This window comes from Amia ocellicauda, chromosome 19 (genome assembly GCF_036373705.1).
Source record: "Amia ocellicauda isolate fAmiCal2 chromosome 19, fAmiCal2.hap1, whole genome shotgun sequence".
Classification (NCBI taxonomy): domain Eukaryota; kingdom Metazoa; phylum Chordata; class Actinopteri; order Amiiformes; family Amiidae; genus Amia; species Amia ocellicauda.
In genome coordinates this window covers 12,902,359-12,953,519 of record NC_089868.1, presented here as the reverse complement: position 1 = coordinate 12,953,519, position 51,161 = coordinate 12,902,359, and the positions used below count along the sequence as shown (strand labels likewise).

At 38.7% G+C, this 51,161-nt stretch overlaps 1 protein-coding gene across 1 annotated transcript; it reads right to left on the bottom strand.

Annotated features, from left to right (window-relative positions):
- Positions 1-18,207: 18,207 nt before the first annotated feature.
- Positions 18,208-31,995, bottom strand: LOC136714324 (LIM domain transcription factor LMO4). Its single transcript, XM_066691755.1, has 5 exons — positions 31,508-31,995; positions 28,612-28,857; positions 22,567-22,663; positions 22,139-22,294; positions 18,208-19,116 (listed from the first exon to the last, which is right to left on the bottom strand). Exons 2-5 carry the CDS (start codon positions 28,845-28,847, stop codon positions 19,108-19,110), a joined length of 498 nt encoding a protein of 165 aa, XP_066547852.1. The 5' UTR covers positions 28,848-28,857; positions 31,508-31,995; the 3' UTR covers positions 18,208-19,107.
- Positions 31,996-51,161: the final 19,166 nt, after the last annotated feature.

Sequence of the window (51,161 nt, the reverse complement as noted above, 5' to 3'; positions counted from 1 at the left end):
ATCTCAAGACTGCATACAAATGCTTCCTTTGTTGGAAGTGTTTGGGGGAAATCATGACACGGTTTCGGTTTTCCACATACAAGAAACTGTTTTTGCATTTGTTTCAAGCTGAGAAGTGAGATCCAGTCAGTTACATTTTGGGAGACACCATTTTCTTTATATTATAAAAAAATGTTGTTTAGAGTTCAGATTTTATTTTGGTTTCCTTAACTTGAAAGACGCATCTAACACAGTTATTAACTTTCTTAGACGTTGTGGGTATCTGGAAAGGGTTAAGAAAAAAAAAAAAAAAAAAAGGAAAGAGCTCCCAATGACATCCAAAAGGAATGAAAAGTGCAATGTGACAGCAGAATTAGTCATTCTCCTCATACTGTACTTCTGGGCACTTACAACCAGATAATTATACACCTTACTCATGCTACAACCAGCACTGCACGTCTCAGACCATGCATGCAGATACAGAGCTGACGGAAATCCAGTCGGGAAAATGAGACGATGGCATATTGCACACTGGCCGAGCAGGCATGAGAAAGGGCACGTCTTCTGAAAAAAAACAGAAGGGCAGATGGGAAGCCCGGTGGCTCATGCCTTTCTCGGCTTCACAGACAAACACAGCATCGTCGTATTCAGCCACAAGATATAAAAACGTAATCAATGAGTCAGGGACCAATGGGTGTTAAACCCATGTCTGCGTAACAAAAATACCAATTGCCAGGAGTAATTTAAAACACATTATCTCCCCTAATGCTAACAGAACCCTTACAAAACCTTTGTGCTGTGCCAATTTAATGAAGTCCTTGAAGACTTCACAACATTACATTACACCACATCACTGCTTCGCAAACCTTTACACATACAGGGGTGAACAGAGAAAGACTATTATGCGTAGAAGGTTCTGAAACAGATGGCAATACTTATAAGGTTTTCAGAAGGTTTCTATTTCAAAACTGTTGCTGTGATACTTCTCCCACCAAGAGAAATCAGATGATTACATATACTGGAAAGAGACAAGTTTGCTTTTAGATGTGGTGCCGCATATGATTAACTCATGTCTACTATTGACACTGTACCATGGTAAAAGCTCCATGTGCGTGTTATTTTTAAGCAGAACCATATTTATACCTCACTAAAAAGGGTGAGAATTTGTCTTCCTAACTTGTTCATCCACCCAGCACTTGCTTCGGTTCTGGTGTACCACTAATAAACGCCATTTCCTGAGGTGTTCCCAAGTACTAATTCCTGTTTCAACCATTTTAAATCCCGACCAAGCTTCTCCTCACACGGGCCAGTGAGGCTCAGAGCAAGCCAGATTAATAGCTTAGGTGACAGTAGGGAAGGGGAGCCCAAAAGCCCACAAAGAGCACAAGACGCATCTGCTCACAGGCCAGGGTACTGCACCCAGGCCATCGTCTCGGGAGGAAATTAGGCGCTGTTCTTATCACTTATCTTCCCTCCCCAATTTGAAATGCCTAATTAAAGTGCCTTCCTTAATAGTTTGCAGTTAAGATGATATCTCCATGCTGCTGTTTATCTGTAGGCAAGATCATATATCTAAATGAGAGCATTTTGCATTTTGTCTAATTCCAGGGGAAATTGTGAAACCTTATAATGACTTCATCTGATATTCGAATAATTCTAATGGGCCCAAATAAACTGCAAAGGCTGGGCTGTCTGTGAATGCTATACCACACTGCACTGGTGCATTATGGGATAAGTGTCATTGCAGTTGTGGTTATGACCGTCAATGTTTACTGATACTAACAAAGCTAAACAGGGTTTATATATACAGATTTACATAGAATCATCCATTAAAAACATTAGAAAGAGTAAAAAAAACAATTAAGACTCGTTTGCTTGCATGTATCTACAGTTTCAATGCACACAAAATGAAAATGCATTGCTGTGTCAACAATACGCCATTAGCAAAGCCTACGAGGTCCATTTTAAACTGCTTCAACTGGCTGGTTAACGATAGACAAAGGTCATGGGAAACATTAATAGAAACATAACATTTTATATTAACAAAAGTGCACTTCAGTCTGGATAATATTTAATTTTACCTTTTTATAATCATATTATTGTTATAGAAACAGACTTTGGCCCATGCTGGACAAATGCGGTCTCCTGATAGAGCTACATTAGTCAGTATTTATAAAATAGTAATTTAGTCTTCTACAACTTCAATTAATTTATACAAATATTGTAATAATTAGGCCATGGGTCTTGCAGGGTAGCTGATTATACCAAACAATTTCAAGATGAGGAAAGGTTTTTAAAGAAACAATGCTGGGAGACTCTTGGGTACGAGAAATGGAATCTGCTTATGTTGCTGCTGTTGGCTATTTGAAATGTTATTTTTAGTAATCATTACCCACAAACGTACTCTGTTGTGGCCATCGTTTATTTCCCCTCTTCGTTTCACACAAAGGTTTTTTTGTTTTCCTCGTTTGGATTTGACTAATTGAGCATCAGATGGATTTATTACCATTAACGACGATGCCACATCCGTGTTGTGTGCTTATCCACAGCACTCCCGCAAAGAGTTAAAGAAAGAAATGCAGTTGAATCTGTTTTCCCTTGTGTCCCCTGACAGTTCTATGGCAATATAATTTAAAACAAAACGAGCTGTATTCTGTATTGCTGTTTGTGTGATTTATATACCAGTATATATGTGTGTGCGTGCGTATGTGTATAAATATATATGTGTGTGTGCGCACATTACAAAGCTTTTCTCGTCACCTTGTGACATAACATTGCCACAGGAGTCTCCAGAAGACACGTCTCGTCAGCACCAGGGTGGTTCTGAAGTGTACTCTGCCTCGCCAGCCGTGAAGTGTGAGGCAATAGCGTGGAACTATTATTTTGCGAGCAATCCCTAATGAAATTTACCATCATTAAAAGCCAGGGAGAACATCTGGGCCCAGTCAAAGGAATCTGAACAGGGTCATGGGGCTGGAATCCGAAGAGAAATTAAATTGCTAGAAGGTTTAGATCTTGAAGGTGGGCACTTTGAGGGCTTTGGGGAGGGAGTGGACAGCCGATCCTAAGCAGATCCCACTCCCTCGTACATAATTGTAGAGATAGTGTGCGCTCCATGGCAGATACTTAAGGAGACAGCCTGCAACTTCATGATTTACTGCCCTTTAATGGTGAGAACTTCAAACGCTGGGGAAATATCATTAATATATATAACAATATGGTCAGATCAGTCATTGCCAACACATTCACAACCATGTTATTTGAGAAGGAGAAGAAAAAAATATATATTTTAAAGCCTTATTAATAGGTAATGAGAGTTTTATTTTTTTTCTTACATTTTTTTCTTCCCTTCTGTGAGAAAAGCCAGACTAAAAGGGTATCTTGTAAAACACACGGAAGCATTAGTATGGCTTTTAATGCATTTTCTACCCAGTCCTTTAAAGCTCTCATATTTCCCCTTGCTTTTTGTCTTAGCTCCTGTACCATTAGTGGTGTTTACTAATGACATTTTTCACTGTGATCACACTGCATAAACAGCGACGAACGCTTGTTCTATTTAAGACCGACTTGCCCTGCAAAGGAGATTTTCAATTAACACAGGAAAGTAATTGGTATTCATTCAAAAGTAATTATCATAATTTGAAAGGAATTCACTCGCCTTCCACCCAGTAATATGCTTAACCTCAGCTGAGGCCAAAAGGAACTAGAGTGAGCATTTGTTCTATGCCTGATGCCTAAGGCTGGAAAAGTTCGCATTTTCTGGGTTTAATAAGACAAATGAATGTCTTCACGATTATCAGTTCATTTTGCTGTCATTCTGCACTAACTGCTGATTCTAGTACACGGTAATGTGTACCCTTAGCAGTCTGAATTTCATTTAGCAGCAACTCAATGCAATAATCAACCAGCATGCCCTAATGAGGTTTGAATAGCAACCATTAAGAGGAAAGGACACATAGACTTTTTTTAAGCACAGCCCGGATTCTTGAGTGCATTGCAAAACTGTACATAACATTGTCATTGCTGTTGTGTCCTGCAATATCGCTCATCCCTGAAGGACCTACGATTGCAGGGCATCTGACTCCATTTAAATACGCCTCCTCTGAAATATCAAAGTGAAAATCTCTCACGATACCAAAACATACATAAAAAAAAAAAAAAGACTTGTAAATAATTGCCGCTGTTTAAAAAGATGATGTCCCTCACTGGAATAAGGTCATTTTGTATCAGTCCATGCTAAACTGGATTGGGAGAGTGCTAATATCCAACAGTTTTCTGCTAAGCCAGAAAATCAGGGTCGTCAATCACTGTGTCTAGTCACAGACAGTATGGAGGGTTTCTGTAAAGGGTTTAGTGCCACCAGGATAAACTTTTGTAGCTTGATCATGTTCTACAACATGCTAAATAATGGGCAAGGTCCACCTCTTTCTTTCTTTTTCATTACAATCCATAAGATATATAGGCCTATATACGATATTGATGGATATATAGATATAGGTATATAGATAGATGTATTTACACACACACACTATATACATATATAAGTTTGTTTTAAACACTGACTTGGAGTATTGTAACTGAGCTGGTTTTGGACCACATGAGTGATACAGAAAAAACAGCAAGGTAGGATTGTTCATGTTTAACTGTTTTATGTTATATATCATATGTAGACTTGTGTGTCTGTTATTGTTCTGTGTGTCACACTTGATACTAAATCTTTCTAAAACAATTTTGAAAATGGCATCCAACAAAGCGCTCTGTAAATATGCACCATCTCCTACCTTATGTGTAAATGAAGCCCATCCTGCGATGCTTTCGTGAATCCCTCTGACTCCAATGACAGAAGCTGCTCCAAGATAAACTGGAATCTTCAAAACGATGTAAAACCCGCCACTGAAAGAGTAGATGTATATTTAAGGTTATTATGTATAAAGCAAACTGAATGTCAAAATAACAACCAAAGGAGCCCACTTACCTTGAGACATGTTGTTCTCCTCCTTTCAAACAGGGCACGATGTGCCATCACTGTGGCCCTGTGGCCCCTGAGCCTTGCCATGAGGATCAGACCGAGTCCCGGGCGGGATTGGGCCTCCGATGGGGAGAGTTTCGGTGGCGGCCGCTCTCTACCACGTCGGCTGATTTTGGGGATCGCCGTTTCTGGGTTTCAAATGGGTTTTCAAAAGCGGGTTCTTAAAATCGAAATGAATTGTAAAAACTGGCGCCTTTTATCACTGGCGAAGTAGATACTGAGAGATGCACTGCTGTCAGGAAACATAAATAATCTGTCCACGAGATGTCATTGCATCTATATCTAGACCAGGGGTGTCAAAGATCCGGCCCGATATGTTTTGGGTAAAAAAAAAAACGTTTGCATACACTTATTATCAACTATGTGTAATAAGCAAAGTAAGAGGTTTCTATGATATGATACATTAATTAACACTAGAAGCACCGACATTTCAAACTGCCTACTAGCGCCAAAGCCGGTCATTGTAACCGATAGCTCTTTAACTCTTTTTAAATAAACTATTTACTATATATTTATCCTGCATACCTGATAGCTCGGGACAGTCCACACAGGACAGTTTCTGCACTTTCCCTGCAGGAGCTCATCCCTCACACTGCATTGTGACAGCCCTCTCCAGGTGAACACTTTTACTCCACGAATATACAGCATCGCAATAAGTGCTCCTCCGCTGATGATGTCCTGAATCATTATTGTGGTGGATGTGCTGCGCTATTGCTCTCTGTACTGTGCAGTAGCATCGCGTGTTGATCAGTGGAGTCAAAGCACTCGGTGCCATTTGGACCTGCGTCTCACTCGCAGTGTGTTCACAGCACTGGCACAAACCCACGACTGATCTGTCATTGCCAGTGTCACTGATGCCCCTGAATCAGTCAAGTTCATATACACGGCATGTCCAAAACGAGCTCTCTTCAGTCTCCGTTTCCAATCCATGTTTATGTGCGGGTAATCACTGTATCAGCTCAATCTGAGCTCAAACCAGCAAGTGAAAATGTCACAGCCTCCCTATAGCGCACTGGACTCAACATCTACTAATCACAGCTGCATTAACCACGGTATCTGAACCAGCTATTCTGGACAAATGTAGTTAATGAATTACTGATATTCAAACACAATATGTAATTATTGTTGTTAATAGTATGAAATTATTTATGTGGCACTTATAATAGGCAATTTCGTTACACTCCTCTCTTCTACTTTTTGTAATTTTACATATTGGTGTTTTCATGTGCCAACATGCAATTTCTGATTGATTGGTACACCTATTCTGGACAGACCTGGCATTTGGCATTTTATAACTATAACCTGCATTCTTTCAAATGTATAATTAATTAATAACACAGATATTCAAACACAATATGTAATTATTAATAGTTAACATTAATAGAAAACATGCTTTCTATGGCACTTATGGTCGGCTATTTGTTGCACTTCTCTCTTCTACTTGAAATGTATTCTTGTCAATGTTGCATAGGAAAATGCTTTCTGTTCAACATGTATTTGTTGCAGTTCTCTCTTTTGCTTTATGTAATAATACATTGTGTGTTATTTTCATGTGCCAACAATGCATTGATTGGTATCTGTAGGCCTTCTTGAATGATTTCAAATAATAAATCCACAAGCAGCCTAAATATCCATGTGTAGAGTCAAATTGATTTTAGCAAAAAATTATCCGGCCCCCATGAGGTCTCATTTGAACAAATCCGGCCCACTACCTAATATGAGTTTGACACCCCTGATCTAGACTAAAATATTAATACGACATGTATTTGAATTATTTTAAAGAACATAATGAATGTGGTGTGCAGGCCACTGATATATATAGTTAAATAAGTATTGTTCCAGTGAGATTAAGTGCCATTGAACATGAGGTCCGATCACATTGCCTCTCTGTTCTGCACACTGTCCTGGAGAATACATGGTTAATCACTTGCACTGATGGCAAAACAGCAACTCCAATAGTTAATAAATAAATACAGTGTTCTCGAATGATATATAATGAGATCTGAATCACTCATTATGAAGGCCGTGTAATTTTGCAGAAAAAAAAACAACAAAAAAAAAACAGGACATCTGCTGTGTGAAAAGTAAGACGAAACCCCCGACGTTCCAGCGGAACCAGAGACAGACTTTTGAAATTGTTTCCCCGCTGCTGCGCTAAGAAAGCCATGGCCTCTTCCAACGTTTTTTTCTTTCCTTGACGGAATCAGAATAATTAAAAAAGAATACTTCATTAATATACACATTAGGAAGGAAGAAGTCATGCTGCTTTGGGATTTGCAAGTAAGTTTCCTGAGGGTGGACAGAGTCAGGGGGTGGCTGGGTAAAAAGGGATCAGGGGACGCTGTGGCCCCTCAGACGCCACAGGAGAAGCAAGGGTCTGCACCTCGGCCTGCTGCAGGGGACACACAGACCTGCTGCAAGATTGCTGTTATCAATTAGGGCGCCATTACATTAGGCTGAGCGCTGGTCAAAGCTGTAGTCACCAAATTATAGGTGCCATTTCTTGGAAATGCTGAAGATTATAGCAACATTTACTGTTTGGGCTATTTGAGTCATACCTAGTATCTCACTCTCAGTGCCCCAAGCTTGTTCTAAACTGGGTCAATCTTGGATAATTATTCATACATATACACTCACCTAAAGGATTATTAGGAACACCATACTAATACTGTGTTTGACCCCCTTTCGCCTTCAGAACTGCCTTAATTCTACGTGGCATTGATTCAACAAGGTGCTGAAAGCATTCTTTAGAAATGTTGGCCCATATTGATAGGATATCATCTTGCAGTTGATGGAGATTTGTGGGATGCACATCCAGGGCACGAAGCTCCCGTTCCACCACATCCCAAAGATGCTCTATTGGGTTGAGATCTGGTGACTGTGGGGGCCAGTTTAGTACAGTGAACTCATTGTCATGTTCAAGAAACCAATTTGAAATGATTCGACCTTTGTGACATGGTGCATTATCCTACTGGAAGTAGCCATCAGAGGATGGGTACATGGTGGTCATAAAGGGATGGACATGGTCAGAAACAATGCTCAGGTAGGCCGTGGCATTTAAACGATGCCCAATTGGCACTAAGGGCCCTAAAGTGTGCCAAGAAAACATCCCCCACACCATTACACCACCACCACCAGCCTGCACAGTGGTAACAAGGCATGATGGATCCATGTTCTCATTCTGTTTACGCCAAATTCTGACTCTACCATCTGAATGTCTCAACAGAAATCGAGACTCATCAGACCAGGCAACATTTTTCCAGTCTTCAACTGTCCAATTTTGGTGAGCTTGTGCAAATTGTAGCCTCTTTTTCCTATTTGTAGTGGAGATGAGTGGTACCCGGTGGGGTCTTCTGCTGTTGTAGCCCATCCGCCTCAAGGTTGTACGTGTTGTGGCTTCACAAATGCTTTGCTGCATACCTCGGTTGTAACGAGTGGTTATTTCAGTCAAAGTTGCTCTTCTATCAGCTTGAATCAGTCTGCCCATTCTCCTCTGACCTCTAGCATCAACAAGGCATTTTCGCCCACAGGACTGCCGCATACTGGATGTTTTTCCCTTTTCACACCATTCTTTGTAAACCCTAGAAATGGTTGTGCGTGAAAATCCCAGTAACTGAGCAGATTGTGAAATACTCAGACCGGCCCGTCTGGCACCAACAACCATGCCACGCTCAAAATTGCTTAAATCACCTTTCTTTCCCATTCAGACATTCAGTTTGGAGTTCAGGAGATTGTCTTGACCAGGACCACACCCCTAAATGCATTGAAGCAACTGCCATGTGATTGGTTGGTTAGATAATTGCATTAATGAGAAGTTGAACAGGTGTTCCTAATAATCCTTTAGGTGAGTGTGTATATATATATATATATATATATATATATATATATATATATATATATACACACACACTCACAGATAGAGAGATTTAAATAAAAATTATATTGAAACATGTAGCCTTACCACGTTAGAATGAGTTTTGTGTTCTTGCTGCTTTGTCACATATATGTAATCTCTGTGTCAAAGTTATTGATTATTATTCAGTATTGCTCGGTATATGTATTCAACTACCATTTCAAATCCACTCTCTTGCCATTACTGGGGAGGAAGCTCTAGTGTACAGGAGTGGCTGGAGATCAACCCCCAGACAGTAGTGTTATTCACACCATGCTCACATAAACTAAACCATATGCATATATATAGATTTGATAGATTTGTGCATTTGTTGTTTTTGGATGTGTTTGTGAGTGGGTAAATGAGTGAATGATTCCTCTGTAGTTAACTATGTGAGTGTGTGTGAGTGTACATGTTTGCAAGTCTTTTCCAAGCTGCTTGACAAACTTGTCCAAAGCAAATGTTAGGTCCTGCCAACCCAGTTTTGAGAACATGCTGGCTGGCTCGTGCTCACAGCTTTGGCTGGCCCAGGCTGGCAGGGCACCAGGCAGAGTGGCCACCTTTACACTTTAAACTGATCACCGGGAAACCATTCATCATGGTAATTGACTTTAACTTTGAACCCCAGCTCATCTTTCACTGTGAATCAAGAATTACAAGACTTTCAGCGAATGTTGGTCAAATGATTGTGCAGTGGTTATCTTTCACCTTTCCGTTTTCAGTTCATTGAAGTTCAATACTATCTTAAGGTATATTTCAGTAGGCATTCTCGTGGTCAGCTGTGCTAAATCCTCAGCGGGGAATCCTCTGTAGCCTGCCATGCTTTAGATATTCCAGCACTAAGACGAACTTAGTTCTTAAGTGGATACACTGAGTGGTGCAGGGCCTTGCACAGCGAGCCTAATGCATTACTATTGTTATTACATTCTCATATAGAATGGTAGAAATTACAAATGCCCAGAAACACTTTGCGGCATCCAGCGAGTGAGAATACGGCACTAAAAATAGTCCAGGTCCTGGCTGAATTTGGGCTCTTTGCAGGATCGATAAGGCCTTTTATGACTTAGAGAAGGGACAACGGTAGGGGCACCCAAGCTGTTATATGATGCACAAAATATTCTTGGATGGGTAAAGTTAAAGCACATACAGAGCTGCATTTTAAACACAAAGAATAGCAAGGGGATGGGTGGCACAGCAGGTTCATTTCATGATCTTGATTTTCTGACCTCCGAAGGCCTTTATTTAAAACCTGTTTCACGAGGGGATCGAAAGCTGTGGTCTCCACAGCTTACAGCGGATCTGTGGATATGCATACACCTCATATTTTAACACTGCATCGCATTGAAATGAAACTGAAAATGAAAATAGAACTGGAGAATGGCACAGATAGTATTTAATGGTCAGTTCACTTTGAGGAATTAATGAAATATGAGTATAAATGTCTATATAATATAGTAACAAATGTTTTTTAGAGCCACTTCCTTTTCTTAGCTTATTTCTCCATATAGCTAATTAGTGTCTACTCTGATGTGGAAAAAAGTGAGGTCTTAAAAGACTCTTTGAAGTCCAAGTCGGGGTGAATTCATGACTTTTCAAAGCCCCTGTCCTTATTCGTACCCAGAAGGTAGCAGCTATGTTCGCCTATTCACAGTAAAAGTAAGAAGGAGAAAAGAAGGGAAGGGGGAACAACCTACCAGCTGATCTTTAGAGAAGAAAGAAACATTTGGAATGCTTTAAAGTTCATAATTTCTCCTTCATCAGAGTTTCCTATAATAACATATTTTGCTGGGTCTCTCTGTAAGCAGCTAGTTGAAAGGCTGGATCGTTACTACATTCAGAGCCAAAAAAGTAAAAGTTGGCAACTTTTACCCCCAAAAAAGGCTCCCACATGCATTTCTTTCCGTTTGTATGTTTCATTGCTGTTTTGCTTTCCCCGGGACCCGACCGCAAAAGACAAATCATTTAATTAGTCAGCTACCCACTGTAATTCAATCATGGTGTTTTGGGTAAAAAACAAACAAACAGGACAAGGATAGAGAAGTAAAGATGGTTGAACAGAGGGGTGGTTTACATCATGCTTTGAACAGTCACCTCAGTAGTATAAAGTTGCTTAAACTCATTAGGTTTTGGAGTTCCTTTTTTCTTTCCCTGTGATTTTCTTGCCAGTTTAAAATCAGCAAACACATACTTTTCCAAGCTCGGTTCCTAAAGCGGACTGTAAGTACAGTAGCCAAAGTGAATTCCCATCAGAGCCATTTTAGTCTGGCTTCTTTAACATGGTTTTCCGTGGAATCGTACAGGTCCTCGTAAAGCTTCTTGTTTTGCCTACCGGATGACAACAGGGAAACAGGAGTCCGGTCCACACCCCTCTCTCAACCTCCACTGCCCGAAGGATGGAGAGGCGTGGATCTTCACACACAAAGAATCTATTTGTAGGACAGAAGACACCGCTGAAAGAGGAAAGGAAATCAAACCTATTGTCATGTGGCAGCCCTTTAACGCAAAAAATAAGTATCTTTCCTGGGCTCCTTGCATTAGCGTTCACAGTAGACATAATGGACCAGATCATATTACATTACACTCCAGGGTAAACAACCCTGTCCCTAATTGCCTGTCCAATATTTGCATGTCCCAGGCTATGTCACTGAACACCATACAGTGTAACAGGGCACCACTGCAAAGGTGCTATTTTAAGTTGTCAGTGCCTGCTTTAGGATTTACTTTTGACGTGAGGTGATGACGAACAAGATTTCACAAAACGATAGAGGGCACTGGCCCTTGTGTAATTTCTAAAGTTGGGGCATCACAGGAACCTTGATTAGCTTTCTGTTGCTCTGCTACTGCAAAACATGTGGTGCAATGTTGGGGGGTGGGTGGAGGGAGAAAGAAAATACTATTTAAAATATATTCAATTATTGAGCATAAAGTTAATAATTCATATATTTCTAGTGGGAAGCAGGTTATATTTTGAGAGAATGTGTTTTTAAAAAGCAATGTTTTCTATGATGAATCCTGGCGTGGTATCCAGACAGTTGTTGTGGAGCTTTTTCTTCTGTTGCATTCCTCAGTAGAGTTCTAATACAAACACTTGTGTGCCCTTTTTTTTATCAACTCCACATAACATCCTAAATTAAGGAGGCTGCAGAGTGAGTCGAAAGCATTAGCGCGAGGGAAAGTGGGCTGAGAATGAATGTTTTATAAATGTGTCCCGGTCGTCTCGAGGATTGACATCTTCTCGGTTAATGATCAGGCCGTGATTAGCCCACTCCAATCCCGTCGGTTGCGGTCATGGCTTTTCGGCCTCTGCTTGTGTTTATCCGGGACAGTGCTCTTGGTGACCCCATTCGACAATTCATATTTTTCTAAATGTGTGCAGTTCCTATGCTGCTTCTAAATTGAAATGATCTTAGGTTTGAGGGAGGGAAAACACCTGTTTGTGACAGCCCTTTCAATCTGTCAAAAATTACTCCACTCAGCAGTCAAATCAAACCTTTAAAAGAGGACCCAAGCCCATGTACCTTGGCGTCTAGCGGTGCACACTTCCTGTAACCCCTGCCCTCTCCACTTCCCTTTTTTATTTTCCCCTGAATCTTTTCTCATAATCACTTGCTTCCAAAAAAAGGCAGGAATCCCTCCTTGGCCAGCTGGCCAGGATGCAGACCCTCAAGCCAAGTGAGTAAGCGAGGCCAAATAAACATCGAATCCCAGGCTGCTGCATTCCCACACCTCACTTTCACAGGGCTGTCCCCATCTCTACAATTGAACGACAGCGATAAAATCCATGCGATTCTGGCTCTCTAGATTTACACCTTGTATCTAGGGAAATGGCACTTGCTATAGCTGCTAGCGGTTTTGATATACAGTTATATTAAGAAGAACAAGAAAGAGAAGAACAAGAGGAAGAGCAAGAAGAACAAGAACAAGAATTCAGTGCTTGAAGGTAGAAAGGAGTTGGGATTTTCAGTTCAGGCATGGCTCTGTATGCCTTTCGGAGGCATGTCCTTTGTCATCAAATGAAAGTGGGCTGATCCATAATCTTGGAAGAGAAGCTAGACCCTAGTTGTCTGACCAATGGGACCCTTATGGAACAGGCCAAGCACAACAGTTGTTTTTCCCTTCACTATATGTTGACAAAGGGGCTGGCGATAGAGTCTAACTCTGTATGTCCAACTAGAGAATTAAACCTGCATTTTCACGTGATACATTGGATTTGCTTAGTGGTCATCTGGGACACGTCAGCAAAAAAATATTTTTATGAGAAATGGATGGCATTTACAATATACTGTGCTGTATGTGGTGCTTAAGATTGATTTCTGAGCAATGTTCAGGCCTGTAAAGAGTCACAGGAGTACAGATCTTAATGGGTAAAGACAGTTGCTTCAATGCTAACTTCATCAGAGAGGTCTGATCAGAGAATGCTACGTACACTGCAGTGTTATGACATTTTACGCACTTGCAGAATGCATTAAAAAGGGCACAGAAACCAAAATGGAATAAAATGTGTATCGAGACTGAGAGGGGGGAAAGAAAAGAACGAGGCAGAGTCATTGACTTCAGTGTCAATTTGATAAAAATTTGAGTGTCACAATGTAATCCGCCAAAACACAAGTAGCGTAATGGACATTGAGAATTGTATACTATTGTAAAGAAAGTGGTTTATAGCAAGCATTTACTGGTTACATCTTCATTAGAAATATAAGTAATGCATTCCAGATATATGAACAGTGTTTATTTTCAAATTATACTGGAGTGGGGGGGGTCTTCCAGAAATACAACTGTCAAAAGGGGGGTGGGTGGCCTTGAGGTGTCACAAGCCTTCGTACTGTTAACAAGGATTTCACTGTTACTTCATGGAGCTCATAAATTCCTACCCATCTGGTAACATTACACTGTGTGTGGCAGTTGACACTATCTCTATACTGTTGATAGATGGGGAAATGTGTGGAATTCCAGTATAACTGTATATAAATGCAGTCGGTGCACAATAAATGTTCATTACACTCTGTGCTAGTTCGAACAAAGCGATTACTGGCTTAGATTATTTATTTTTATGTTTCATTTGGTCCTTATAGGTTGCTTTTTCAGGAAAGGAGTTACAAAGAAAGTACAATGCAACTCCATCATTGTCCATTAATGTAACTGCATACCCAATTCATCTAGAATCTCCCACAACCTCTCGGTGACGGATCGATGTGCAGAACATCTGGCCAGCAGCTCCTGTTTGAGCCTGTGACTTCTAAAACATTGAAACACATTAAGGCTATATAAAACATGTTAGAACACATGAGGAAAACAGGGTCTTGTTTCCGGAAGATGCAGAAATAAAACAGAGGTGGTTGGATATTTTTCTATAGTCCTACATATACTCCTAAATTGTCTGGAATATTTAATTGTATTTTTGATACCTACTGGAGTTTACAATTACTATTATTTCTCGGCATAAACCAAGTTTTGTTTCTATTTATTAATGCTTATTGTGTGGAGAAACGAAAGGGGTACAGATGGAGACAATTCAGCTTAAATTATGCTACTACCACAATCACTACCATGATATATTAAAACCTCTGGATTTGTGTTTTTCCAAGTGTGTAAATGCAAATTAGTTTTATTTTTTAATTGCACATTACAAAGAAAATAAGTGACAGATGAATACCAATCTATATTGTAAAACCTTGAGCTGCACAGCATGTTTTTGATTAATACAAGAGTTTATTATAAGAGTCCTTTTCATACTTATGATTTGATTTATCTTCTCAAGATCGCAGCCGAAAAATTTGACAAAACAGGAAGATGGAAATTAATACGAATAAGAGCTTGTATGCACTTATTGGTAAAATAAACCTTTTCTTCTGCAGGTAAGCTTTTCAAAGCTGAAAAGCAGACGAAGAACCATTATGGCTTCCCTAATTTCCAATCTACAAACTCCTCGACCAATACTCCATTAGGGCTGGTTAATTTTGAAAACATTAGCGACAGAGGTACTTCAGCGGAAAGGGGACTCTGACAAGTGTCGCCTCCATTTAAATCAAGCTTTCAGATCTCATTTAAGTGAACATGGGCCTACGTAGGAGGAGTGATTCTTTTTCTGATGTGTTCACTAGCTGATCTTCAAAGACTGGAACATGCCAAGACTTGAACCAGTATCACAAACTGCAGGTAAAAACTGCTAAAGCATTCTCACTGCCACTATCAGCACTTTTTAATCTGACAGCTTTCATCCAAGGCAGCGCGTTCACTCTGTTTGCAGTAATCTCTCGCCCTAATTATATTGTCTTAATCGTTACAGTGCAAATTGCCAAAATTGCACTTAAAATGTTGACGCCTAATTAACGGTCTTCTCTCACAAATATCCGCAGCATTGCAAATGCTGCCATCGCCTCCAGATGTTAAAGTTGGGAGAGAGAAATAAATGTTAACATTGATCATATTATTGGCTTTTTTTTTTTTGGCACAACAATACCCCATCATCCAAACTGTACGTTTATTCATTTTAAAAAGAAAAGAAAATGCAAAATCTCAGTGGCGAATAGATGTCAGACTTTCATGCTCTCACCAAGTGTGAAAAAGCAACTTTGCAATTCAGAACTGTGTTGCCAACTCAAATAAAACCTTTGTCCCTTCAAATGGTATAAGTGACTGTATGTAGCCTTACTGCCCCCCCCACCCCACACAAGTCTTACAAAGTCTTAAAGGTACAAAAACCTTTCAGCTCCTGCCTTCGTATCTAAATTACATTTAATGCGTATTTGCTATTGCATTAGAAAAAAAAAATGTAGTAGTGTTCCCATTAACTATCTGTCCATATCAAAGTGTCCCCATTACCCAGTCTCCATTGTCTGTTGTGAAATGCCTCTGGTTTTTAGAAAGTGTTTTCCCCTTAAGCAGACATACCATTTAAGTGTGTTCCATTGTTGTCTCTTAGCTCCATTAGCCCTTCTCCAATTTAGCACATCAAAGCAAGGACCCCGTTGCTTGCATGTGGATTACGCCAACATGAATGACATTTGTAATCTTATATGTTTGAAACTAAAGACATGCTTTCAGAGCTTACTGCTAAATAAGTGCAGATTAATAGAATGCATTACAATAGTTCATTAGGATCATATTCACAGGAAAAAGTAGCACATTTCAGTTCAAAAACAGCCCCTCGTCCATCTGCCTTGCGATTTCACAGGAAAGAAACACCCACAGGGAAAAAAAGGAAACATTTGCAAATTATTAAAAATAAACACAACACAAAAATATCAAATAGATACTTACGGGAAGCTTTAGACTTTTAGAACGATGTCATAACTTGAACCCTAACTAGAATTAAATATTTTAGCCTCTCCAGTGCTAAACAGAGGGGAAGGAATGTATAGATAACAGCAATTAGCAAACCTGCACGGAGATGGTCAGCCATTTAAAAAGCTTAACACACCCCAAGGAGCAGTCACTGGACTTTTATCACCAGAGGCGTTTAGAGGTCATGGCAGAGGCCGAGGATTGCACGGAAATGAAACCGCAGGAAGGCCCCTCCACTACAGAAAATATTGGGAACCATCACAAACAAAACTTTAGGGGGAAAAACAGACCTGCAAAAACCTAATTTGATCTTGAGATATTACTAGTATAAGAAACAATACTTTTGTATGGAAATACAGGGATGAAATTGCTGTGAATGAACTGTCTGGGATCAGTAAATATTTAACATCACTACTATACTCTCATTAAATTCCAATTATTGTTCTGGTGGTATCTGGTAACATCAGTATTGTCCATTCCTCTAACTGGTCCCTTGGTTTGTTCTTCCTAGTCTTTTTTTGTACAACAATTTACTAAAACACAGCTGTAACTATTATATAAATGGCGGGCCAATGCACTGAAAGTACTGAATTATAACATTGAAAGTGTAAGTCAGGTGGACTGTGGAATTACAGGATGCGACTTTGCTGGTTCGGGTGTAGTTTTTATTTCTGGTGAATCACTTTCGTAACTTTTTCCTAGTACCTAATTTCTCGGTTTGGGTTCTTTTTTAATGGCTTGAACACCTGGCAAACCCTCATAAAAACAATGAAAAGTGATCCGTAACAGGCGTAATATAATGAATCTTTAAAAGGACAAGAAATTGAAATCACTGCCGAGTTGTCCCGAAGCTTTAGAAATGTCACCTTCCCTGCTCTACAACCACTACGTGGTTTCCATCAATATTTACATATTTTGGTAATGTAAGTTTTCTCCCAAAAATAGTACAATTATCAGAGAAGCTGACAATTAGAACTCGTGTGAACATGCATCAGTGGCACAATTTTATAATATCCATGGCAACCCGAGCTACTGAGTGAGCAGCCGTTCCCTGAGTCTATATTTGTCCTAATTGTTATATTATCAAGAGGCTCTGATATATAAATATATTAAATGTTGATATTATGAAAACATTTCAGTTCAATCTCTGTTACAGATGAACGCAGAAGCAGTTTTAACCTCAGCAGCAGCATACGGTTTGTCACTGCAGTGCACAGCGATTCAGAGACGCACAAGTTCCCAAGTTGGTCGAAACTTGACACTTCGCCACCATCTTCTTTGATCATTACATCCTGCGCTGGATTATTATGCTAATTTGTTTATGCAAGTACCCCATCTATTTATGTATAATGATGACAGCAGTTTCTCTAATTCTCTGGTAATTAAAGCTTCAAAGGGTATTTTTGCCTCCATTTGCACATAGTCACTAGGCAGATGAATAGGGAGTGTTAATTGAAAAAAAATGCTATCTTTATGTTTACTGATTTTCAATTACGTGCCCATTATTACTATTGATGATCACAGTGCATCCTGGCTCAATATCACTCAAATATCTGTATAACCCTGACAGCTCTGTCAATGCACCGTTTCAAAAATGGAAAAAATAATCCGGTTTCTCAAGGCTAATAAAAGGTAGCAAAGGCAACACAGCATTTCTGTGGAAAAAAATAATAATTAGAAAAACTTTGATGACAATGCTATTGACACAGCAGCAACCTGCACCATGATCTCTAATCTATAAACACATTTGCGTTTTATGTTATTTCATAATGTTGTATAGAACTATGATGAAGGATAAGTTTGAAGATTAATTAATTATATTACAATAGTAGAATCAAGAAACTCTCCCCATATATGGTTTGTGTGTGTGTGAAAGTGTACACATACATACACAGTGCATTCAAATACCAAGCAAAACTTTAGTTATAAACCCCTAGAATCTAGTAAACACCAGAAGCATGGATATATAGTTTTGTATGCGTGTTCTACACCAGGTTTAGATTAAAGAAAGCAGGGCATGTGATTTCGCTTTGAACTTTTATTACTTAAATACACCATACTGGAGCAAATGTCTCTGAAAATATCACAAATAGATTTATTTTTCATTCAGCATTTATAGGTAGGTGAAAATCTCTACATTTTCTGCTATGAGCTTCAGAATTTCTTTTTGCCGTGGAGGGTCGGGGAGGGTCGCCGGGGTGGGAGTTGGGACGGGTGGTGTTGGGGTGGGGGGGGGCGTTAGGTGTAGTGTAGCCACGTTGGGACGAAAAACACTTACATGCATACATACATGGTATTTTACAGATACACTTAAAAGTGTTTATGATCAGATTTCCACAAAAGCCACGGATTTCTTTTATCCCATAGTCTTTTTTTTTTTTTTTTCTCTCCAAAATGAAACATTCCCTTTACAACACGTAAATATAGAAAGAGCAAACAGGGGGTTGTAAAGAAAGGGGCTTAAAAAAAAAAAAATTAAAAACTGCAGTCAGCGCCCCCACTAATTGTTAATGGAGGTACGAGGCAGATTTGAAAAGCTGCGCTTAATTAGCTTCATTTGTCATTTTTTCCCAGAATGTCCTCAGGTTGGGCTCTCTCTCAATTTCTCAATTTCTCTCTCTCTCTCTCTCTCTCTCTCTCACACACACACACACACACACACTCTTTCTCTCTTTTTCTAAACAGTCTCCCATTAGTCCAGGTTCATGGAGTCCTTAATGTTCCTTCTCAGTCATGTGAGCACAGGACTACACCCGAGAAGGAGCAGTCAAGAGTGACAAGGAGAAATACAATGGCGGGGGGGGCTGGAGCTGGTACAGACACCGGTTAGAGAGGTTTGCAGGAGTGCAGACCGACTGGTGACGATGAGCGAGGGCTGAAATGAAGGCACGCGTCCTGCTTTCGAGCACGGCTCCCCTTCCTTTTAGCAGACCTGAGAGAGAGGAGGAGAAAATAAAAATAAGTATCAAAACACACACGCAAACACAAAAAAGCAGAGTCCAACCTGGTTCAATTGAGACATGAGGAATTATTAAAAGGCAGTACTCTTTTTGCTTACCTTCTCACAAACTTGAGAAGTGTCACTCCCTCCTCTATAATAACTCAGAGATAAGTCTTGTTTGGGTGGAAATAAAATGCAACTCCAGGAATGGGATCACTAATAATGCGGGGGTGAGCAAAGGAAACCAAAATATATGGTTTACTTTTCCAGCACACACTTTACCGTAGCGGAGATTGCATCATGCAGTTCAACTTAAGCTGAACTTCAGTTACTGATCAGTAGGTTGCTGAAAACCATCTGGTCTAACTTACAATACTTATTCAGACAAACCAGGCAAAGAAGTTTGTGTTCCTGTCTTTTAACAATACTGCACTACAACAATCCGTACCAGTCTCTCATATCCATGAAGAGAGGACAGGCACTATAACAAAACCAAAAAAAGGCAACAATTCACTTAGATTCTCTTTAAAAAAACAATCGAAAAGTTGGTTAGAATGTAAAGATTCTTCGGAGCATCTCTCCCCAAAACCCTTTCCTCAAATTACGAAGAGGGCTGAAATCTATTAGTAATTGCAAACCCCCACTTCCCAGCTAATTAAAGTGACTGAGGCTGTGAGGTTTAATTCCCCAGAGTTGGAGCTCAGTGTGAGAAAGGTAATTTGTCTGTCCTGAACAAAGAGATTAGGGAGCAGCCAGAGAGCCTACTTAATAAATGAGCATCAAATGTCCTCCACTGTGGACACAGACAACACCAATTATGTCACCGTGAAATTGTACATAATATAAACAACGGCAAAAAAAGACAGATACTTCATATCCGCATTAGTGCGATTGCTCCGCTGCCAGCGCCGCCAATTTTACGCACTTTATTGGGTTAGTGCAGCGAGTGAAATAGTGAGTGTTTAAAGCAAACTAGTTTATTATTTCTGGCCTGTGAAGCTGAAGCTTATTACTAGTACGGTGTCTAAAAATGTATATAATCATGAAAAACTATTTTTAATACAGTACAATTTGACCTACTAGGTAGACTTCAGTTTGCATTAGCACTTTTACACACACAGAGGAAGAGCAAACTAGAACGGATATTTAAGGTTGGTCTCCTCACAATAATTAAAGCATTTCACCCAATATTCTGATTGCATTTTAACATTAATAATTCAACTGTTTTCAGTACAATAGATGTTATCGCATTAATAAAAAATGAGACTTCATATTTACCACACCAACTGTAATACGAAAGCAACGACAGCTTAAACAGACATTTAAAATTAAACAGGATAATGCACAGGCTTTCAATTTGAATGTTAAGATACACTTTGCATGGGCTTGTAAAATGACCAAGACTTAAAATGCTTTGAATGGGTGGATTACATAATGAAATTCCTCTCCTTCAGGCCTTATAGTCTTCATGCACAGTAAAGTACATGCTATACAATACGTTGGGGTTTTAATAAGCCGGAAAGGTGTTTTGGGGCCTTTTACGATTTTCAGCATTCCTTCCTGACAGTGCCAAAAGTGCATAAATGTATAGAAGAAATACCATTAGCCAAGTTTTTAACATGATTATCTGTTTGGGTGAAAGGCTGAGACAAAATAAATCCACTGCAAGATGTCCAATCTTGTCACAAGTAACAAAGGAATTAACTGAGAAAAATAAGACTTATTTTGTATTTGTAGATTTAGCTATACATTCCCAGACCATAATAAAAGCATTCAAAATGCAATTCAGAGCTCAATGCTATTATGCGTTATCCCTCAAACAGATATTAATAAAGTTCCTATTGTAAATCCATAAAGAATTACCAAGTGATGTGTGCACGTTTTGTTTCAGTGCAATAACTCAGCAGTGTGTGATTGCCTCCGTTAATGATGAAAAAGTCAAATATGCAATCAGGAATGATGGAAAAATCTATCACCAATCCGAAATTAAAATTCATCTTTGGTCAATAAGATTTAATATCCATGCAAGTCATGCTGTAAAGAGTAAATGAATCAATGTCATCAATACATAATCAGTATGAAATATGATGGGAATACAATTACGTGGAAGACGCCATACATTTTTTTTTTTTTTTTTTTAAACTGGTCCAGACTTGCATCTGCAGTCTTTTCATTTTAACGTTGACAGTAATTGTTACAAATTAGTTTCTGCGAATACCAAATGGTGCTTGTCTTCATGCCTCTAAATTAAGTATTGTGTAACTTTGCTATGCTCCCGATAAGTTTTGAGGATGGACACACCTTCATCCAAAAGGAATTCACATTTGAGCTAAAATTAAACTCCCAACATTTTGCATCCGCCTTTTAAATGCAAACGGAAAGTCCCTTAAGCAAAGGTGAAAAGAGGGTGTTCTGCAGCTTCTACCCATGGAAATAGATTACGATGTCTCCACATAAATGAATAACGGACATATATAGATCTATAAAGAGAGAAATTGAGACATAATAAAGTAAGAGGTAGTCTAAGTCTTATTTCAGAGACTTATTGAGAAAAATATGCTTTTTACAAAAGTCACCTCTAAATTGAAGGCGTCCTGCAATAGTTATTTTTTCACAGGAAAGCTCAATCTTGTATTATATTTTTAAAATACAGAAAAGTAAAAAGATGGAATATGAAAAAGCAGAGGAAGGAATGAATATCAAAATGAATACAAATTGTTGGTATACATTACAGGAACCAGAGGAAAATGTCTGCCTGGCAATGACAATTATTTTGTTGACAAAAACACAAGCACAATGTAAGTTATGTAGAACTTGGAAAGCCTACTGTACAACACAGCGCTGCCTTAAAAGACCCAGAAGACGCACAAATTATAGGAGATCACACTCCTGACAGCGTTTTGTTAGTCAGCATAATCAGCCTTCCACATTGTTTAATGCCTTCACATTCCCCATTCCTGGCTTTGTCCTTAATTATTATTATGTATTGTTTTACAAAGAAAAAGATTCTTACCTTCTGGTCTGGCAGTAGCGGGTTAGTCTGGAGTGAATTCAAATGGCCGTTAATGAGAGCTGTGGGTCTGTCATGTTCACAGAATAAACTGCCGTTGATGTAGTGAAACCTGTCTCCGGGGACCAGGCGATTCCGGCAGGTGGAACATGTGAAACACTGCAAGAGCAAAACAAATACAAATACAAATCATACCGGCCTCCGCAATATCACCGCCTGTCCCCCTGCATTCCTCAAGCCTTTATCAGGACTTCACTTCGACTTCCATACAGTTATAATAGGCAGGAGGAAATGCAGTGTAGTATTTATTATTTGAATCATAGATATTACAAAAAACACACAAACACAAAGTTGTCCGAGACTTTGTTGCCATACATCATTCTATGCTCGATCAAAGCACACACATACTCTTAAATGGAAAGCCAATTTACCTTAAGATGATAGACGTTGCCTTGCGCCCTCATGACCAACTCACTGGCTGGGATGGACTGTCCACACGCACTGCATGCCCCGCTGTTTCCAAATAATCTAAGGAGAACCAGAAAAAAAAAAAAAAAGTGAGTAAAACATAGTATACAACTGTGCAAATCGGGGAGAGAAAAACATTTAACACTTTTAACTGTTATATTTGCCAGTGGGGAGAGAGAGGAGGAAAAAAAAAAAAGTGTTTAATCTTATTTATCTTCAAGAGTTTCTGGTATGATTATTTATGTTAATGTCTTTCAGCTTGTTCATAATTGATCAGCACAGTGATTAATTGGATCTTTGCAGTCTTTGCCAGACCCATCTTGTCAAATATTTTCTCTCAACTAGTCTACTTGTCCTGGTTAAATAACAGTCAATAAATTATGTCTTTTGGGGACTATAAAACAAATGTCCATATAGGGCATTGATTCGTGTTAAAATGCATGCGTCACACACATGAATAATTAGAGCGAAATACAGATGTTCACACACACCGACAAACGCCGAGACAAAGAAAAGCTATTATGTATTGCATGTAACATCAGATGGGAAAAGAGGGATGACAGTTTATTGAAATACACTTAAACTTGCCGTTGTCTAAACCAGTCCAATCTTAAGCCTTTGCAAAGCGCAATGACATTCGTCGCAGGCTGGGATTTATATTTGGGTTGTTTTAGACAATACACTTGATTGCATGCCGTGTACGATTAAAGCGCCAAGCCAATGCGACTCGGAAATTTAACATATTGGAAAAAGGAATAATACAAAAAAAAAAAAAAGGTGTCCCCAGCTCTGACATTGAAATTAAGTATTACCTTTAACATACATTTTGCATCCTAATCATAACCTGGAACATAAGTAATCAGGGAGTTAAGAAGATTTGATTGTACATCTAAGGAGACATCATGCTTTTTGCCATTATAACTCCAGCAAACCTCCATCAGAGCCCGGTTTCCATTAGAAATACTCTGCTATCCAGGTTGATATATAATGTGCATGGGTTAACCTTTTCAATCATGGTGTCAACACTTTAGATTTGCCTCTGCTCATCTCTTTCATCCTAACCTTCTCTCTCCCTCTTGATAATGAAATGCTTGCTCCAACTTCCCTCTATCTGCTTCTGAGTCCACAATTTAGATTACTTCATCTCTGCTAGCAACAAACTGAATGAAATTTCGATTTGAGCAGAAAGTAATTTACTGGGATCTGGACCCATTTGTCATCATATCTCACTGGGTGTTTGCTCTATCACTGCAGTTTTCCTATGCAATCAAATAAGACCACAGCATCTGACATGGTTGAACGGGGGGTGGGGTGGAGGGGGGGTATAACGTTAAGACTGCATGCATTTAAAACGAAGCATTTTTTGTTTTAAGAGATTTAATCCATTAGATTGGTGTACACGTTTAATGCATTGGAAATAACGACTTAAAAAGTAATTAACAGCTGTAGTGCTTTCACTTCCAAGATTGTCATGTGATCCCTTTCAACTTGGGGGAGGAAAAAAAAGGCGTTTTATTTTTGAATGCAGGCATGTTTCAAAATGTAGTTTTTTTTTTTTTTTTTTTTCAATATATACAGTGCAGTGGAGACTTGTCATTTTCAAACTACTGATTTGCTGTCGCCACTTTATTGAAAGTAGCCTGTAAGTTGTTATTAAATGTATCGACAGGGAAAGTAGTAAAACTGCCCCCTAAAATGGCTTTTAATAGGAAGGCCAAGAAACAAATTTGGCTGCGGCATCGATTTGAAGAGTTCAATCAAAACCCCATTTCAAAACTAATTAGTTTGAAACCCACGACACGTCGACAGAAAGAGCTGGGGGGGGAAATGCGTTTCTCTGAATATTAAATTATGTTTTGCGTTTGTTAAGCTACAAATTAACTTAATACTATAAATAAAGCGTTGTATTTATATTTACTTAATTATGTTTATAACCACCATTTCTGTATACAAAGCACTGCGCATTTAGAGGACCGGGGCAGACAGCTGTGCAAACTTAAAACCTGCTCCAAAGGACATTTGTCCCCCCCTTGAAATACACAATATTTACCCTAGCATCCTACATCACATTTAACAGACAGAAGTGGCCCAGTCCAGCCTCCGTCGGACTCTGCTGGGTCTTATGCTATTAATTAAAATCTATAGATTCTATAGCTTATCTTAAACCCCGGTGGACGTTTCAATCTGTATATCGTTTTTACACGTCAATTGTATTTGCTTAGCAGATTAACCGATTGTGCGCAAATCCATTTCATAATATCATTTTGGGGGGCAGGCTTTAATTTTCCATTTTGATTGCTCCCCCCCACTTTGGGTCCTCTATGCGTCGAGTTAATGATCTGACCAGGGGATTGTCCAGGATGGTATTTGATTTAAAAGGCTGGAGGCTTTAGGTGCACAATTAAGTTGCTATCAGTCCCGACCTGGACTCTAATGGGCTCCTTTCTCCTGAACTCCTGCATTGGGGAGAGACACCCCAGGTCGGGCTAATTAAAGCCAGGGGACTCTTTAATTGTGATGACAGGATTGGTTTCCGTTTCCTCTCTTTGGATCCGTTGTTTGCAAGAGGTCGTTTATATTTCAACCATCTGACTACACGATCAATCACCAGCACTACGAGATGGGTTTTAAAACGCACACATACACACATACAATATGAAACATGAAAGTTTTTTTTTATTTTTTGTTGTTGTTGATGGGCAGAAATCAATTTAATCCTCAAAAAAATGTCTTTTTGCATAACATGCAAGAGATGGTGTGAATTTCGATGCCGTTTACGTTACTGCTCCAGATTATTTGCACAGACATCTTACTTATGCAATTAAATGATTAAAATAAAAACAACTAAAGGGGGGGATTGGATATTCCAAAGAAATGGCATTCAAATATACGTTGTGGTGTTAAATATAGTAAGAAAGTAATACACTAATGATGTCTACAACATAGTGCATTAAAGATACTTCAGGACAACAGCAGCCAAAGCACCTTAAAAGCACTAGGAGATATTGATACTTAAGAGGGGCTTTGCATAATGGCAAACTGCTGCATTAGAGAGAGAGAGAGAGAGAGAGAGAGAGAGAGAGAGAGAGAGGGAGGGAGCAGAGAAAAAGAGAGAGAGAAGGGGGCAGAGAGAGAAAAAAATCTGCCAAATTACGCTTGGTTAATTCAGAGTAACAGATCTGGCCCCAAGTGAATTGGAGGCCTTGAATTAATTCTGTTATGACAAATCAAGATAAACGTTTCCCCTAAATTGCATGCGATTTAATTAATTTTTGAGATCCTGGTTTTTCCTAGCTAATAGTTCACATGCTCCTGTGCTGTCATAGTGCTTGAGTGGGCAGACTTCAAAGTGATATTAAATAACCAACTATTAGATTTACCTAGCACGTTCTATTGGAAAAGTGCCATTTAATTACCTAGCCTATTCAATTAAAGGGACAGCATTCCCTGAATCTTGCAGCCGGATGATTACCAGCAAAATTAATTCCCTTGCTCAGTGCCTCTTGGAGTCTACTAGGAATTATATATTTAACTTAAAATAACATGATGCAAAACAACCAAAACCAATCTAAACCTTTAGTTTTTCATACATAAACTATGATGTGTGGCTTGTTTGTTTACCGTGCATTTAATAGAAATGTGGAAACACTAGAACAGCCCTATGATTTGCACTGTACGACAATACAGAATGATTGCACTAACATGGCATTAGCAGCATCTGCAATCGAGATCTTGGTGTCTCAAAGGTAATATGATCTTAGGTCATAAGCATTTCTCATTAAAAGTGTGATGTGATGCATTCTGTTTATGCATCAGATCAATCCACACGTTTTGCGTTCGTAGATTAATATAAATTGGAGACATTACTCTATTATTTACACTACAGTGGCAATTTAATAATCCATTACAAAAATGATGCTGTGTCTTTAAAGCATGGAGGCAACTGGCCCTTGTAATAATCCCCTCTCCCTCAAAAGCCAATTTTGTTAATTAAATGTTTTGTTTGCGATGCGGCTCTCATTCATTTCGGACACGTCATTCTGAGCAGATCCAAGCCAGGGACCAGATCTCATTAGATAAAACCCATCAGGACTAAAAGAAAATGGAGGAGCCACTAATTAAAGCTTCTAATTGTGTAGACTCACTGTCAGCCTGCTTTATCTGTGCTCCGATCACAGGCTCTGAACGTTGTTTTAGTTCCCTTCTCCCACTGACTGTACTCTCATTACAAGTAGAAAGGTGTATCCACTTTTCCTCCAAATTTTAATTAGGTTGTAGACCCATTACTGGTGAAGCGCCCCATTGACTTGAGCGCTTTGGAAAGGGGAGTGCTGGCCCTCTTAAATTTGCAACTCTTGCAAGGTGTTTGAATTTCAGGATACTATGTTAAATTGACCTGCTGAACATACACAGTACATAAAAGAACTATATAGTTAAACATTAACCTAAAATAAACACAAATATTCTGTAGAAAAAATAAATTTGTGAAGCATTGACATCAAAGTTGAAAAGGGTTCATTTTTTTCATTTTCATGCCAATATAGCAATTGAACTGAACAAGATCCTGCAGAATTATTTTCTAACCTCCAAACCGTTTATTTAGACACTTTTTTTCTCACTTAGTGAAATGGGGTTGTCATTTCTTTAAAAGTTTTTTCTTGCCCCCCCCATGTGCTTTGGATTCCATTTAGCTGATTGGGGCGGCACTCAAGTGAAAGAAGTTACATTATCGAAATAACTAAATGCCCTCTTACTTCATTTTATACTAAGGAGGTTGAAAAATTGCGTGGTACCGAAAATAGATTTCTACCATTCCATTCTCATTATCCCTCTAATGCTTTGTGTGGGGAAATTAAGTGATTAGTACACCCATACACCCATGGTAAGACAAGTTAGTTTAATTTTTTTTTTTTTCTTTTAAAAGCCATTTTTCCTTTCATTATCGTTTCTTGTAAGATTCTTTGAGTGCAAAAGGTGAAATTCAAAAAGATCTGTCCTTCTCCTCAAGGGAAGAGGTTTGTGAAATGATCAGCCTGCTTTTAAAGTGAATACATGAGTTTTTAGATTACTAAACATAAAAGTAAAAGCATGTAAATGTTAGCAAGGCAAGGCTAAGTGACCCACACTAATAAATGAATGGGAAGCAAGCTGATTTTTCACGTCTCATTTGTTAATAAAATATGCAACAGTTCCTTCTTCTGATCTTACTTTTCTCCAAACCAAGAAACAGTAGTTTAACATTCAAGTACTTTGCATCATGGATTACTGAGAAAGCGGTCTTTTTAAGCCAACAAAACAAAAAAGGATACTCTCAGATCATTTACAGTATCTTCATAAACAAACAAAAAGATATGATCGAACATTTTTGCAGTTTCTCCTTTCACTACTCTGCTCTGAGTGATCCTTGATTAACCCTTCAAATAGTTGAGCACTCTCTACAGACATTACAGCTGCTTCCAATCCCTTATTGCCAGCAAACGGGCTTCTTATCTACAAAAGATTTCAGACTTCGCCTAAAAAGGATAACTTGTTAATTTATCAGGAAATGCACATTCATTTCCCTCTTCTATCTCAGATCTTGGCTCTTAATTTCACCCGCAATCTGTGCCTGATCTGAATTCCTAACTGGGGGAAAAAAATAAGTCACATCTTTTAGTAAAGTTCACAAAACTCGTCTATTTTATTTCTTACATTTCTGTTGCAATTCAAAAGCTGCTCAGACACCGATCTCTAAAGGTGACAGCTCTGAAAACTTGATTGCAGATTTCTCACAGATCTATACAGACGTATCTAGAAAACAACACAAACTAAATCCAATACCACCAACCACATCCTAATTCAATGAGCTTTTTAATTTTTCTTCCTGGTAGCAGTAATTCGTGCTTTTCGTTTGAGGGGATCTTACTCAGAAATGACCGTGTCCTGCTGAAATGTCTGACAAACGCCCCACAAACCCACCCATGCCCCGTGTGCCCCAAGAAGGCTGTTACTGATCTAGGTGCCCTTACCTGATGTAGTCGTTTCTGCAGAGTATCATGCCGCTTTTGGTGTAGCAGGACGTGCCGATCTCTCCCAGTTGCGCCTGGCAGCAGGAGCACTTGAGACACCTGCTGTGCCAGTAGCTGTCCATGGCGTAGAGGAGGAAGCGGTCTGCAATCTTGCCACCACATCCTGCGCACCTTTTCCAGGACAGAGATCCAGCTCCTACGGGGGGTGGTTGGGCACTGCTGCCAGGGTTCACCATGGTCTCCGTACTGAAGTGAGAGCAAAAATGAGTGGTTAGATCAAGTTCAGGTGAAAAGAAATGCGGAGTTGTTAGTGGATTAGCCTCTCAGAGTTTTCCCATCACAAAGCGTTTGATGCCGCTTCGGATGCAAGTCAGAAACCAACATGTGTTGTAGCCGAGTTGAACAAACTGGATTATCACTGGTGGTTGCTGTGTGCTTATTTTGACCCATTAGCTTTCATTTCAACTACAAGTCAACTTGTGTAAGTTGGAGTGTAACGCTTTACTTGTCATTCTGGCTATGGCACTGTAGTTTATTGTTGCAGGGAGATAAAGCAGCAGGAAATCTGTCATTTTCCCACCGTGACAGCTTACGAGACATTAACATGGAAATGTTGTTTTCTGCCTTCTATGGATACGTGGACCCTTTTTGTTAAGGCTGATTTCCTTAACAGGACAAAAAGTCAATTTCCAAGGCACCCAAAAACAATGGTAGTACTCAAGAGTCATTAAAATAACTAACATGTGATCCTAAACATCTCCAGACTGTTTAACATTGTAGACATTATTTAATAAACATTTGATTGATCTTTTGGGGCATTTTTTCTGGAAGCCTTGGGGAAAGTGTTTGGTTACCCAAATAAAGTCATTAATATAAAGAGGAACTCATGTCATAAGATCACCTGAGTGAAAAGTACACCTCATTACCTATTTGCAGAATTGCAAAGCTTTTTATACTAGAGCCTTTGTAGGTTTCAGGCAGCTGTCAAACCTGTTATGCTAATTGTGAACAACTTTAAAGATGACATAGGTAGGAAACACATTTTCTTCTGTTAATCTAAAGCCGTTCACCGCTCCGAGTCGTTCATCCTTCATTTTTCGGTGTTATTCCCTTGGATTTTATCAGTAAGCCTCTGATTGCTTTAGGATTCGAGAAGCAGGTATAAATGGATCCCACAGCTTTAAGAGGGGTTGTTTAACCTGTTATACAAACACATTTAGACCACTTTTTCTCTCTAATCTGTCCTTGATCGCTCATCTAAATGCTGCAGTTGCCTCTCGGTTCTTCCAAGATGAATGCTGTTTACTGATAACACTCTGGGTGATAGAACAATTAAAGAAGCATTGGCTTTTGTTGGGCAGCCTAAATTGCCTTTAAATTGAACATTTTTCCCAAGCTATTCTTCAACTCGGTCAGTGTACATCCTTCAAGATGAAGGGGGGGGGGGGGGGAAGTCTGCTTATTATAAAAAGCAGAGGGTGAAGAAGAAGAAGAAGAAAAAAGGGGTATTGCTGCTAATTGAAAAGCCATAAAAGTTGTATATACCAAAGTCTGTATAGTAAACCCATTAATCTGTGCAGAGTGTGTTATTTTTTTACTGACAGTTGTAAATTAAAAAGTTAATTGCCTACGGATTTTAAACCACGCTCCAATGGCTGTTAATAGTTCAACATGAAAAAAGGACCCATAGTGTAATAATATATATATATATGTGTGTGTGTGTGTGTGTGTGTGTGGGGTCACGGACTCGTAACGTTGCTATGACAGACTATAATCAATATGCTGTGTTTTTGTTCCCTTCAAGAATATAATTTCTCACGACCACTAGGTCTCTATTTAATACTTTCCATTTCTGGCACATATAGGGGGAACTGCAATTTATTTCTCACCTTATTAGCTACGGGAAAGACACCTCGTGTGTTTATTGATTTGTATGCGATGCGCACTTTTCTATTTCACTCTTCGGCTAATGTATTTTAATTTTTAATCCTTTCCAATTTCGTCAGACGGACTTCATGGCGGGCTAAGCCAAATCTTTGTTGAAAGGTAATTAGAAGGCAAAGGAAGGAGGGAGGAGGAGGGGGAGAGAAAGAGAGAGGGAGAGAAAAACGTTAGACTGAGAAAAGCATTCAGTAACCCCATTAGCCGAGACTCTTAAGGACAGGCAATACCTTAGTGCTGATTAAATCTAAAGGAGATGAATCAGAGAGGCCGGACAGAAAGTGAGTCCCTAGATAAATAAGAAGGGCCCCTCGTCAAGTTTCATTGCGAGTTTCAGAGGGGGGAAAAAGAGAGGGAGAAGAAGAAAAAAAAAGCTTTTAACTTAAATGGGCTTACTCTAGTAATTACATGGCCAAGCAATTTAGGTACCGAGATGGAGTCAGTGAAATAGAAAACAGACCCGGCAGCTGCAGGCAAAACAGTCCCCATTTTAACGGTGGCTGGTGCCTTTTTTTAATGGAGATCAAGTGCAGGATGGGAAGATTTTGCACATTGAAACAGCAACCTCGTCCCCTCTGCGCCTGTGTCGGATCTAATTAAGAAACCCACTTAAAGTCTAATTGGAAGAGGGAAAAAAACAACAAAAAAAACAACATGCATGCATGCACCCCCTACCTCCGATAGTGGTCTGTCTATCCGACATGTCGTTTGTGTGCGTCTGTGTCGGTACTACAGACATGCATGCACAAAAAGTAGGTTATTTATGCTCCTATGCTTAGTAATACAGTTCCTACTCGTCCTAGCCTACGCTGCTTTATAATGTTTCCAATCTGATGCATCAATTATTGTTACACTGTAATCCCATACACCCCGACATGTCACATTTGATCAAAGTGGTTCAAGTGCCGAGGCTTGCAAATCCAGAAAGAAAGGGAAAAAAAACACACACACGTACCTCTTTTGTCTGGTTATAATGTAACAACAGAAGAATCGTGTTGCTTCTCAGATTCTCCGATCTCGGAAGATGAAGTTATTGCGATTAAAAAAAAAAAAATGGGAATGGGGAGGGGGGGGGGGGGTCCGGGGAAGTGGATGAGCTTCACAATCAAAATGCCCAACTCGACAGACAGCGAACTAGTCCGAGATCAGGAGAGAGAGAAAAAAGCGCAGCTCAAGTCCTGTGCGATATCTGCTCACTAGGGGCAATTGTGAATTAAGTCAGGGCAATGGGGCTCGCAGATTGTATTTCCACCGGCTCGATCCCTTAGTGTTTCAGTGTCCGTGCAACAAAAAAAAAACCGGCTCGGGAATACGCAGTCAGACTTCCACACTTCAACAACCGTCTCTTTGTTTGTCTGCCGTGTTTAATGGGAGAAAATGATCTCTTTTTCCGTCCTTCCTCGGTCGCCGCGTCCGCTCCGCCGCTCTTCTGCTCTACATGTGTTTGTGACAGGACGAAGATCCCGAGTACACCTCTTCTGGGAGGATGACGTCAGCGCGACGCCCGCCAATCGCAGCGCGGTTCATTCAGGCGGAATAACGCAAGCAGCCAATCAGAAGAATGCTGGAATTGACTTGGACAAGCCGAGCAAAGGGAGACAAATGCAGTTTAGTGCGGGGGGTCGTTTTTTATTTTAAGGCTCTGTGTTCACTTGACTCCTTCAAAAACAAAACAAAAAAGACACACCCTGATCACTACCAGTGGACACGGGGAATAAAGAAACTGGACAGGTATTGCGCACACACACACACACAAATGATCATCACAACTTTCACAAAGTCAATACTGAATGGGATTTCTTTGTATTTGGAGATTTTGGTTGTGTTCTTTTATTCCACATTCATATACACAATGGCCATAGATGGTTGTAGTATAGTTATATGAGTAAGCTTTATTTGTGTGTGTGTGTGCTGTGCTGCTATCAGCCAGGGTTTTCCTTTCGGGGTCACAGTAGATCCATTGCATTAGAAGAGTCTAACTGGATCAATCAATACTAAAATGAAGGCTGCAGGCTGCACAGTGCTGCTTGCGTAATTGTTGTCCACCCTGCCTTTGCTGCTCAGATAACCATGCAGCCCCTGTGAAGTCGTTAAAACGCGTCGAGCGCCCCAGGGCTGGCATTTCTCATTTCGATACATTTGTTGCAGTTGTGTTTATTGCAAAGGAACTCTTTAATTCGGGTTCTGTCTTATAGGTTTAAGTTAAGAGGTGAAAACACAGATCAGTACCCCCAGATCAACTCTTTCGAGAGCACTGTTATATTTCAACTTCTTCATGAAACAAATATTGTCCAGGGAAAGAACAAGAAAGAGAGAAGTAAAATAAATACAGTAACACTATGCAACGCTTGGGTTTCTGCATATTTCTCCCCAAGTACCTTCACAATAGCGCCACGATCTGGACATTTGATGTATAGCAGGGATGCAAACTGGAAATGATCACTGGGTTACTTACTGGTCTTGTTGCTGGGATGTAGTTTGGCGAGTATTCACACAGTCCATCTTCACAAAGAGTTGCCACTCCTGTGAGAAAAAGTGCTGGTGTGTTTCATTTGCAAACCCCTTTCGTGTATGTCTGTATGCATGCATGCATGCATGTTGAAATCATTTATTCTAATTGTAATGTAAAGGGATATATTACACAACACTGCAGTTCCAAGTTCTCAGCAAAATAACACATTACAGCTGTTATTAAAAGTGAATTTTTGCTTATGTCAAACAAACACACGAAAACATCTGATTGAACTGAGTTTCAAGAAGTATGATGCTTTCCCCGGAGATCAGCAGGGAAGCTTATCTGTCTGTATTAGATGTGATTTTATGGCAACGCAGGGATTCCGATCTGTAATTATTTTCTTTTAAATAGTTGATTGTGTTTGCTTAATCAATGTACACTTTAATGAAATAGAAGACGCCACTGTCTAATGGCGCCGAGATTATAATCGATTATCAATATTGGAATTGTGATTTATCGGATGGCCGATTCTCGGTGTGTTTGAGAAGTAATGGGAAAACGGATTAGGTCAAGGGAGGAAATTGGGTCTCTACGCCGCTGCCGGCAACAGCTGTTGAATTGTGTGTTAGTAAAAGAATCTGTGCGGTAGAAACAGGAAGAAAACTATAGAAAACTTCAATTTGAGTATATAGGCCGGGTGAAGTGAAGTGGACAGTTATGTCATCAAAGAGGTATCCAAGTGAAAGAATCCACTTGGCTCTAAATGAATCCAGCAGACTTGAATTCAATTAGAAACACCCAAATTACGTTTTTGAAGTTAGCTGAAGAATCTATTGCATTGTTATATACTATGTTATTCACCGGGCAGCAATTGTACATAAAGAATGTATATGACACATTAAACATAATAATAGTAATCATTTCATTCAGTACCACTTCATCATAAGTCGTATAAGTGTTCAGAAATATTTTAAACCTAGCCTAATAAAAAAGTGAAATAATCAAGTCAATTCATTAACGTATATAACTCAATTCTATCAAGACGAGCAGACGATGAAAATGAAACAGTTACTGAGTTGCAAGCTGTGTTACCTGTACTGGAGGTTAGACTGAACCTTACTGTATGTTGGTGTGTTGTTGGGTTGTTGTTTTTTTTTTTTTTAATAAATGTGCTGTATATGCAATATGCATGATTAAGCTGCCGAATCAAAAAGCTTAATGCACGCTATTTTTATTTCCAAAAGTGACCTTTTTAAAAACTTTCACACACCGGGATGTCTCCATTGAGACACAGCGTCTCGTTTATGCACTGGTCCTCAGGGACTGCACGCCAGCAGGCGCACATGCGTTTGCATTGCAACACTCAATCATGGCCTGAACTTTGTTTTGGTTGTTTTCTTTCCAGTTCCAATGCGAGTGGATAAAACATATCTAATAAATTTAACCTGCCAGTGTATAGTTTTAGTTATTACACTCCTAATACATTATCAACTGTGTAAAAAGACCAATCTGTATGCATGGTGACACCCTCACAGGCCTACTTCAAAACAAGACCTATAGAAATTAAAGTGTGATGTCTTATTGATTATATATACTTTACTTAAAAAAAAAAAAATAAGAATGTTCCATCCAATTGAAGTTTATCACTATTTTGAAAATCCATCTGGGTGCTCCTAGTGTTGACCCCTGCAGTAAATATTTCTGTTATTACTATATCAGTGATCCTCGAACGTCAGTCAAGAAATGAATTATGGATTATAAGTCATCGCAAGCAAGGCCTGATATGACAGACCGGTGGCAACATGATAATTTCTGTTTGGATTTTCAGAATTTATAGCAAGAAGCTAGATTTATTACACGCTGCCTATCACTTCTATGTTTAAGTAAGCATTGACAGTCATTTGCACTTCGTGAATGACACCATGTCAAGAGGGTGCTCATATTTTAAACTGTCAAAACAAAAACAAAAAAAAACCTAAACAACCAAAAAAAGAGAAAGAAAAAGAAAAAACGTGTACCTGACTAGCAGTACTGACTGAGCAGTTGTAAATGAACATGTAGTTTTACTTTTTTATTGCCTCTTGTCTCCGTATTGTTTTGGTATAGAACCAAGGATGTTATTTGCTAATTAAACACTCAGTTGAATTAGAAGAGGCACTGTATCAAGTGCATTCAGACATTTAATTCCAAACCCGTTGTGATGGCTGCCGCGTTTAGCAGGTTAAACACACATTTGTAATGAAACATAATGCTCCACATTGTCAGTCTTTATATGTATTCATGTATACATTCATTTTTATAAATAAAATTTAATGAACTGCCTAAATATGTTACTTTAATTTAATTTAGACATTCTGTTCTGTCAGTAGCTGCCTGCTCATGTAAAGATAAAGAAAAAACATCTCCAAGGCCCTTAAATGAGTAATTATATGAACAGTGATACTCACGTTGACAATGGCCAGCGTTAGTGTGGCCGTATTCCCCAGCAGGTCCAGAGGGTTTCAGGGAGCTTGTTGTTTCGTCTTGTTAAGTGTATGTAACAATATTGAAAACAGAAATGGACATGGAGTGTTAACTTGGTCAGAGGCCTCGGGGAATTTGGCATAATTTGTGGGAAACGTCAGAAACCACATTTTTGCTCCGAGAGTATTAATAATTATGTTTACAATCATTGCTTTCATTCACATTAAGACTCGAGCCTGTAGATTTGACTTTATCCTAATCCCGATGTTTCTTGTGAACTTCAAATAAAAAACAATTTGATACAAAAAAAAGTATACATTTCCATCTTTTCCACATTTTATTTGTTGGGTTTGTTTGCATTTTGTAAAACACATCAATAATCCTATAATGCCAAGCATGTGAAAGAACTGAACCTCTTCAGTGACTTGAAAATATGTCTTGAATTCACAAGAATAACATCAATGCCAATCGCCCTGTTTTTCCGATCCAACATCATTTTTGTGTTTGTTTTATGGCGTGTATAAATGTCTCTTCCCAGCAGTACTTGTGAGTTATCCATTTCATGTTTGCTGTGTAAACAGCATGGATATGTAACTCTGAAAATGATTTCAGATAATGCCATGTCCAAACCCAGGTCTCTCTAATCTGACATTAACTCTGTGAAATTAAAAACTGCAACCTTAGGTAGCATTTAAGACTTCAGAGACCTACTTAAAAAATTATATCTTGTGGTTCTTTCTTAATAAAAAAATAAAGACAACAATTGTATATATAACAGCTGAATTATCTTGCTTTTCAAAAGAAAGAGGGAGGAGAATATCCTCCCCCTGCCCCCACCCCCATGTGGTATTCAAAAGTATGGGACTTTCAAACACTGTGGTTCCCAAGCAGAAGGTCTTATTGACACCAAAACAGCATATTATTATGTCTTGCCTCTGGCTTTATTGAAAAGACATTCACTTTTTAAACACACTCCTGTTTCAGATATTAGTGGTTTAATTGTCTTTGCTCCACACAGACTGCAACACTTTCTAATTTCCCTTCAGCCAGTTTTATTCCACCTTGATTTCAGTTTAATTCTGTTCTCCACATCCCCCCCTAAAAAAAAAAGAATGCGAATAATGCTGTTTTCACGAAGGAATAATTAATTTATCTCAACTATTAAAACAGAGAGAATTATGAAATGACTTTGAATGGAGGCCTCGAAGGAGAAGCTTTGTTTGTTCTTCCCTGTCGTTAATGAGCTTTCGTAAATGGCCAAAAAAAATTACTTTTTTTTTTTTTTTTCTACTTCTTTTTTGTAATGATAGAAGCAAATAACGAAAGGGGGCTTCAGGGACCGCTGTGGAAATAAGGTTTCCCATTTCCTGCTCTCTGTGCTTGTCTGTTGTCCTGTAGCATTTTTGGAGTGGTTGTATTATGATTACAATCCCTGTTGATGAAAGAAAGAGCTAACGCTGAGCATCACTATTTAAATGTTGAAGCGGGGCTGAAAGGTTACACTACAATATCACAACCCCTTATTTGCTTCATATACAAAATACATGCCTGGGGGTCTGGGCCTTTTAATGATACATGAGTCTATTTAGGTCTTCCAACCTCAACCTCAACCCTAACTTTGGTATATAATAGCGATTGAAGTTCCAGAAGCAATAGGGAGCTAGTTTACTTGATTAATATAAAAATGTATTAAAACTGGATTAAAAGCAGCATACATACAGGATATTGTTACTTGAATTATTCAGTACCTTCAGCCTCTCAAAGCAATTTTCTCTGGCGGTTTGGTTTTCAAAAGTTTTAATTGAACACGGTATCCTGTTTAGTGCAACATACCAGCTAAGATGCAGTCCCTGTCGTTTTTCACAGGCCAATTCTTTACAGAGAGGAAGAGGACAGGAGTCAACAGCCCACCCTTCACCCCTACCCCCAAACCACTTGACTTGGTAGACATTGGTGCTTTTGTTGCTCTTATCTCATCAGCTACCTACTATATTTACAGACGATTACCTTCACTGAGGGTAGGACTTCAAAATCCGCAGCCTTACAATGATCTTGGGAATAAACTCTCTTATGTACTAAGTCACTTGTGGAATAACAAATTAAAAATAGATAATGAAGAACCCATAAAGGAGATATCTACTGTACTAAATGTAACTGCTGCTTTATTATTATTTTGTGGTGAGTCTTTCAATCTAAAGTAGGTCTTCAAAATGAACATATTATTTGTCCAGTCGACCTAGATTGTTAAAAAAGTCTTATTCTGAAAACACAAGCTAACATGTGTGCACGTGTGTGTATGTAAGCAGTTGTCTAGAGAAAGAAAGAAATTATTTTAGCCAAGGCCGATGATGAGGCGAGATTAGTTTACGATAATCTGCCGATGGAGAACATTCAAAATAGTTCTGACATCAAACTGAGTGGAAGGAGGCAGGCTTCAGTGAAAATTCCAATCTTTTAAATACGCAAATCTCCTAATGTGAATAGTCTTGCATAATGAGGCAGATAAGCATATCATAATCGCCAATCAAGCAAGAATTGCATCTACTGCGCCTCCTGTAAAGAGGGATCGAGGTTTCGGACAGACAGGGTTTCGGAGTGTTTCTGTGGGAAGGGTCACTGTGTCTTATCGAACATGGCTATAGTTTTCACTATCAGTCAGTAGGTCCCATCTTAAATTTAAAGACTAATGACGCTGGCAATTTAAGGATATGCATTAGGAGGCTACAGAAGCTTGAAATACTCCTTTGTCTGGGCTTTAGTCAATTGTAAAAAAGCTCAATTCCACTGGTCTGTGAATACAATGTCTAGCCGGGATATATCCTCTGCTTTATATTGTGAATTCTACATTGGTGGCAAGTATTATTTAGAAAGTATTGCTGTATAGCTAATACGGATACTTTTATGGGGTAAAAGAATGCTAATTTTATGAACAAAGTGTTTAAAAAGAAACAAAACTTTTACTTTCACTTAAGTGGTATAACATTAGAAAGAAAACATTGTAATACATACAACTTTAAAACTAGACCAATGAAATCTCTATTCGTTTAAACTTTAAATTGGTCAGATTTAAACTATATTTAATCAAATCGAGGAATTAAATAATTTCTATGATTGCATCTGCATGTTTTTCAGAAGAGTTTACTTCAGTTTGTGCAACATACACCTTACCTCCTCCCTAGCATAATCTACTGTTTCAGCATCAGGTTGTGACACTTAAAAGCAACAAACAGCATGTTTTGGAAGAAATGTGCAGTTTTACACCATTTCAGCTTTCAAACCGTGGCACATTTTTTTTAATATGATGTTATTGATTGGCTTGATCAATCTCATGTCAGTCCAGAGCAAATTAGTGCGAGTTTAATTAAATACAAATCAATAACACCTTAATAAAAAGCACCCTGGACTTGAAAAACAGACACAGCAGAACAAATGTTAAGACAGCTCCATTAGAAATCGTAGAGAGGGAGAGAGGGACCCAAAGCAGAAGGAAATTGCATTAAAAATTCAGCCTTTTTCTATCCGATATACAGCAAAATAAGACACAGTGGTAAATGCAAACGTAAATATGTTAAGTACCTAGTAGGAAAAGGCCTCTGAATTAATTGAACATTTTGAAACAGTATGGATATTAATATACTTAATTTAATTCCAGAAAAGTGTGATCATTTAATATCCATTTTCCATTGCAATAATGTGATTCTTCCTAAATTTAACCAACATCAATACATGAAATTAAGCGAATAAGGGAACCCAAAGAAATACAGATGACAAGTCTCCTCTCGTTTCCTTAAAAACAACTGTGAAATAGAGATTTACTCTTCAAGACATGGACCCCCTCGTACTCTTGGGCTCAATGCATACGGCCCGACCTTCCGTCCCCTGTTGGTCTTTAAAGACGAGAGCATATGTTAACGGTACAGTGGAAAACTCCAGGATCCGCCACCATCAAACAGTACCTTTCCCTGTTTCTTTTGTACCGCCATAATTATGCTGATCAGCCCATGTGTTCCTTTAGAACAACATTGCTCTAATGAAAACCTCGGCAATCCTTAATGAGTCGCTATGTCTTGTGATAAATTTAATAATTATTCAACCCCTACAACTTACGCTGAAATTCATCAGTCAAAGCAAATTAGCCGAGATTCATTAGGACGCAGCATCTTGTAGGCACACACACTTTATTAGCCTCTTACACCCATAGCTTTAATTGGGTGCATATTTCACTGCACTAGACCTACTTCAGTGAAGGACTGCTTTTATCCCTTTATATTTACAATAACAAGCTCTGAAGTGCACAATGCTGCCATCGTTAACTGTAGATCCCCCTAAAAAAGGTTTACTTTGTTAATGGGGATCTCATCAATTCTTAGTTTTTAAGCACACACTTTAATTGGTGTGTGGATGCAGATAACCTAATTGCATTAATTTCGTAAGATGGCATGTTTAGATTAGCGGGAACATGGCTACGGATGCTTTGTCTAATAATCCATATTAGTCAGTGAACGCTCAGCACAATTGTTCCAGCCCTGGCCTATAATTAACTTTAAAAGACTTTGCAGATGTAGAGATTTTACATTTTCAATGAAAGGTAGTAATTTGATTTTTTTTCTCTTCCCCCCTCTCGTCTACCCACAGTCAGGAGGCGAGAGAATGAAAGTGTTACATGTTTGAAAGGTAACAAGAAACTCCTGCTTGTGTGGCTGCTGTCAGAATGCCATCTACAAAATACCAAAGTTCAGGTAGAGAAAAACATGTATTTGTTGTCCATTAAGAGAGATCAATCACTTGTACCGTAAAAGTAAATAAATATTTGTTTCAGGTCATTCAAAAACTAAATAAGACTTCGCCTCCATGGTGAACGGTTGGCCTGCTTGTTAATGCAGAAGATAGGAAAGTCAGCCTCTTCTGAGATCTTTTTTCGAAACCATACGTTACGGTGAAGGAATGAAAAACTGTAACCTGTCATCAGCAGAGCAGTCCATCTCTGTATGAAGGAGAAATGCCTGTAAATGTCTGTTGTCTCATGAATTTTACAAATCTGCTTAAAATTTGAAAATGAGTCTTTGGACCTAGCATGCTGTAGCATGCTGTTTCACCTCATAGTATAGGTAAGAGGGCCTGTAACCGTGATGCAAAACCCAACCTTGAGAGCCAAAACTATGAAGCAATTCACATCATGTTTAAAGAGAACTGTGCAGGAATTAGTTAGTAAACAGAGAGCAGCTGGGGTAAGTAATGAGATTGCTATTAAAAACAAAATCTCAGGATGTTCCATAACCCTTTAATTGGTAGAAATGATTTTGCACTTAGGTATAGAAAAATAAAAGTTGATTAAAAACATGCTAGAGCATTGAAAGGGGAAAAAGGATTAAGGGAAGAGTTGGGTTTCAAAACTGTGACTCAAGATGCCAAAGCCTAAGGTTAAAAAAAAAAAAACACAAATTCATGAGCGACCCAGGAGAAGCAGTGTAGGCCCGTTTGCCGAGTCTTCCCAAGATCTGAGGGGGTTGTAATCTGGCAGGGCTTCTAAGCTACTGGGTGACATCCCTAGGCCTTCCGCCTCATTACTGGCATTCCTGTTGTTGTGAGCTGTAAGGGGGGGAAAAACGATGGGAAAATATGATTTATTAGGGTCTTTAATGCAGATTATGCCGAGCTATGAAAGGGAGATATTGTCCTTGAATAAAGAAGCTCTTCTCTGCGAGCCGAGCGGCGCACGGCGGGAACACGGGGGGCACTGAGTGATCATTTCCTCGGGCTGAGTGATGGCAGGACCCTACAGATGCTCCTGTTGTTGGCCGTGACAGCCCGAGGGTGTCCCCTGGCCGGGCTCTCTTTGACAACCTGCAGACACTTCTGATGGGCTGTATTCTTCTGCCAGAGACACACTGTCTGGGGCGGAGAAAAGGAAACCTTTCTGTTCTGATGGGCTCTCATGGTAGTGATCTCTCAGAGGCTAAAGCTCTGATGTCCGGGAATATAAAGTCCTTTAAAACGGAGCGCCACAAAGAAGCAAAATGCAGAAGAGGAGATGTTTTTTTTCTTTTCTTGTCTTTCTATCTCTCATTGTTACACACAACCCCTAATAGCATAATAAGACAAGACACTCAGTTGATGATCTGAATGGTTTGGACAAGTGAAACGCAGAGACACGGTGGTGCATACATTTATGAGTTTGCGTTACAAAGCGGCTCAATCAGGATGAAGGATTGCTTCTGGAAACTGAAAAGTTGCTCATAAAGATCTTAAAGTGCGCCACGATGCACAAAAATTATGCCCTTCCCTCGAAACACACGGACCGTTTAGAAGGAGAGCGCCGCTTCCACCACGACTGTAAAATTGAATTTTTGCACTTTGTTCTGTTACAATAAGCATAATTGTCGTATGAAAATAACCCGAAGGGGCACACTACCATAAGTCTGTTTACTTATTGCTGAACCTGACAGAAACATCTCTTCATTTCATTTTCTATGTGAGAAACACACAAACCCTTTAAGATATCTTTGTGTCTGTCTTAAAAACACAGCATTGTTGCTCAGAATGTTGATCTGGTAGTTTTCCAACAAGGAAATTTTGCGAAGGATCAATATTAATTTAATTACTACATTTAAAAAAACACACACACATACACACAAGGGTATTAAAAAAAGAAAAAAGAAAAATCATTTACTCGGGGGTCAAAACTCTGCAAGACATGCATTTAAACCATCGTGTGCCTGGGTTAAAAAAAAAAAAATGTTGCATATGACACAAAAGGATCTAACACAAAGGAGAAACGATAATGAAGGTGATTGGAAAAGTAAACCTTACAAAAAAATAATGGTTTCTTATGGCATTAGATGATTAGTTTGATTAACCAACAAGACAAGTATAATTGGGTCTTACTGCTTTGATAATTATCTATGTACACTTTATTACCAAAAGTATAAGAACAAATTAAAAAAAGAGAAAAGAAACTGCTCAATATGTAGATAATAGGGTATAGGCACACCTTGACCTAAATGACTGCTCTTAACCTTGAAGTGCAGCAGGAGAAATTGGTATCTGTGGTCACGTCTTTAGTTGCTGTTTTAGATGATCAAAACAAGATTCTATGGCATTGTGGCTAAGCTGAAAAACATATTGTACCCACCTACTTATGTATGATGCTCCAAAGGAAATGAAATGTTTTCCAATTACCCAAGATCAAGGATTTGATCTACATAAAGCTAAAGATCATTGATCTTGCATAAAATGAAAGCATTTGCTATACGTTTTCCATTCAGAGTTTGTTTACCTTGCATCGTATAGTATTTTGAACTACATGTTCGCTCTTTGATTCATATGGAGGCTTAGCAGACTTAAACAGTGTCTGTCATGCTATGTGACAATGTGTTTTTGTTCTTGCTTGTAGCTGTATGAGCCATCACCATTAAATTCTATGAATGTTGACAGTTGCTGTCCAGACTTTCAAAATATGTATTAGTGGTCTTGGTGTCCTTCAAAAAAACAACACAACACATGAGCTCTGGTACAATCCATTGCCATCGGAGTGAGGCTTTTCCCATTAGTTATGTTAATATAGTGCATTTTTATAATTGGTTATTTTTCCTAATTTTGAACTTCATACTTTCCTGAGCTCCGTCCCCTCACTCAACACCCTTACAAGCTATATCTTAATCCCTGCATGGCAGAACACATTGTAAAACAGACCTTTGGCCATGGCAGCCTTGTACATATTTTCTTAAACACTTTTGAGCTCATTAGTGTTTTTATTTATTTTCTTGTACAGAGAGAAGGAGAAAAAAGTGCTCACTTCGTGATTATCTGTCTACAGATAATTAATAATCTACAAATATGACCCAAACGAGACACATTTTTATGTTTGATGGATTTTTATTTTCTGAAAGCCCAAGAAAAAAGCAACCCAAAGCAGAGGACAAACAGCAGAAAGCAAAAACACAAGATTAAAGCCACGCTGAGGGAGACAAACTTATGCCGTGAAGACATTTGAGGATGACAATTTTAGAGCAAAGCTATAAATACCCTTTACAAGGGCCTGTAATCTGCAGATGCCAGATAATGATGGAAGATAAACGCTGCTGACTTGTACATTGTCCTGCACACTGAAGCTTTTGAAATTGCTCTAAAAATTGAAATGTATTCCAAAAATAAAGGTTTGTTGCATGGCTAGATTCTTTGAAGAATTGTAATCAATTAATGTGTTTATATAGAGCTAGACTGTACTAGAAACACACATCCTCTGTCTAGTCACAGGACAGCACCAGCAAATCAGTTGACATGCACAGCAGTCATTTGCTACTCATTCCAATGACCAAAGTATCTAGATTTTAAGTTGGCTTACTTGTAAACTGATTGGACTGAGTCATGTTTGAACCAGAGTCTTCAGAGCTGATAGGGTTGGAAAGGACAGTGAAGTCTTCTCCTTTATCAACTGTCTCATACTGATTTTTCCCCCTTCAAAGTACACACACAGGCTTAAGCTCCCACTGAGGTTAACATTGCAAATGAGAAAACTTTCTGCTTTCCATTAAGTCCTTTTAAACTCATTAACAGCGTTTAAACAGCAGAGTCTGATTTGCATTACCTGTTGTTATGAGTAAATCCCAATTAAGCAAGCAGCAATTACAATTTGCTATTTGCCAAATAGGAAACACATGTTCCGGCATCCTATCTCAATCTGGATCACGGGGAAATGCATTTGGTTGAGCAGCTCAAATACAGACAGACAATGCAGGAACAGGGACACCAAGAGCACTTATCTTTTAATCTCTACAATCATCTCAGTTTTTTCAGTTTATTATCCCGACATGTGATTTTTAATCTTTCATTATGGCTGTTGCTTTACACATGATTACGTTTCATAAGGTCATCTGAATATTTCATGTATTATGTCACAGTTTAGTCAGACAGAGCATCTTATTCTTCAGGTGTGGACATTTAAAGGACGTATGTACAAGAGCCCAGCTCTAGCAAATAAACACACTGACTTCTTTCTGGAGTTTTACAGGGAAAGGAAAAAAGGAGAAAAGGAAAATTGACAATATTGGAAAACTTAAGAGTCCAGGAAGACATCCTGTTACTTTGCACCCATCGAGTAAATACACTTCTTTGTTACAGAGTGGAAAATATCGAGTGATACCTCAAACTTTTGACTCTTCCCTGGCAGAATCCGTGGATTCAGAAACAATGACGAATTATAATTACAACTGCTCCTTCACCTACCTCAAATAAATATCCATATGCAAACAAATATGAATCAGCTAGAAGAGGACAACCACTATGTGAATTTGGGTCAGTTAATGTCATCAGCTGAAAACCAGATGTCTGATATAAACAAGATCCATAAAGGGCTGAAGTGCTTTTGGAAGATTAAGGGGAAAGTGCCTTTGTACTTTGAAAGACATGCGTACTGCTCGTATTAACCCAGGCAGAAGAAACTTGCACTGTGAATGCAGCAGTTACACAAAAACATCAGACAGCCCAAAGACACGTTGAAAGAGGTTTGCAATAAGAAGGGGTAAAGAGAATGTGCTTGAAATGGCTTGGATACAGAGCAAGATACTGCAAGAAGAGGTTCTCTTCCAAATCTACAAGATTAGATCATTACATTTGTAGAAACAAGGTTAAAGAAAATAAGGAAAGCAAAGCTGAACACAAAAGTTAATGGAAGAGTCTTAGGGGGGTCTTCACCCAGTAACACATCCACAATGGCTGAAGATAATGTTGATTAGCAAGATTTTAATTTGAATTGCTTAATGATAATCGGTGCATATTGTGAGATTTCCAGCACTAATGGAAATGTAGGGTGAGGATCCAAATAGAAAATGTTGCTCTACTGTACTACAAATACTTTTTCGGGTGGAAGCAATCCAAATTAAATGCAGTATAAATTCAGATCCAAGAAATGTAGCCTATCAGTGTACAAGTGAAATATGAGTGAAGCTTGGGGAAAGACAAATTACATTTTCCATTTTATGTTCTTATCTCTGTACAGAATAGGACATCTAAATAGTTTTACTGAGTCAATTTGGTTACTTGCATTATGACAGAATAGTCGCAAAGGGCAGAGATCAAGTAACTAAATGCTTGTTTAGTCCATTTATTTATATCCCATTTATTTTAAGAAAACAGCCTCTGGTTTTCAGATGTGTAGAAAACAGTGATGACATGATGTAGTCCAGTAAAGTCTTAGACAAACTGGAGAAAAGTAATTAAAAACAGACACACAAAGCAGCAATGCATGCCACTGTTTACACAACATTATAAAACATGCAATGATGGGGTTGTATTTGTTTGAAGTGAAGGAAATTAACATTAACCAGCAGGTAGATAAATGGAAGTTTAATAACATATGTAATCGCCACTTCATGGTTCCTTCTCCTCCTAACCGAGAAACAATCATCTTAAAAACTGTATATTGTTTTGTAAAAGCAGAAAACTATATATGAAAATAGCTGAAAAGGGGTTTTCTTTTTCCTTGATTGTTACATTGAAAAACGAAAAGCTTTAAGCAACATAAACTTTGTTACTAGGAAGTAAAACAAATGTTAAACCTATTAATGGGTCTTCTCGATGCAGCACCAAAAATCAGCACAAAATATGCAAAATAATGCTGATCTAATAAGCACAAGTCTTCTGCTTGTTTTTACGATTATTATTTGAGTTCCATGTGAAAAGAAGTCACTGAAAATTCCTCTTCTGCTAGGAAATGCCGACTTGAAAATCTCCCTGGCAAAGCCATCTCACAAAAGCTACCTAATCACTTCTTTAGACCTTATTATTACAATGTTTTTACAAACACTGCCATGGTCACAAACTAATGAAAGGGATTGCAGAGCTGATCTGATTGGGAGGTAATAAAAATCAGCACCGAAAAACTGAAAATAGCACCCTTATCATCTTTCTTTCATTTAGACTTGATTACTGCAGGATTATAATGCAATCATGGCTATGTGTTAGAGGTAGCCATGGGAACCAATTTTAACTGTTTATCTAGCCACCGATCTTAATTTAAGTTTGAACACTCCGGATCGCTTAGATGTAAGAGGCTGAGGATGACAAAAAAATAAGAAAAGAGGGGAAAAAAAAAAAAGTGGAAAAACAGACGCTCTCTTGTTCCCTCCTGTTTTATTTCATATGCTACTATTCAATTTGTCCTTCACAGACAGAAAATTAATTTCTGATGACAATCCGAGCCAGTAATAAAAGTGGGAGTTTTTTTTTTTTTTTCCTGTCCTGGGAAAGTTGCTGCTTGAGATTGCTGCTCCCAACTAATCTCAGCAGAATTAATCACTCGCAGTCTTATTTGGACATCTGTGTTACATTTTCTTTCATATTTTTTCCCCCACTTTCACTCATTTCTGATGGTTTTATTACAAGTTCTGCAGGTGGCTTAAAGTTGTGTGGCGCTAGAGGAATGCTCTCTAAAGAAAGTGCCCAAAGTGTTGTTGTTCACGAATAGCCCCAGTGCTGACACTTCACAAAACTGGCTGCCTTCCCCCACTGAAACTATCATGATCAGGGGAAAGCAAAGACACTGTATCACCAGCTAATAAAACAAGTTTAAACTGGGCTTGCTTACAGTATTGAAACTGATTAGCCTTAAGCTCTTTTGTTTCAGCCGCCAGATACTCTTCATTAAAACTTAAAGACGCTTTCTAATTTTTGCCATAAATCTGGCTCTCCTCATTACAGCCGGCCCTAAATGTGCACTTACTGTTTCACCTATGCAGATCTCTGATTTAAAGCCAGCAATCTGTCCATTTGCACAATTAACAGGCAAAAGAAGGTCTGAAAGGCTAGTTATGGTGCAGGCTTTTGCAAATTATCCTCCTCTCTGCCTCAGTTTTGTACTTACAATTAAAGCGGTACATTCATCAGGCTCATGAAATAAGTTAATGTTGCTTTTTGACACAGAGAGGTGATGAAACAAGATACATAGAAAACCCACGATATGTTGCCTTATTTTGAGAAAATAAAAATAACAGGAATGGAAGACAGTAGTGTCAACCTGGAATTAAGAACAGAGACATTTGAACAACTTTGAACGTCTACCGCAACAAACGTTTTCCACATGAAATGTTTAACCGAGGTCCTGACAAATTGTGATTACACACGTTCTCATACCCCTGGCTAAGTTCCAGTTGAGGTTTTCTCTGTCAGCTCTACCTAAATGATCCCCCTCTGATTTATTTGGCTGTGTAATTCCTTGGTTTCCGGCTTATCTACTGTGTAGTGAGCTGCTCTCATAATAGAACTGCAGCGTTTCAACCGAAAGAGGGTTCTTCTCTTCAAAAGTGTTAAAAAGTGAGTCGTTCCTTACTTGTAAATTGACTTTAGTGTCCTGTGCAGACCCTGAATATTGGACACACCATTAAAATGGGCATAGAAGCTTAATATACACAAATGTGCATCACCAAATTCTCTGGGGCTGTACTGATCTCCTGAATGATTCTGTCAATGTGTGCCAACCGCCATGTTTCGGTTGGCATTTCTAACCCAACAATTGCACGAGCTATAAGCAGCAGAGGAAATAATAGCTCATGTATTTCAATGCTACTTTGATTCAGAAGCATATAATCAGTTTGAATTTCCTTTAACTTAATTGAAATGACAAAGGAAAATAAAGTGTTGCTTCGCCAATGGACTGTGCAACCCCAAACAAAAGTGTTTCAGAGTTTATTCTGAAGCAATTAGACTGCATAGATTCACAATGACTACAGCAATGAATTACAGGCAGAGAGAAATATAACAGGATATTTAAGAGAACAGATAGGAAATAACCCAATTTGGAATTTGGAAGATGTTGACTCTTGTTAAAAGCTTTAAAGATGCCTCCAGGTTCCTCTGAAACTCTTCACAGAACCCAGTCTGAAAGCTTTGTAGCTTAAACCATGGTCTTACACTTGCAAGTAAACACAAAACCATCTGGACCTGCCCATTTTTTCCAATCAGCATTTACATTTTCATCTCGGTACCTGAAAGTAAGAGTGCAAGAGGGTCACATATTTTCTTGAAAGCCACCTTGCATTTCTGAGTGGGAACTAAAGTTGACAACATTACACAGCTGGTGAAATGTGACAGATGCCATCATGTATCTGTTTATTTTTCATTGTGAGGCACAAAAACCTTTAATCAAATTACAAAGTAACATAAAAAATTTGACCGCAAGCATGTCTGAAGATTTACAAACAAGTAAAGTGAATTCCTTAAGCATACGTTGGTACCTTTATCCCCGGCCTTCCTTTTCACATATAATAAGGAAAAAGATGTACATTTGGAATTATTTTCCCCTTTAACTGGGGAAACTGGACAAAAGTAAATTTGGTTACTGTAAAATATATAGGAGAGCTGTTGTATATATTGGGGAAATGTCCGTATTATTTCTATGACAGAAAAGCAAGACACAAATGTATTTCCTTATAACATCTGTCAACATCTGTCCTGTTCGCAACATCACTGTTATGTAATACAGTTCTAGGTAGGAACCTTATGAACCGAGAGAATTGTTGTGTGACGGAAACTTAATAATGAATTAAACTGATCAACCACTGAATATTGTGATACCTAGATGATTTAATGAACTCCCTTCTTCTGAGTAATACAGTCACATAAGCATCTAAGCTTTGGGAGGCCTGTCTTTTTAACTGTATTCCCAGTATTTCCATCTTGAAACTCTGTTAAATCCCAACTCACTCAATGCAATATGAAGGTAAGATTATGGATTTACTACCAAGCAGTTCAGAACAAATTGTGAGAATTATGAATCACTACAAATGGGAAATAACACAGTTTAAACTAACAGCACAAAGTCTTATTTGTAGAGTGCATGCATTTGAGGTGGAAGTCACACAGAGATCAATCAAATCCATTAATATAGTACCTTTATTGTAACCTAGGCTGTTTGAAGTGGTTAATAAAATGAACTGTATTATTATTAATTGCACCTCAGAATTAAATGCCGCTGAAAAACTTTTATTTAGTGGAGAATTAAGAATTTGGGATTATATCAAAAGGGCTATAATTAATTAATCACATTGTTAAAGAAAGAAAGAACACACAGCAAGGGATCTAGAAGACTCATCGAGTTCCAAATGCCTGATTACAATTAAGTTTGGCACTTCTCCTGCCTTCAAATCATCGAAGCCAAATTTGATAACCTTCCATCAATGGCTGCATCAAGCATCCAAGATCCCACACAATCAAAAGTTTACTGTGTATAATTTTACGCAATCAGATTTCTCTGTAGCCCCCAGCGCAATCAAGTAATCAGAAGAGAGCATTCACAAGAAAAACAGATTTCAGAAATCTTTGGGCTCTGTTTATCTTAACTTTCTTCAAAGAGCCGCTGCTTCAACTCTCAATTACTCCCCTTGCAATTTTTCTGTTTTAACAAATGGTATATGTTGTGGCTCTTCAAAGTCCCTCCACTAGACTTCCCTCAGAGACCCGAGAGAGTTCTGGGTTCCCAACATCAATGAAGTCAAAAAGCCCTTGACGGACAGTTCTCGGTGTTCTGTATCACGATGCCCAATCCATTTATTGATTCAAAACCTGGGCCATTTGTATACTTGTCTACTTCACCTTTTCGCCAATAACTCGTTTGTCATTTTACACCTAACATGCTAAGATTGTAACTATGACTGATATTTATTAAATTATACACGATAAAGATGTTCCTAAAAAAACATCCACCCATCTCTATGCATCTATCTATCTATCTATCTATCTATCTATCTATCTATATATCATCAGCAGCAGCAGCATTTATCGATCCACTGCTGGACGAAGGCCTCCCCCAGATGTTTTTGCTTGTTTCGATGTGTGTGTATAAATGAACAAAGTTGACCTTTATTTACTGGAACAGTAGATACAATTTATGACATCTCATAAAACTTTTATTTTTGAACTGACTTCCCAGTTCTAGTTTGTTCCAAAGCATGTTGTGTGATTTTTTGCCTTTGCCTTTAGGTATTTCTTGTCATTTATAAAACTACTTGAAATATTGAGTGCTTTACTGGGCTTCTGCCATTCGGCATTACTATCAGACTCTACCATGTTTCACATGTTCCACTGTTTTTTGACATCAGTGAATGACATTACAGTAAAAAGCCTGAAAGTGATTTAAAACTTTACAATTACATGACCAGGCATAAATAATGTTGTTTGCTGGATAGTTGTTGTCTCACATACTGTGTGAGTGTATATGTATGTCTCTTTATACAGTGAGGGAAAAAGTATTTGATCCCCTGCTGATTTTGTTTGTTTGCCCACTGACAAAGAAATGATCAGTCTATAATTTTAATGGTAGGTATATTTTATCAGTGAGAGACAGAATAACAACAAAAAAATCCAGAAAAACGCATTTCAAAAAAGTTATAAACTGATTTGCATGTTAATGAGGGAAATAAGTATTTGATCCCCTATCAATCAGCAAGATTTCTGGCTCCCAGGTGTCTTTTATACAGGTAACGAGCTGAGATTAGGAGCACTCTCTTAAAGGGAGTGCTCCTAATCTCAGCTCGTTACCTGTATAAAAGACACCTGTCCACAGAAGCAATCAATCAATCAGATTCCAAACTCTCCACCATGGCCAAGAACAAAGAGCTGTCCAAGGATGTCAGGGACAAGATTGTAGACCTACACAAGGCTGGAATGGGCTACAAGACCATCGCCAAGCAGCTTGGTG

Bases quoted from the DNA above. Each gene is read 5' to 3' on its own strand.
- LOC136714324 (XM_066691755.1), bottom strand. From the start codon at position 28,847: ATGGTGAACCCTGGCAGCAGTGCCCAACCACCCCCCGTAGGAGCTGGA. The intron at 22,664-28,611 runs GTAAGGGCACCT...GGTTCTCCTTAG, and splicing joins TGCAGAAACGACTACATCAG to ATTATTTGGAAACAGCGGGG. The intron at 22,295-22,566 runs GTAAATTGGCTT...TTGCTCTTGCAG, and splicing joins GCAACGTCTATCATCTTAAG to TGTTTCACATGTTCCACCTG.